Source organism: Ahaetulla prasina, chromosome 3 (assembly GCF_028640845.1).
Source record: "Ahaetulla prasina isolate Xishuangbanna chromosome 3, ASM2864084v1, whole genome shotgun sequence".
In the NCBI taxonomy this organism is placed as follows: Eukaryota; Metazoa; Chordata; class Lepidosauria; order Squamata; family Colubridae; genus Ahaetulla; species Ahaetulla prasina.
In genome coordinates, this window is record NC_080541.1 from 58242161 (window position 1) to 58314249 (window position 72089).

A 72089-nucleotide genomic window follows, 5' to 3' on the forward strand; every position below is an offset into this window, starting at 1 on the left:
CATAAATGAGGATCTATATTAAAGTACATGGGGACATGAAAAGACAACTGCTTTAAAGAGTTGCTGAGAGGTATTTTCTATTTATCCCTCTATGTCTTAAACATGTTTGTTTATTTATTTATTTATTTATTTATTAAATTTTTATACCGCCCTTCTCCCGAAGGACTCAGGGCGGTGTACAGCCAAAATAAAACAAAAATGTATACAATTTAAAACAACAATTAAAAAGAGCAAATTTTAAAGGCTGATTATTAAAATTTAAATTAAGAAGTTAAAAAATATTAAAAAACCCAATTAAAATACATCACTAATTATGCCAGTCCCGCTTTAATGAATAAATATGTTTTGAGCTCACGACGAAAGGTCCGAAGATCAGGCACTTGACGCAGGCCGGGGGGAAGTTCGTTCCAGAGCGTCACTGCCCCCACAGAGAAGGCCCTACTCCTGGGGGCCGCCAGCCGACACTGTTTGTTTTAGAATGGCGGTTTTAGAATCAACTCTAATAATTATAAAATAACCTCTTCATGTTACATTATGTATTAAGCAGATTTCTATTTCAAGAAGATTTAAATAATTTGTTATTAGAAGTAATTAATTTGTAAGAGTTAATTTTAATGCCAGTAGTTATGTAAATAATTATTGGTCCTGTCTCATTTAACCTAGAGTAAACTACTGTTTTTATCTACTGTTAATAAGTACTTTGATCAATATGGACTGGGAAATTTAATTAATAGGTCAAATTTTCCCTAGAATTAAAATAGATTTATGCTATCACCAGTTATTAAATGGCTTACATTTCTGCGCTTTTAAGCAGATGACATCATAAAAATATATTTTGTATTCTGTTTTCTAGACTATCTAAACACATTTGTGCTGATTGGCCGTGACTGATGCTTCCTGTTTGGTTTATTTAGTAGACATTTCCAGAAGGAACTTAAAATTCTTAAATACTTTTGTCTTTACAATCTCATAATAAATAAGATAAATAACTATTAAGAGTGAGATTAGTTCTTTTTATTGAAAAGTATTATAAATAAGCTTGCCTTCGCTTTTTTGTAGATTATACAGGACAAGGAGTAGACCAACTACAGCAAGTAATTGATACAATCAGAAACAATCCAGATGACAGAAGAATTATAATGTGTGCCTGGAATCCTAAAGGTATATTATGACATTTAATGCTGAGTTATTAAAGATTGTAGTTATCCATGATAACTCGTTAGAAAAAAAAATCACTATCTTAGAAAACAAAGATATCCAGGATAATTGCACAAGCAATTTATTTTTTTAAATACATTTTTAAAATGTATTTATTTTTTCCTTTTCTTTTCAGATCTCTCTGCAATGGCTTTACCTCCATGCCATGCTCTCTGCCAGTTTTACATTTTAAATGGTGAACTCTCTTGTCAGTTGTATCAGCGTTCTGGAGACATGGGACTGGGAGTTCCTTTCAACATAGCTAGTTACTCACTTCTTACTACAATGATTGCTCATGTTACAGGCCTGAAGGTATCCTTATCTTTTAAACCATTTCCATAGGAAGTAAGGAAAAACAAACAAATCTCAGGGTGAACACAGTCTGGCAAGGAGTGGAACTCTAGCAATATTCTCAGACAGACAATAGGAGAGGTAAATTCTGGCAGCATTTTATACTGCTCTGAAGAGTGAGAGCTTAACAGCGTCAGTAAATGTTCTAATATTTCTTCTTGAAAAACATTAGGTAGCATGAGAAAATTGTATAGCCATTTGAACTCAATTTCCTATGCTTACTGTAAGACACAGTATATGTGGGGTATAGTTTATATGGGGCACAGTTTTGTACCATGTATTTATGGACAATTGGGTACAGAGCACCTCTCAATCTTTATGGGAAATTGTTTCTGTGCTTTAGTGGTAGATTGAATTGTTCTATTTACTGAACAGTGCATTCAACATCTGGCACTTGCCTCAGTTGAAAGAATTTATATACTGAGGCTTAAGTACTGTGAGAAGGAATTTGGTTCCACTTTATGCAGATGTATAAAAATGAATGGTATGGGAGGAAAAACCCTTGTTGGCAGTATTGAAACATCTACATAACAGGACAGAATTGCATTACATATCATAAACTTTTTTTGCTTATCTGCAAAATTCATTGCAGTATTTGCAATAACTGAAATAACAGCAATAACCACATGTCAAAGATTGATGGACTGTGGAAGTGGGAAAATGAAGATTTATGGGTTCATCTTGTTCCATACACATGCAAATACACATTCAAAATTGATTCAGAAAAAGGAAGATGCAGTCCTACAAGGAATCTGCGTAGTAGTTAAGGAGGTGGACCTTGTTGCTGCAGGATTAAGTCCCCTAAATAGAACATATTGGGTGATTTAAGGCATTTTATGAACAAAATAGGGATTGAATGACACTGTTCTTTTTTCTCAAACAGGTGAGATCCATTTAGGAAAGTTGTACTTGAATTAAACAAAATATGAGCACAGTTCTACTTCTACTTAGAGCTTGGAAAGAGAATTGCATGACCCTGTTTCCTCCCCATGTATGGATGAGAGTTCTATCCCAATGTACTTCCCCTGGTTAATGCTGTATAATAAAATGAGGGAAGACTATTAAAACAACCTTGGTTCTCAGACAAAAGCTAGAACATAGATGTAAATATATACTTTTAGAGTATGAATAAACTGATGTATAGAGAATAATGACAATCAGTACATCCAGAAAACAACTTGTCTAGCAGCATACTTATTTTTCTGTTTATTCTTCACTAAATGATACTTTTTTTTTTAATATAGCCTGGTGAATTCATACATACATTAGGGGATGCTCATATATATTTAAACCATATTGAACCCTTGAAAATACAGGTAATTGTATCAGTTGATTACTCTCATTTTGTTATTTTAATAACATTAAAAATATTATAGGTACTGGATACTCCTTATTTCCATCAGGACCTGGATGAAGTATAACTTTTAAATCTGTCAGTAGTGCTTGACATTATCAACAATTCATTCTGAAAACCTACAAAGGGTTAGCAGTTAGTTTTGTAGTTTTGCTTTTTCCTGAATTGATAATTTTGTCAGTATTGAGCAGAAATGTTGAACTGGATTATTGCAGAATTTGGTGCGTTTTCCTATCTTGTTTAACACTGCAGTTGGAGGAGATAACTCGTTAGCATAATCGTTATTATGCTTTATCATTATCATTAGCCAAAGTGGCGCAGTGGTTAGAGTGTAGTACTGCAGGCTACTTCAGCTGACTGCTAGCTGCAGTTCAAATCTCACTGGTTCAAGGTTGACTCAGCCTTCCATCCTTCCGAGGTGGGTAAAATGAGGACCCAGATTGTTGGGGGGCAATATGCTGACTCTAAATTGCTTAGAGAGAGCTGTAAAAGCACTATGAAGCAATATATGAGTCTAAGTGCTATTGCTATTACGTAGATAATATTTCTCTATCCTATTCTCTATTCTCAGCCTAGATTGGACAGGAGATGCAGTGAGTCTTCTTGTATTGCTATCAGGATCTGGGTGGATCATAATATACAAAAGTTCATCTCAACTAAACTGAATCTTTAGATTCTCTGTGACCTTTTTCTATCTCTGGAAAGAGTTATGCTACCTTGGAAGAAGCTTGTCTGTGACTTTCTGTAGCTTTGTAGGTATCTTGGATTAATGACTACTGCTAGAAAAACAGGTGAAGTGTTTGGCTCCATTTATGTCCCTGTTACTTTGTGATTGCTTTATGTGCTGTCTTTGGGCCTACTTTTGAAAACAATTTGGAACCTTCAGTTGTTGCAAAATGCAGTGGCTTACAATTTAATAGGGTAGCATTTTTACAGCTGTTGAATTGCTACTGGTACTTCTTCAGGTACAATTATGTATTAGGTTACCCTATAAAATAGATTTACTGGGTTAAATCAAAGCTTATATAATTTACTAATAAAAAGTATCTTCAATAAGCAATCAATTCAACACTTAAATGAATGCTATAACATGCATGTAATATATATATATGTAATTACATTTCAGCTTCAGAGGCAACCGAGACCTTTTCCTAAACTCAAAATTCTTCGCAAAGTGGAAAACATCAATGACTTCAGAGCAGATGATTTTGAGATAGAAGACTATCATCCACACCCAGCCATTAAAATGGAAATGGCTGTCTAATGAACTTTTTCTGCGACTGTTTTAATGTTCAGCCTGGAGTTAATGCGTTTAAACATTATTTGTATTCACATCACTCAAAAGGTCAAAAACATTTTTTTTAAAAAAAAATGTTCACTTTTTGTATGAAGCTTGAATCTGAAGTAGACTGTTATATATGCACAGACCATGTAAAGGGTTTATGTAGTTTGGAATTATCCAATAAATCATGTGTTGTAATAAATGTTAGCTGAAATCTTAAGGGAAATATGTACTGCATCACTCATTTTTTAGGTTAACCTGGCAACGTTCTAGTAGGAAAATACTGTAGAATAGAAAAAGCAACAAATACAGCTTGGGGAAGTAGACAGTCAGCAACATTAAAATGAAATAGATTACAGTAATTTTACTGATGTTTTCCAAAATAGCTGGAAAAAAATAAGAGAACTATCCAGATTGTTGGTTTTACAGAGCTGTCCCGTGCATACTTATGCAAAAGACCATCCGAGCTGTAAGATTTGGGTTAAGATTGAATACCTTCTGCCCTACCTAAAAGCTACATTTTTCTTTCCAAGCAGTGGAAGCAGATGAACATTATTAAAACAGGTTCTCCTAAGAGTAACAGCTGTCTGTTGGTTAAGCCACAAACTGCAATTCTGTGCTTTTTCCTGCAATTTGCAGGGAATTTCCATTTTTGCTACACATTGGCAGGATCTTAATCTCATGTGCATTTTAACTGCAAAGTGAAACTAGTTATTTATTATTATTATTATTATTATTTATTAAATTTTTATACCACCCTTCTCCTGAAGGACTCAGGGCGGTGTACAGCCGAGATAAAACACGAAATATATACAAATTAAAATATTTAAAACCTAGCAAATTACAAAAAGGCTGAATATTAAAATTTAGTTTTAAAATTTTAAAAATACTAATAAAACCCCAAATTAAAATTTGACACTATTATGCCAGTCCCGCTTGAATAAATAGGTGTGTTTTGAGCTCACGACGGAAGGTCCGAAGATCAGGCACTTGACGTAAGCCAGGGGGAAGTTCGTTCCAGAGCGTCGGTGCCCCCACAGAGAGGGCCCTGCTCCTGGGGGCCGCCAGCCGACAGTTTGGCGGACGGCACCCTGAGGAGACCCTCTCTGTGAGCGTACGGGTCGGTGGGAGGCATAAGGTAACAGCAGGCGGTCTCGTAAGTAGACGGGTCCTAAGCCATGGAGCGCTTTAAAGGTGGTAACCAAAATCTTGAAGCACACCCGGAAAACCACAGGAAGCCAGTGCAGGCTACGGAGTAGTGGTGTTACGTGGGAGCCGCATTCTGGACTAACTAGCCTCCGGGTGCACCTCAAGGGCAGCCCCATGTAGAGAGCATTGCAGTAATCCAACCTAGATGTAACCAGAGCGTGAATGACCGTGCATAAGGCATCCCGGTCAAGGAAGGGACGCAACTGGCGGACCAAGCGAACTTGGTAAAAGGCCCTCCTGGAGACGGCCGCCAGATGTTCATCAAAGGACAGCCGTCCATCCAGGAGAACGCCCAAGTTGCGAACCACCTCCTTTGGGGCCACTAACTCGCCCCCAACAGTCAGCCGCGGCTGCAGCTGACTGTACCGGGGTGCCGGCATCCACAGCCACTCCGTCTTGGAGGGATTGAGCTTGAGTCTGTTTCTCCCCATCCAGACCCGTACAGCTTCCAGGCACCGGGACAGCACTTCGACCGCTTCGTTGGGGTGGTCCGGGGTGGAAAGGTACAGCTGAGTATCATCAGCGTACAGATGATAACTCACCCCTAAACCACTGATGACCTCACCCAGCGGCTTCATATAGATGTTGAACAGGGTAGGCGAGAGAATCGACCCCTGGGGCACCCCACAAGTGAGGCGCCTCGAGGACGACCTCTGCCCCCCCGTCAACACCGTCTGCGACCGGTCAGAGAGATAAGAGGAGAACCACCAATAAACGGTGCCCCCCACTCCCAATCCCTCCAACCGGCGCAGCAGGATACCATGGTCGATGGTATCAAAAGCCGCTGAGAGGTCTAATAGGACCAAGGCAGAGGAGCAACCCCTGTCCCTGGCCCTCCAGAGGTCATCCACCAACGCGACCAAAGCCGTCTCCGTGCTATAACCGGGTCGGAAGCCGGACTGGAACGGGTCTAGATAGACAGTTTCCTCCAGGTGCTGGGGGAGCTGCCATGCAACCACACTCTACAACCTTCGCCACAAAGCGAAGGTTGGAGACTGGACGATAATTTCCCAAAATAGCTGGGTCCAGGGAAGGCTTCTCGAGGAGGGGTCTCACCACCGCCTCTTTCCAGGCGGCGGGGAAAACCCCTTCCACCAAAGAAGCATTTATAATCCCCTGGAGCCAACCTCGTGTCACTTCCTGAGCAGCCAGCACTAACTAGGAAGGACACAGGTCCAGTAAACATGTAGTTGCATGTAACCTCCCCAGCAACCTGTACACGTCCTCGAGAGCCACAGAATCAAACTCATCCCAAATAACATCAGCAAGACGTGTCTCTGTCATCCCGGCTGGATCACTGCAGTCTTGGTCCAAACTATCCCGAAGCTGAACGATTTTATCGTATAGATAACCGTTAAACTCCTCAGCTCGTCCCTGTAAGGGGTCATCCCGTCCCTCTTGATGAAGGAGGGAACGGGTCACCCGAAACAAGGTGGCCAGGCGGTTATCTGCCGATGCAATGAGGGTGGAAACGTAAGAACGTTTCGCCTCCTTCATTGCCACTAGGTAGGTCTTAGTAAAAGACCTCACTAGTATCCGATCAGCCTCGGAACGGCTGGACCTCCAGGTGCTCTCTAGGCGTCTTCTCCGGCGTTTCATCTCTCAGCTCCTCGGAGAACCAGGGAGCCAATTGAGATCTGCGCCGGGTCAGAGGCCGCAAAGGCACGACACGGTCCAAAGCCCCAGCCGCGGACCGTTCCCAGGCCGCAACCAGTTCTTCAGTCGTGCCGTGGGTTCTGCAATTATATGTTTGGTATTTAAAAGCAATGTAGGAATTGGACATGCTACAAAGGCCCATATTTTAGCATTTTTTTATTTAGAAGAATGAGCATGATTTCTACTTCAAATATAGCAAGTTTATAAAGGATTCTGTTAATGAGCTCTACTTCTATACTCTGCAAGTGTATAGAAATATTCTCTATTAAGAATCTTATGGCCTGAATTACATAGATGTGGGTGATAAAATAGGAAGAACCAACAGTCCAATCTCAGGAAATTAGGTATTTCTGCTACTGATCACCCCACCAAGAAGAACATGCCTTTCCAGTAGAGCCATTCTGTGAAAGAATTCAAGTTACAAGTGTACTCGTTAGCTCAACATCTAGCTCATCTATTGCTGATACCCCCATTAAGGTCTCAAAAGAATTGTTTTCTGACTAGAAGAATAAATTATTTTCACTGTTGACTTCAAAAAATTGATGAATGTTTTCATGACTACAATCTACCATCACTGCCATCTGTCCAAACTGTTGGTCCAATTCCTATTCTATGTTAAGTGTTCACCAGAATTTAAATATCTAGATTCAGTCTTTCAACTTTATTTTCTATAAGGAACAGCCACCTTAGAAAACATTGCATCATGACATGCAGTTAAACTACTTGGAACATTTAATCTTGGCAGATGCATTTTAAAGTGCAATCTTCCATTATATAATCCTGTAGTTCTGGAATAGCTTGAAGACAGATGAATCATCTAACTTCTTTAAACTTAGCTATTAAAAGCCTCCTATTTTTAAACTGATCAAGGACATTCATTGGCAATACAATCTATTTTTGTTTTGTGTGAACAGAAAGCTTTTTAAAAGCACTTATTTGACTCCTATATCTTAATATAACATCAATGTAAAAAATAGCTGAATTTTATCTTCATTTAGGGAAAAATGGAATATAAACTTGTTTTACGTTGGGTTATGAACACAATAACTTCTGCCAGATTTCTCCTTGTGGAAACAGGTATTTCTTTACAGAATCTTCTTTCATTTCAGAGGAATATCCTGCATCCTGAAAGAAAAATTTCACGTTTAAATATATAAAAATAAACATGCCCTACTAGTATGTGCTCAGTATGGTTATTTAATGTGGTACATATGTTAATAACAATATGAGCTAAATGCATTATTGATTAAATTTGATTTGTCAACAACTCTTGAAAGCTATATAGAAGGGAATATTTAATGTCTATATTTGTAGTTTTCCTTCAAGATAAATCGGGGATGCTCTTTTTCTGTAAAACCACTGCTCCACATTAGGCTAGGCTAAGAAAGTGAGTTCTTGTAGTCCCCACTGTATTTGATGGTGAAATGGAAGGCTTCAACCTCCGACTTGCTTCAAGGTAATTGAAAATATTTCAGTAACTAATATAAAGATTATGAAGCAAGTATGGATGTATAAAACTCATTAGAACATCCTTTAGGAAACAGCCTGACACAAATTGGTAGATAGTATTTTGAAAAGTGTGGAATAGCTGAATTGGAATGCTAAGAAATCTTGGAACTGAATCTTGCTTCCTTAAATTTTTATATAAAAACATGGTGAGACCTCTGAAAATATTTTAAATATTGAACGCAAGTACCTGGGGTGGCATGTAAGATGCATTCATGATTACTACAGGATACTTGAAGTGTTCATGCAAGTGATCTACATATTCACACATCCTAAAAAGAAAAAAAATATGAAATATTTACGATTCAAACGAACTTGCATTTATTAAGGGTTGCTATTCCACTAGTAAAAATACATAGGTTGGCCTTGACTTATAACTATAATTGGAAACATATTTTTGGAAACAGGCTGCTTTGATTGTTAAATTGTTAATCTGTGGCATCTTCATGACTGGATCCAATTTTATGATTTTTTTGTGAGAAAAATGGAGTAAAGCAAATCACAGTGGCATTAAGCAAATCAGTCATTAACCCAAACCCATTCTTCCATTCTTCACAATTCATAACCATACTACCCTGGGACTCTGCAATCAGTGGTAAAGGAAAATAAAGCACCTGTTCTGACCCATTGTAATTTCAAGTTGTTGTTTAAGCTGTAAATTGTAAATTGAGGACTACCTGTAAATATCAGCTAGATGAACAATGGAATATATCCAATTAATATATATTAAATATTAATCCAATTAATATAGTTATTACATACTCATACTTATATATGTGCTTATATATTGTATAGTTATTACATGCTTATGCTTATATATACTGTGTGACAAAAATAAAATAAAAATAAAAATAAAGCTTGCCATGGCTGGTAAGATTGAATCCTGTTTCCATTTTAAAGACATTTTCAAAGTTATACAAAGAAAGAGCTTTATTCTGAATCTTCTATAATCCGAAATTATTTTTTGTTGCTTGATCACAGCTACACAAGTACTTGCTTTAAGTGTTTCAAGATACATGACAAAATCCCTTACCTATTTTCAAGGCTGCCAGATACTGAAATGTAGTCAAATATTATTAAGTGCTGGACCAACTCACAGAGTCCGACGCCTCCTGCATGAGGACATACTGGAACTGGGGGAGAAAGATGTAAAATTTATTGATAGTTTTTCCTCAAAATCCCTGTCCAGACTAGATAATCCTTTCCAACTGGCGCTCCATAAATGGGAATGACATTTTCATTTGTCATCTCTGCTTACACTATCTAGATTGGAGCTCAGCATCTGGAAAGCCGCATGCTGTTCATTACTGTTACAGAAATATGTAATTTGTTTTGATACATAATTCACACCTCTGAGCTTGCTTTTAAGCCAGGCTTCTGGGTGAAGCCAAACTTTCAAACGAACTATCTCAGCTACAAAGAATTATAAAATGTGTTGCTTCTTGTGTGTCAATCTGTTTCTTAATATTTCTCTGTTATCTCTGTTTTAAGTGTTACTGCAGCATTTCCAGGAGTCTTACTTTGAAACTTCTTGGCCATCAGCAATACAGACAAGTTTTCATTGACACTTCCAAGCCTACAACTGTCCACCTGGAGGTAGCTCAGAGCCTGAGCCTGTAGGAACTGCTTGAACATCACTCTGTTATGGCACTGCAGATAATGAAAACACACATTCTCTTAGCTCAAAACACTGCATGATTAGAAAATGCTTATAAAAATGTTGGATAAATCCAAGTAATTTAGAGCATTTTATGCTGGATATTTCTCCCTTTATGTTCCAAAAACTTACAGCCACTGCCTATCTCCCAAATATGGGATAGAAAGTGATAGTTTCCACTCTCTAAAAGCGTAGTATTCCATAAAACTAGTTAGATATAAAAAAGCATGGAGATATGCTCTTGGTTAAAACAGTCCATTTAAAAGTCATTTTGAGCTATCATTAACGCTGTTTTAAGCACATTAAAATTAACATGTTTACAGCCTATGGACTTTTTCTTAAACTTATAAACAGTATAAACAGAAGTGTATGTATGGATACCCCAATAATAATAAGCATGACAAAGTAACAAGATGTAAATTGACATTGAAGTGCATTGGAATAGAGGTAGTCCTTGACCTATGGCTAGTTGCTTAGTGACCATTTAAAGTTACAACAGACCCCTCCTAAGGTACTTACAACCCAGTTCCAAAGACCACTGGCTACATCACACCCTATGTGACTACATTTTGGGCACATGGCAACATTTAAGGCCATTTGCAGTATCCCACAATTATGTGACTGATGTACAACATTTTTATTGAAAAATGGCATTTACTTCTGGTTTGTGGTAACAGGTTCGTTTAATGACCCAATGCAAAAATGTTGTAAAACTGAGTTGGACACATGGATGACCTGCTTTATAAATCATTACAACTTACATCTATGATGGGCAGGTTCTATTATGATCATAAGTTAAGGACTACCTGTATCTACAAGAAATACTATTTTTCTGCAAGGGGTAACAGAAGGGTCCTTGAGTGGCTCAGACTGCTAAAACAGTCTGTTATTAACAGCAGCTGCTTGCAATTACTGCAGGTTCAAGCCCCACCAGGCCCAAGGTTGACTCAGCCTTCCATCCTTTATAAGGTAGGTAAAATGAGGACCCAGATTGTTGGGGGCAATAAGTTGACTTTGTATATAATATACAAATGGATGAAGACTATTGCTTGACATAGTGTAAGCCGCCCTGAGTCTTCGGAGAAGGGCGGGATATAAATGCAAATTAAAAAAAAAAAAAAGAAGACGCTGAAATGCTCTGTGACCTTAGAATTCAAACAGAGAAGCATCTACCGCACAATACCCGAGACCTAACAATTGTTGGTAAGAAAGACAAGAAAATTTGAATAGTGGATGCTGCAGTGCTTGGAGAGACCAGAATAGAGGAGAAAGATCTGGAAGAAATACCAAAATACAAAGGTCTGCAAATAGAAGCAGACGCATTGTGGAAAAAGAAAGCAAAGAGTACTAATAGGTGCAATCTCAAAACACTACTTGACCACTACTTGAATACCACTGGCATCGACAAAAGCACCACCAATCAATTGCAAAAGGCAATTTTACAGCTTACATCCTGCAGAAATTTCTTTAATACCATTAAAAAAAACATCTGCCTATATCCTGAGGAAGATTCAATAGCTGGATAAAAATGCAAAATATAATTTAAACATCTAGTTGACGGCGATATCAACCATAATTTCCAATCATATCTTTGACTAAATACAAATTCTAAGATAAACAAAAATAGCTTACTGAAGGACAATTTTATTGCTGCTTCCTCTTGTTCTATATTGCAAGACGTACCCAGAAGGTAGAAGGAGGAAAGTTTAAGTCATGAATTTAATACAATTCTGAGTACATACCTACTGAGCATGGAGTCCAGCAGGGATTACTCCTGTATAAATAGATTAAATACTGATGCCATCACAGACATACACTGTGTGGTCATGTATGAAAATGTCTGTTATTAAAAAATGCAATAAAAATGCATTATTGTGATGACAAAAGTAGTGTCTCCTGCTGGAGCTTTACTTTCAGTGAATATGTAGCCATTTCTGTATTTTCTTGGTCACAACATTTGTTACAAAATTTGTAATTTGTTACTGTTGTCTTCTGCAATCTTTCCAAACTCCCAGGCTAATCTATAATTGTAAAATTTCCCACAGGAGACTCCTCAAAGCATTTGAAATCAGCCAAGGTTGGTCAGGTACTGCCCCCTACTGTAATCAATTGTCATTGCACAATATTACAGTATTCCTATATTAATCATAAAAGGGTTTAATTCAGCTAATTTCAACTGATAGGATACAAAGCTGTTCAAATCAGCTGGATCTGGAAAGGGATTCTTTGAAGTCATGGGGATCAGCTCCTTCTCCCAAGAAAATATTTCAGCCCTCCCCATCTATCAGACTTCTTATGACAGATCTAACTAGTCAACAATGAATATGGATCAAGTATATAGTAATTATTTCATTTCTGAGATACCCTATCCACATTTTAAGGTTAAATTAACTGAATAGTATTTAAAACAAACACACACACACACACACACACAAAACCATGGTTGAGTCCATACTTACTATTTGTTTTTTTAATATATAATGGCACCAAGTAGCAGCAATCTTCTGATTTTATCAGAACTATCAGAAAAAAAAGTCCCAAACAGAATTCAACTCAAGTGTAGATAAAGAAAGCTATGGTGAGGTATCAGAAAGCTATCTTATCAACATTCAAAATATATAATTGAGGATTAGTAAATAAACTTACTTGTTCTCCTGTTGCAACACCAATCCCTAATGGTGCTAATGCCTAAAAAAATACCGTAGGTTTTTAAGCGTGTTCAAATATAGTTATTCACAACAAATAAGCAAAATGCCATTTCTGCAGTTTGTCCATATTAGAAGAAAGTCGAAAGCAGCAACAGAACTGCTAGTATTTTTTTGCTTTGAAATTAATCAATTAGTTGATTATATAAGTATTACATAAAGAGAAAGCATGTGAGCATGAAGAATGCACTTGTCATAAATGATTTAGTTATGTATATTAAATCAGCATGAAGTCAATAGTTCTTACACAATACTGTATTTCTGCTATGGTGCTCAGATACTCTTATACTCTAATGAGGTTTGAATATAGTATCTATTTTGTATATAATTGAGACGTTTGATACAAATACATTAAAAAAACATGATTCACAAGAGTAGTGCTGATTGACCAGCTCATGTATGAGAATACATTTCAGACTTCTATTATAGTCTAAAAATATGAAAATCATTTAAATTTAATGAAATACTTGTTGAGTATGTGAAAGGATCTCTCACCAGGCATATGATAATAACTTTTGCTAGAATCTGAAGTTCCAATGTAGCTCTCCAGCCAATAAATCAACATGGCGTCTGGTGGATGGCAAGTCTATTAACTGAAACCATGTTTCTTACCTTAGCAATTCTTGCATGCCCCAGAATATCATCAGGAGAAGTTGGTTCTTCAATCCATAGCGGTTTGAACTCAGCTAGTTCAGTGACCCAGTCTATGGCTTCTTCCACCTCCCATCTTTGGTTAGCATCCAACAACTATGAATAAATACAGTCTAAATTCAGGATGGTGCTGTTCCTGTAACTATAACATTAAGACAGGTGTAAAGTGACATAGGCTTAAGGCAAGTTCCCTCCTGATAAGATGGGCAATGCCCTAAATGATATGGTATCTGCTAGCTGACATTACCGAAAATTTATTTTGAAAAAGTGTTACTGTTATTTTTTTATTTTTTTAAATACAAGGTTACATTTAGCAAACAAGCCGAGTCTAAAATCAAATTCCTCTGTATCTCCTAAATCCTATATAATTCTAAAAAATTCATGGCACTAAAAAGAAGACTTGACTCATCTGTTTCTAGTAAGTTTTTCCCCTTATTTTTCAAATTCTAAAATATAACCTATTTGGCATTATACAAATGTACATACCAGTGTATTTTCAGGACCAATCATTTCTCTAACAACTTTGCATCTCCGAATGTCATCCTGGAGATCTTTTCCGACTTTCACTTTGAACCTAAGCACACATTTGCAATCAAATATGAACTATATCTCAATAACTGTGACAATTTTACTGTAGAAAAACATTCACTTGTATCATTCCACATTATCGATATAATCAGGAAAAAACAATGAGTAGAAAAATTCCCAATCCATCCAGGCCAAGGGTCCCCATCCCCGGTCTGTGCCATGCCAGAAACTGGGGCACGCAAACAAGGGAAGGCCCATCTGGGAGATGCAGACACCATGCGAAACCACGTCCCCTCCTATCTACAGAACAACCTCTCCCCAGGGAACCGGTCCCTGGTGCCCAAAAGATTGGGGGTTGCTAATCCAGGCAATGTAAAATATGCCTAGTAAAATGATTCTTCACAGAAACATTAAAGGAAGTGTCCTAAAATCCTCAAATCTTTTCTTGCTCAACCTGAGTTTAATTCCTGATGATTGTATAGCCATGGAAACACCATGGAAGTAATTTTTTTTTAAGTTTCTTTTTTTTAATCTCTCTACACTCTGCAGCAATGTTTCTGAACTTCAAATCAAGGTTCAAGTTCTATTGCTTTTTCTTCCTGCCTATGCAATGCAATGCAATGAGTTAGATCATGGCACTAAAGTTTTTCTCAGCAACTTTACGATGTATAGACTTCAACATCCAGAATTCCCCAGGCACTAGCTTGGGAATTCTGGGAATTAAAGTCCACATATCTTAAAATTAGTGAGGATGAGAATCACTGTACTACATCCTTGAGCTATCTTGTGGTCTTCTGTCCAAGAATGAATCAAATCCAATGCTGTGTAGCTTGAGGTCAGCCAAAGTTAATTTGATGCTGCTTGGCATCTTAGCTCAAATCTTTATAAAGATCTGAATGTGATGCACTCAGTGCTGTTGTCACTGATAAAATCTGAGCAAAGAGCACCAGCCCTCTCACTGTGCCCATAAAGAAGGGAGGGGAGGGGTAGAGGACACTGGCAGAAAGAGAGGTTGGTATCCAAAGCATTTTGATGAATTGAGCCTGAACTCTTAAGATGCTTATTTAGCTTCAGGAATTTAACATGAACAAAACTGCAAATCAAACTCAGCCAGTGGAAGCTTTAGCACGTTTTTTTTCTTACAGATATTGGGAAAACATTGTTATATTTTGCTACTGACTCAATGAGCTGAGTCAGCATAGAGTTGCCAGCCAGAGCCCTAACACAGCAGATTCACTTTCTGTAATAGGCTCTTCACAAATTAAAAGTTATGTGTGGATGGCAAAACCTACAGATGTATATAATGCTTCCATGCTTGTTAATATGCCATACATGCTTTCAGTTAAGCCCAAAATTGGGTTTCACTTATCTGTGGATGAGCTTATCCCCAGGTATATAGTTTTCTAAAGTACTCATATCTCCTGCATCTTCTCACATAAAAAACCCATCCATGGGTAAACCAATTATTTATTTATTTATTTATTTATTTATTATATTTGTATACCGCCCATCTCCCGAAGGACTCAGGGCGGTTCACAGTCAAAAACAACAGAAAAACATATAATACATAAAAAGCTAAAAGAATAGACAGTTAAATTCAATTGATGCTCTAACTTTTAAATACAAATTTAAAACCTCATTTAAACCTTTTTTTTTTAAATCCCAAGTTTAAAACTACGTTCAAGCTAGTCCTGCTCTTCCAAATTTGAATTACCAAATCTTTCATCAAAATACCATGAAAAAGGCAGGTCATCTTATTTGCAGGTGGCCTTTTCATGATATTTTGGTGAAAAAAATTGAGAGTTGGCTTATCCACAAGAACATACAGGTATGTCACTGCAAGAACCACTGGTGTGGATAATCTGCTTTGGATAGGAAGACAATCATTCATTTGATCTTTCTATCCCAGAAATTTTGGATAGTTAAAGCCAGTGAGTTTTACTTGCTATGGGACAAGACTAAGGGAAAAAGTGGTTCAAGTATACATCTAGTGATACCAGCACTGAATGACTATGCACCAGTCTTTATTTCTCTGGTAGTTGCATTTATGGAAAAACTTGAAGAGAATTGTGTATCTGCTGCCAAAAAAAGGGGGAATGGAATAAAGAATTATTACTTGTGATACACCATTTTCAAAAAGCAGAATTTCTGAAGTTCATTGTGAAAGTACTACTGGTAAAATTATAAAAAGGACTGTTGTATATCCTATCAAATTCAGAAAGAGAGCCAGTCCAGTGTAGTGTAGTGTTTAAGGTGTTGACAATAATAAGACCCAGGATCAGTCAGTTGCAGGAAGGAGTTCACTGAGTGACTTTGCCCATCATATCTCTCAGCATCTTCTACTGTGCTTAGAAGAATGCACAAGAAAAACACTACTGTACCTGGTCCATCCATCCTTCAGAGCTTCAGTGCATAGCTGCCAAGCAAATTACATCAATCAGACCTCTAGCAAGTATAAACTATCAGACAGACAGACAGACAGACATATAATTGGCTTTTAAGATTCATTGGTCACTTGGCCTTTTCTAACCAGCTTCGTTCCAGTGGCACCTACCCCAACCAGCAAGACTAATGACTGGGGTGACTGGTCTGTGGCTCAGCCAAGTCATCTGAAGAACAATCATTAGAGAAGTCTTGATAAGAGCTCTTGCTTAAAAAAACAAGAGGTGTGGGTGGAAGTAGCAGCTACAATCCAAGATTAGAGAGGGAAATTTCTTCACCCCTGTTGCAAGCACAAATAAAACTGCATATATAAAACTGTAAAAGGAATATGATTTATTTCACAAACTCTGCCTATCATAAGCAAGTCAGTCAAATGGGACAACTAAACAGAATTAGTTTATTCTCTTGGCAAATGCTAGAACTGGAAGTGGCAAAGGCAGAATGTGGCAATGCAGATTTCTGATAACTAACCTTACTACAACAGCTAATGAAGCTGTTTTGAAAGAATTTTAGCCAGTCCTAGTCAAAGCAAGTAATATAGGTAGTCTTCAATTTATGAATATTTAACAACGGTCCAGAATTATGATGGTCACATGATTGCAATCTGGGTACTTGGCAATGTGTTTGCACTTACAGCCGGTTGCCAAGAACCCGTGACCATCATTTGCAATCTTTTTGGCAAGCTTCCCCAGAAAGTCAATGTGAAGCTGGCAGAGAAGGTTGCAAGTTGTTGCTGCCTGCCAAAAGGACTCTCTGTTGTCTCTGGGGATTGACTGAGATGACTGCCAATGGAAGCTGAACCTTTCTGGCAGGATGAAGAGATGGAGTTCAGATACTTAAGATTTGAAGAGCCAAAATCCCAAAAAGAGAGTGGAGAGGCAACGCAGAAGGTAAGGACCACGGGAGGCCTCAGGCAGGGAGGGAGACCCTGGAAGGGCTAGTGGATTTCTCCACTTGCATGTGGATTTCTCTTCAATCAGGGGCTGAAAATGCTGCTTGGATTTCAGCAGGGAATTTTCAGCTTCTGAGTGGAGCCTCCCAAACTCTTCCTCAATCCCCCTGCACACCTTACCGGGGATTGCATCTGCTTAATGATCCTCAAGACTGCTTAACCACCACAAATGGGATTGCTGGGATTACGGTTGATGAGCAAAACAGTCACATGACATCTTACTTAACAATGGAAATTCCAGTCCCAACTATAGTTGTAAGTTGGGGACTACCTGTAGCGAGATCAAATTCTGCTGCTTTTTCTTCTGGCCTGTGCAATGCAGTAGATTATAGGATTCTCTCTTTTAGTAAGAGAGACTGTTACCATTACTCCGCATGGTAACAGATTAGTCTGCTTTCAGGCTATTTGCTTCTGATTTTGCCAGAACTAATTCATGTAATTTCTTTCTTAGGTGGACGTTATGCTCCAAAGATGAGTGTCAAGATGGCACAATAATAAGCTAGAGGTAAACCATCTCCAACACATCCAAGCCAACCATGGGTATATGTCACCATTTAGAATAGAGCTTGCTTTCAGAATTTCCCCCTCAGTGCTAATTCAGTTATTTTTTGTGGCATATTTGTGCATCTCAAAGCTGAAAGAATAATGTGGGAAAAAACAAACCTGCTTTAGGCAGTGATCTGGATAACCTAGCCAGGCACATGATGTGGTATAAGATGGGTAGCCATATTTTAACATTTGTTCTTCTACAAATATATAAAATCATGCAAGCGGTTAAATGTGATTTCCTTGCAACAGATTTCATACCCTTGAAAACCCTTATTCCCCCAATGTGATATGGTAATAATTCAGAAAATAATTCAGAATAAATCAAACCCTCGATTTCCCCAAAAAAGTAGGGCTGCAAAAAACTATCATTGCTTTCCTAGCAGGTGAATGTTATTTTTTTATGCAAAGACCATCCTAAGATACATAATAATCCATTAATAAATTATTAATTTGACAAGGAAACAAATATTTTGTTGCTTACCCCGTTCTTTTTTTCCTGCCAAACCAGTTTGAAGAATTGCTAGTGAAATGAAAAGATAAAGTGTAGATCAGATCCAAAACAGATCATTAATTTTGTTTGGTTTTTAAACATGACCTATTAGAGCAAAAAACCCAATACAGATCATTTTGCACACAGATAGACTTGCACATGAAAAAGCTTGTGAATTTCCCTGAAGCACTAAGAAGGGCTTTCCACTAAGCACTAAGAAGAATTTCCAGGTTGCAAATATCCAAATGACTGCTATATATGGCAGCAAGTAGTTACCAAAAAAAACCCCCAAAAACCCACATCAATTATCTTCTGTTGCCCTCTGCTACGGTAGTTATTTTGAAGGCTGACATTCCATGTACAGCAGACATAGCAATGAAGATAAGAGCACTTAGCCTATGAAACAGAGTTCCCATGCAAAAAGTGATCACTTTTAAGTCCACTAAAGCATTATTTTTTAACGTCAGCCCTTCATTTCACTTGCAATACATAAATAATACAGAAAACCATTCTACAAGGGCTGTAAAGGTTGCTGAGTTACTATATCGTTGTTGATTGAGATATTTAGTTTTTGCTAGACCCCAAAGTGTCAAGACTGCAAGTGTCATCTTTCAAATGCTGCTACTGAACTGGAATATTTAAGGTGACCAAAGGGGAAGATGATGAAATATATACAGTAAGAACTGTAGTATTTAATTAATACATTTAAAAGTTCAAGAATATCCCCCCCCAAATAAGATAAAACAGGTTGAATTTTGAGGCCTATTAAAAACGACTTACAAAAAGCTTCTTCTTCTGTTAATGCATCAGTAATGTATCTGAAATCTATGCAAGATAACAACTGCTTGGGGTCCTAAAAAGAAAAGAGAGAAGGAAACCATGCTAAAATTAGCTAGAGAAATAACAGAACGATATATACCAGGGATGTCAAATTCAAGTCCCGTGGGCTGCATCCAGCCCCTGGGGTGCTTAGATTAAAGCTGGAAACCCTGGAAACAGTGAAAGATCCATTCTGCGGTGCCTCTGCCAGCAAAAACGGAGTTTAGGAGGGCCGCAAGCAACCCTCCCAAGTTCCGTTTCCGGTTGCGACGGCCTCTTGCAGCCCTCTGCCAGCAAAAATAGAGCTCAGGAGAGCTGCAGGATGTTAAACTGGCCAGGCCCACTCATCCCCAAGGTCAAACACAGTCCTGATGTGATTTCCCTCAATGAAATCAAGTTTAACACCCCTGATATATACAGTCCATCTTTGCTTAAGCTTTCACAGCAGGGGGATATAGCTGTTACATTATGGCATAAAATTTTATAGGACTTCAATTTGAAGTAGAGGATGTGAACCCCATAGAATAACATCTTTCTATCCATAGCTGAAGAATCTCAGTGTAGGATGAAACCAGGCATGTAGCTCCCAATAGTTAATGTAATTATAAAATACTACAAGATATACATACTGTGTATAAATAGAGAAATGCTCCCCCTCTAACAGATGTTGAAGTCATAGAAAACCAGGTGCAGACTACCTGCACATGAAGGATTCCAATACAGGACAGTGCCTCCTGGTGGTCAGTGTAACTATTAAGACTAGGTACTAGATGTTTTCACTTGTGTGCAGGAGATAACATCCATGTGCAAAAACTAGGCTAAGTTGGTAAGCTCTTCCTTAATTGGAAGTGATATGTGCATCCTCATTAAAACACAATGGCTTCAACTCACACACTAAGTAACTCAGAAGAAAAGGAACAATGACTCTTCCTAAATCGAATAAATAAATATAACACAGTCATTCTACTAATCTTATCTATATATGGCTAAACCTCCCCTGTTTATCTGTTTGCAGCCCTCAATTGGGTGAAATGGTGCATCATAGGACAAAATTTTTGAGCCAAGGCATTAGCCCATTAGCATGGGCTAATGTACAGAACACCTCCAAAATTTAGGAACCATCATTTCTGTGAGATTGAAATTTCACAAACTTGTGGCTGCTTCAAATGCTGCCACACTGCCACTATCAGTTGCAGACAAGTCATTGTCATTTCCAAAGTTCCCTGCCAGCTTTCCTCAAGTTGATAGGCAAACTGGCAGGAAATGTAAACTTAGTCATGACTGCTGATGTTCCCTGCCAGCTTTCTACAAGCAAAATCAGTAGGGAAGCTATCAGGCAGCTGCAAATTGGAGGCCAGTGTGCAGGTAAGTGGCTGCTGCCAGGTGAGGGAGGTTGTAAGGTGATGAGTAAGAATGTGGTTAGGGTTGGGGATGTGCGAGTGACATGGCACAGAACAGGGAGGGTGTCTGATAGTGCCTGAGTGGTACAATAAGGGTCAGGGAGGATGCTCAAGGATGCATTGATATGCCACGGTGGAGTTAGAGTGCAGGCTACTTCTGCTGATCACCAGCTGCCAGCAGTTTGGCATATCAAATCTCACCAGGCTCAAGGTTGGCAGCCTTCTGTCCTTCCGAGGTCAGTAAAATGAGGAGCCAGATTGTTGGGGGCAATATGCTGACTCTGTAAACTGCTTAGAGAGGGCTGTAAAGCACAGTGAAGCGGTATATAAGTCTAAGTGCTATTGCTATTGCAGGTCAGGGAGAGTGCAGATTGCAAACAGCATGCGAGAGTTCACAGGTATCTGACATCACATGAGCACAGAGGGAATAGGGGAAGGTATGCAGATGGGGGAGACCTACCTGAACAAATTATACCTTCCCTGCCAGCTTCTCCATTGACCTTCTTCCCACAAGCAAAGTAAATGGGGAAGCTGGCAGCAAGTCATAAATTGCTCCTACTCGCATGTTTTTTTACCTGCTCAAAATAAATTCTATTCTATTCTATTCTGTTAGGTAAATTTGTTTAGGTAAATAAACAGCTTGAAATGATGACATAACTGAAACAATGACTCAAGGTACCTAGGGTTACTTAGTTACAATTATTTTCATAAAAGCATTATATTAATCACTTCGAGAGTCCAAGATCAGAAAATAAATAAATAAATACCGGTACATCAGAAATATAAAATGTCATCTGATATTCATGAGTGATTGTTTCAGGCAGAAAAAAAAGTTTTGAACAGAAATCCAAAAATAAACCAGTGTACAAGATTATCTACCTTCAAATCTAAATTGAAACATTTTAAAAAATGTATAGTTTTAACAGTTTAGTCAGTTATGATGTCTAGTCTGACTGTTCTCAATATATTTAAGCATGCTAAGTCAGCATCCAATGCTCTGAAAGAAATACATTATTTTTTAATAATGGCTTGATTTTTTTTTTCTTACCATGTCAACCAGCAGTTTCCAAAGAGGCTTTGCAAGAGGGTGCAGGAGAAAGAGAAACATTATGAAATTTTTAAACATAGAAATAACATTTTAAAATACAAAAATAAAATAAAGCAGGCCAATTCACAAGCCAGCTATAGATATGTTGTTGATCCAATCTCTAGAGCTTGCAAAGTAAGCTGTGCCTGATAAAGTGTCTATTACATTATTCAAGGTCCCAGCTTTGAACTACAAAGTACAAATACCATGAAATCAGAGTATCTAGAAGCTGCTTCCACATGAATTTATTTTAAGTTTATTCTGTAAAGTTCCTGTACACATTTCCTTGCCTGCAAATATCTGGCAGGTTGTGACAGATAGAGAAAGAGCTATTCCTCTGACACCATTTCATTTATGGAATAAACTTTTTACTTCTACAGACTTGGCACACTTGTTTATAAATTTGGGACAATGAGTAAGTATGGTGAGATCCACCCATTTATCATGTGTGTTTGATTGTTGCTACTTTGAATTCTATTTTGTTTGTTTTTTACTTCATCATATTACCATATGATGAAATCCTGCCAAATATATACGAGAAGGGCAACCTATGGCTTGCCAGAAGTTGCTGAATTATTATTTCCATTACCAGAAGTCAATAAGATCAAGAGAGACAGATGCAAGGATTTTGTAATGTACATAACAATCTCTAGAGAGTTCTCTGTTCTTTGTCCCTGGTCTAATCAATCAAGTATCTTCAAAATATGATAATGTTCTACAGTGATATTTTGAGGAGGCTCATAATGTTCTGGCAATTATAGCAGTTCTACCTACTCAACCAGCCATCACATTTTTACTAGGTTGATAAATGTAAGACAGTTTTTAAAAACTCTGTTGTTTTTTTTTTAAAACCTTACAATACAAAACACCAAAAATAAATGATAAGTGAAAGACAATTTGGAGGGGAGGAAGAATTGGATTTTTATTCTAAGTTGAGCATATGTTCAAAGGCATTCTTTGCCTTCTGACTATGATTTGAAGCCCCAAGATAGAAACAAAAATATATACAAAAGTTCCAAAACCTTAAAGTTATATATAGTTTTATTTCCAAATAAAAGGATCACATTATTGTAACTTACTATGAAGAAAGTGATAACATAAAAAAGCACTGTGAAGAGAAGACCTGAGTGACTCAGACTACATCCCTACACTATTTGTAATAATTGGATGATACGTAATTTTTACAATTTATGAAAATATTGGTTCAAAACCACAGAATAGCACAAAAGCCTGATTTAAACAATTTAACATAAAAAGTACTTACATCTAGCAGGGTATGTTCATGTTTATCTATCTATACTGCAGGACAGGATGGAAGAGAGCAATATTTGTTCAAAGACAAAGAGTGACACTCTTTTTACTTGTTCTAAATCTTTACCTTTCCTTCTTGTTTGGCCCAGAGATCCCAGACAGCATTCAAAATGGCAGCTGTGGCCAAATGTACGGCTCCTTTCTCAGGACCAATCTATTAGCAAAGCAAAAACAAAACCCGTGTTATTAAATTATTATGACAGCCAAGCACAAGTGTGCAAGGTTTCTATTATTGCCATCATTTCTGGATTACTAAACTGGGCACTTTCAAGAAAATGTTGGGTTTTAAAACTGCTAGGCACACATTAGCTATACAAGACCTTGCCTTAAAGAATTAAAAAGTATTTAATTCCATACAGCTCTGCAAGTCTATCATCCTTATTTAGCAAACATGTTGAAAACGTTTATTCATAAGGAAGCACTCAGTGAGATTTAAATAAATTAAATACTATACTATCCACAGTGGTAGAATATAACTATGCAGAATTTTTGTTTTGCTGTCTTTGAATCAGTGTTGACTCTTGATGACTGCCTGGTTTAGACCCCGAAATTTTCTGGCAATGGACATTATGTACGGTGTGTTTTTGCAAAAATGAACAAGCCCAAAATGTGTCTGCACAAATGTGTCTTAGAGTGAGTGAGTTTTGGATAAGGAGGTTCTTCCAAAACTAAAACCTTTGTTTTAAGAGTGAGGAATTGATTGGGAGGAGGGAAAGAGTGACTGAAAAGCCAGCTTATAGCTAATAAAAACATTTGGTTGGAAAAAGAACCAGAAAGAAAGAGAAATGAAATGATGATCATCTTTAGGCTGTATGTTCTTGATTCTCAAGAACAGGTTGTAATTCTTTAGAAGTTCACAGAAGGAAAAGAAGGAAGATGGAGATCTGCAGGGTCATCTCAGTGTATTCCCAAAGTGTCTTCCCAAAGTCACTTTGGGAAGATACCCTGTGCATTCCTCAATGTCTTTTCAAAGCCATGTTTCTTCTGGAGCTGGGTATTCAGACCAGTTCAGAGAGTGGGCATTGGTACATTTGGCTCCTTTGATGTTCACCTAGGTGACATGGCTATTGAGTCTTCTAGGTTCTGAAAGCTAACTCAACAGGTCTAGTCCATGGATGCAAGAATGCCTAAAGCAGAGTCCTGGAGATGCAAAGCTCAGGTCCTAAAAAGTATCAGTCACCTTGGAGCAGTAACTACAACACAATATCTTGGGAGGCCTATTCCCATATCAAGATCATGCTACTGATCTGAAGCTAGGTCTGTTAAGGACACCCAACTTCAGATGCCTCAAAGAGGATTTTCTTAAACAAAAGTTTGCAAGAAGAGAACAGTTCAGACTGGCCAATTTCACTGGTTCTATTGAAGGAGTCCTGCTACTGATAGAAAAATGAACCTCAAAATGAGCCTTTTTCCCCATCCTCTTTGGCTAAAATATCAATGTTTAATACTATGTTTGCCCAATGAGGATTACTCAGAGAGCCTCCTAATTTATCCCCTAACCCAAGGCAAATTTACAAAATGTTTAACCCTTCCTCAGGTATTCAAGGCGATCAGCCCTTTTTATGTGTTATCCAACCAATATTTCAATAAGATGCTATATATGTGCTCCATTTTCACACAATGGGAATTTTATTCCTATAGGATTCATTGGCATGATCACATATGCAATTTGGGGTGATGGGGAAGGATAATCCTAATAAGCATTCATTTTAGTAATTTCTCTTCTCTTCAAACATTCATCATGTTATCAAGGATTTCATTTAGACTTATATAGGAAGAAATGGTGCCATATTGGGATTTTAGGAGTAAGAATGTCTCAGGAATAAAGGATTAGTGATCCAGTTTAGGGTTACAATATGCAACCCCTTTCTGATATTCCCTCAGATCAATGGAATTTTCTTTCAATTTTGACCTTGATATTAACATTTTTTAGAATTTGTCAGAAGCTGATGGGGAAAATAGGAAGGGAATTCAAAACTGCCAAAGTTGGAAGTGTGGAAAGCCACAAAATTCTATGACTTAAAAACGTAAATCAGTAAGAGGTTGGGTGACAAAAATAGAAGAATTTAAGTAATGTTTCTATTTTAGGTCCTTCTAATGCACCATTTTCTTTGAAAGTCCTATTTTATGCAGTACTTTGTATAAAGCAACTATATAAAATCAAATTATTTTCTCTTAAAGAACACTTACACGCATATATTAGCCTTGTTGAAAATGCTGTAAGTTATCTTACCCATCGGAGCTGCCCATCACTGGTGAGCTGTCTGTAGAAGCCTCGAAAATCACTGATTATGTCATCCAAATCTTTATTAATGATATGAATTGACAGTGCATGGACTGCACTGATAACTGAAAGAAATAATTACCATCTGGAGATTACTACAAATGCAGTATTATCTATTTATTTAGAATATGGTGAACAATGGAAAAGAAACTTAAATATATAAAACAGAAATAACAGGATTGTAATCTAACAAACTCTTGTTATTGGGCATATTAAAAGTAACACACATAGATACCAAAGTTTAGCTCCAGAATCTGCCTCTCTTTTTATAAAAAATAGAAATTTTGACCCTGACACAGTGAGGTCTAGGAGTGTTTTTCTAGGCACACTCAATTCAGTTCCAATAAATGTCAAATGTGGGGGGAAAGAGGCACCTTGTTTTAAGAACTGCAATATCAGTATTGTAGGTTATGTTGTAGTGGAGAGAAGGTAAGCAACAAGCAGAGCAAGGTAAACTCAACTATTACATTTTTAAGGCCCAAATCTACATATATTAATTGCTTACACAGGTCAAAATATGATTTATGATATTGACTGACAAACCAAAATGGGGTCATCCAGAGGTGGGTTTCAGCAGGTTCTGACCAGTTCTGGAAAACCGGTAGTGGAAATTTTGAATAGTTCAGAGAACCGGTAGTAAAAATTCTGACTGCCCCTGCCCCCATCTATTCTGTGCCTCCCAAGTCATAACTGATTGGGAAGAAATGGGGATTTTGCAGTAACCTTCTCCTGGATTGGAGAAGGAATGGAGATTTTACAGTAGCCTTCCCCTGCCATGCCCACCAAGCCACTCCCACCAAGCCCCGCCCACAGAACCGGTAGTAAAAAATATTGAAACCCACCACCGGGGTCATCATAGTGTCAATTTGGGTTGCTTAAATAAATCACAATACATGTGTTGTATTTAAACCGGCCTTTGAAGCAGAAATGGAAACACATCAGAAAAGTCTGTCCTGAAAAGGGTCTTTTCCAAAAAAGAAGCAAAGGCGTTATTTAGCCAAAAATTCTCATGGTATATTGGGGGAAGCCAACTCTGGGTTAGTATAAGAACTTACCCACTTCTGTGCCTTTTCCCAGCGTAAATGTAAAGCCACAACCTTTCAAGCCATCGGGAGCGTCCGTTTCTATGACCACGTAGGCTGCGGAATAGTCTGGATCTGGATGCTAAACAGAAGAAGCAACATTGGGAAAGCAGCGCAAGGCGCACAGGTCCGGATTTACAACCCGACGCGACTGAAAACCGGCGCGGCGTCTTTGATCCAAGTCGCGTTCAAAGTCCCAACAAACGGAATTTGCCTCAAGTTAACTTCCAAGCAAGCAGGCCGCGATCTGGGGGGAAAAGGCAGCCGGAGCCCCGAAGAACGCTCTCTCGCAAGTTGCCGCAGAAATGGATCGAAGAACTGATCGGCACCCTTGCTCACCCGAGGCTGCTTGCTCTCCCCGACGTCCAGGCCGTCGCTCTGCCCAGCCCCGCTGAGCTTACCATGGCGTCTGACCCGTGTTGGGCCAGAGACGTGGGGAAGCGGACGTCGCTCACAGCCAGAGCCCGGATCGTCCCTCTCCCCATCCCGCAGGCAGCGATCGCCACTCGAGGAAGGGCACAGCGACTCTCGAGTTCGGGAACGGCTCCTTAGACGCCGATTGGGCCGCAGGAAGGGCGTGGCGAGCCGAGTCGCAGCTGGAGAAGGAGAAGGGGAAGGGGAGGGAGCAGAAGGAAGGAGGCGCCCGGCTTGCTTGGAGCGCGTCGGGTCCCTCCCACCCCTCCAGTCAAACAGTGGTCTATGAAAATCTTTATAAATGGGCAGCCCTAATTTTTTTAAAGGGTGTAGAGCCGCTTACGACTTCCAGTAACCATATGCAGTGCAGTGTTTTGGGAGAGGCAATAATCCAAAAGTAGGTTGGGTTTAAAAAAAATAAAATAAAAAAAACCCCCATTTTATTTTTCAATTTTGGGATTTTGGGATGGCATGTCATCCAAGCATTAGCCACATCCAATCCTCTTAGCTTTTTCTAGTTTTAGATAACTTCGTTAAGAATACAGATCCTAGAGTAGTTGGCTTTAAACCAGTGGTGAAATCCAATTTTTTTACTACGGGTTCTGTGGGTGTGGCTTGGTGGGCATGGCAGGGGAAGGATATTGCAAAATTTCCATTCCCACCTCACTCTGGGGCCAGCAGAGGTGGTATCTGCCAGTTCGCCACTGCTGGTTCTCTGAACTACTCAAAATTTCCACTACCGGTTCTCCAGAACCTGCTGGATTTCAGCGCTGCTTTAAACCAACCACCAGAATGTCAAACTGTTCCTCATATCCTCTCTTTTCTAAAGTCATCACGGGTTTATCTGAAAGGGCATGGCCAAAATGTTACTAATCTTTTTTCTCAGGATTTTGCTGAGACAAATTTACAGGATGTTAACAACTCCAAATTAATTTTGGCTAAATGTTACTGTAGAACTGATTCAATTCATAAGTTATATATGAATTAACTTTGTCTATGCAATAATGTCAAATTTAGGCTTAATTTTATTCATAATAATAGTATATATGCTGGCACAAGCATGTGTACTATAATTTTCTAAAATATGATTTACTATTGTAAAATAGTAAATAATAAATATTGTAAATTGTATTTTAGAATTTTAAATTGTTGAAACTTTTGGAAGGATAAGTGTCCTGAATATCAGTTTCTATTTCATAGCTGATAAATACTATTTTGGCTCCATAACAAATTTAGAGGGATGTTAGAATGTTAACATGTATCATGCTAAAAATATAGTGTTGGGGATGCACTTATATAAAGAGTTGCTGAAGAAAAGCTATTCTGTTTCAATTGCCATACAATATTAATCAATTTTTTTGCTTTAATAACAGAAGATGCACTAATTTATTAAGCTTTGGGAAGTTTAATTATGCAAAAGTAATAAAATATTAAAAATATTTAAGCTTGTCAATATAGTATGATAGGAAAACCAAACAAAAGGTTACCACACAATGTAGCTTCAACAAAACTGATACACAAGGCTTGCACTACAGTTTCTATCAGAAATGTTACACAATAGTTTTCAATACAATATAAAAATCATTCTGAACTGATTAACAATGATTACAGTACAGGAAGTGCTGAAAATTCAATAAACATAGGAATTGAAAATGTAATAAATTTGCATTTATATTCTAAAAATTGTTCTAGTAATTCTACTTTTTTAAAAAAATACAGTGTTACTGGAGATGCTGGGTCATGCTGTACAGTATTGACAGAAGAATAAGATTGTGAGAAGGCATGGAATAAAATTCACAAAAAATAATTTGAGATTATATTGGACTTTCCGATTGAAAGTTCCAATGAAACTAGGAGCCATATCAGAAAATTGTGGCTCCCTTTATTTCTAACTGAAAATGTGCAGAAATTGTGCTTTTATTGCTCCCAGTCCAATAAAGGACAATTAATTTAGTAGGAAAATTACCACCCAGGCAAAAGGGGGCTACAGTACTTTCCCAACAGTTAATCAACAAATCACATAGCTCAGGAAGACGAAATTCCAAGATCTGTACTTGAAATTACTATAACATTGTTATAGGTAGCTCCTTCCCATCCCTTCACTTGTCTTCAAGATTGGGGAAACATACTTCAGCTCTTTTAAGATTTTTTGTTTTAGTTTTGGTGAGGGCCCATCATACAATATCCACCAAAATTTCTAAACAGAGACACTTAATCCCAAAGACCATGAGATGTATGCATATCAATTGTGTTTGTAAAGTAACAAAGTGCCTTATGCACACATTTACAATGTCAGCAAATATAACAAAGTGCCTTATGCACATGTAATGGTTAGTGTTTTCCAATATTTAATGGAAGATGCCAGTGCATTTTAAAGAAATAGCATTCCAGTTTCATACAGGGGAAAGAGACTTTCTGGGAAAGAAGAAGTGTGCTCATGCACAGTTTGGCTTAGATCCTTCTGCTATTAGATACCAGTTAAACAAATCAAGAAAACTTAATCATGCTTTATTTAATTGCTTCTAGGCCAGGATCTTTGATGCTTTATATTTTAATCAGCCAAAAATGAAAATCGGGAATAATTTCTGATTTCAAATTCTTGATTTGTGATCCTGAGCTTAGCAGGGTTAAATAAATCAATATTAGAAGTTTCTTGATTTGCTTATACTGACGGAAGAAGTATCAGTATCCATGCAATAATAAAGCATGCTTGCTTTGGCTTATTTTGATATGCAAACCTATCCAGAGAAAGGACTAAAACAATTTCTAATATTTCTAGGGCAAGAAAAAAAATATTCTAAGTGAGTCATGGCACCTGCAAGATGATGTCTTCTGTAGACTGTTGAAATCTACCAACAAATACATAATAAAACAACATACTTCAGAATATTCTCTAAAGATCAAGAAGTATAAAAAGAAATGGAGCAGTGCTATGCATGTCAACTTGTAAGTCTCATGGAGTCAATTACTTTTAGTTAAATTAAACTTAGTCTCAGATAAGTATATGTAGGATTGTTTCATTTCAAAGCAACTTGGAACTTATCACGTTATTTTCTTAAAAAATAATTTTGTAATTAGAATTTCAAAAGCAATCTTGTGAAACAAATTCAACATCATGTTTTATAAAAATAATCACACTTTTACATGTATTACTATATATAGAAAAGTGTTGTGTTGAATTATTTGTTCACATGAGGTAATACACTATAAAACAAGGAAAAACAAACATGGAAAGTATAACGCTTAAAATACATATTTTTCTTCAATAAAGTCATTAAATTACTGTTTTTTAATTTCCTTTCTATACATTTGTTACAATGATTTGTTGCATTTTTAATTAAAATCCAAATAACACCAGACTAGTTTTCTGGCATATGCATTATTACATAAACACAACTGCACTACCATTTCAGAATATAAAAGAAATTACAATCCTGTATTATTTGCTACATAGAGCCCTTTCAAAAATTTTAGTTATGGGATGTATAAATGAGAAAAGAAAATGCCACTTGATTGCACAATTTTATAAGTTCATATAAGTTTCGCCAGAATAAAATGTGTGGTTTTTCTGATAGCAATAATAATCATTTTCACAGAAAAGCTTTGAAGTGCAATATTTGTTTCGAGTGAAAAATTCTAAAATGCCAAGAGGATTTTATTGCTTGATATGATAGAGGTTATGATAGCTCCTGCTCCCCAATTTACTTGCGAGTAGTGTATGTGTGCAGTTTTAATATCATTAGCTGAATTTGGCTTAGGCGCAAGGTCTGTTCCTATAGTTTAAAGCTATACATAATGGCTACGAAAAGTCCAACTTCTCCCAAGAAATGCAAGGAGGAGATGGATTCAGTCTACTCTAATAACAGCTTTTTGATCTGATGCTTTTATAAAGAGTTTTATGAACCACTATGCAACCATTTATTGTCTAGTTGACTGTGAATCACTGTGCATTATTAGAAAGATGGAGTACTGTCCAGCTATCATTATCCCAACACTTACCTACATTGGGCTAAATCTGGAATTCTGACAACTCTGAACTGCAAAAATGGGGAAACAATGCACACCAATCCTCCCATCAAAGTATATTGTGGGGGTTGGAGGATGTTCCAGAATAGCATGAGGGGGCTATGTCTGCCAAAATAGAAGTTCATTTCATTCAGATCTGTTCCATTGATGGGCTCTCAGATCTTACAGTATTTTTCATAAATACTTTGACAGAGGTACATAATAAAGAGAAGCTGTGCAATCTAGTGAATCCCTGAACATTTTAATTGGTGAACCTTCATAAGCATTTGCCACTTTACTTGCTTTTTCAGATGTGCCTTCTAAAATTAAATTAAATTAAAATTAAAACCCGGGACATGTTTCACTAGAAATTGGAACTTTGAAACACTACATCATGAACATTAAGATGCTATCTTTTCCCTCTGATTGCATTTTGCAGTTTCAGGTTTAACATTGTGCTCTAGTAACTTAATTACAAAATGAATTAATGGTTTATGAAGTTAATTTCATTCTTAATTGAACTATGTAAGAAATAAAATATGCTACTTTCCAGTTATGATATATTAATATAAAGTTTCAGCACAGTGCAACATGCTTTTCAGTTCCATTATTGAGGTCTAGTATTTAATCAAGTTTATCATAAATTACTTGCTTTAAAAGTAATTTTTTTTGGAGTTGAAGTTGACTCCTGGTGTCTTCAAATACATGTCCATATAGTTTTCTTGGCAACAATATAGGGTTAATTTGTCATTTTCTTCATCCATATTTTTTCCATTTTCCTATCTAGTCTACAGCCACAGTATTCCTGAAACTAATCAAGTCTAACTTCTGAGCTCAGAGAAAGTTGGTCAGGTGCTGCCATCTGCTGAGAGCTACCCGAGGAAATGAGCCCTAGAAGAAAACTTTATATTTAAAGCCCTCTTAACTCTAACATAATAGTATTGTTGGTCCCATAAACTATTTTGTTATCCTTTGACCATTTCCATTCATAAGTTTATTTAAATAGCTGATGTTGCCTTTAATAATGACTTAAATGTTAGAAGAAGAAAAAAGAAGAAATCAGCAGCTCCACTTGTTATAGCAATGCTAATTTTACCACCCATTTTTTTTTCAGTGTATTTCTTTTGGACCCTGATATAATATTGGAGAAAAATATATCATTGATACATTTAGGTATAACACTTTAAAAAGTGGTTTTGTGCAACCGTATTTCAGAATTCCAGTTTGCCAGCTAACAAGAACATGCAAATTGCAATTTGCCTTCTTTTGAGTTCTTCCAATTAGCAAGGATTTTTTTTAAAAAAAAAGTACTCTACATTTGGCATATTTGTGCATGGGATGTAAGCCATCAATTTATAAATTGTCTCCAGGCTGGTACTGTGGTTCCGTAGCAGTAAAATAATCTTCTAAGAAAGACTGAATGTATTCAAACGTTGGCCTTTCATCGGGATCTTTCTTCCAACACAGTTTCATTAATTCATGGAGAGAGTCTGGGCATCCCTGAGGACAAGGCATTCTATATCCACGTTCTACTTGCTCTAAAACTTCCCGATTGACCATTCCTGAAATTAAAAGAATAGCTTTAATGTTTATATTTTATTAAGTTGAAAGAGAGTTTCAAAAATCTGTCACTGTTTACTTGGAATGGGTATTTATAGGTTGTATTCACACATAACATTAAAGAATGTTTAAATCATGGTTTGCTGAACTATTCCAAACTATAGCTTGTCTGGGGAAAGTCCAACTATGGTTTGAAACTAGAGTTTATATTTGAATTTTTGAACACAAGAATGGCAAACGTCAATTTGTTGTTTCCCACTATATTCCCAGTGTATTTTTGTGCCTCATCTGAAACACTTCAAAGAGATGAAAGAAAAGAAAAAAAAAAGAAACTAGGAATAAACTAGTTGTATAAATAACACAATTATTTTGCTCATCAAAGGTTAGCTTAGACTTCTTCAAAAACCTAAGATAAAAATGATGTTTTAAAATAGTGTGCCTCTATATTTTTAAAATATTGAATTGCAGTAGTTTGCATGTACTGTAGTGTTTTCTTAAGTATTGTACGAAGTAATGCAATTTATTTCATCAGAACAACTGATCGTAAATAACCCTCAGCATTGTGAAATGATATAACTAATACATTAGTCATGATTTTTCCGTCCTTTTACCTGGGTATGGCACACGTCCTTTTGTTACAAGTTCTGTCAGCAAAATTCCAAATGACCAGACATCAGATTTAATTGTAAACCGACCATATAGTGCAGCCTCAGGTGCTGTCCATTTAATTGGGAATTTGGCCCCTAGATAATACAAAACATTGAAAATAATGCATTTTAATATTATAATTTATAACTATTTTAAAAATTATTTTGGTGGTGCTATATCTATATCTATATCTATCTATCATCTATCTATCTATCTATCTATCTATCTATCTATCTATCTATCTATCTATCTATCTATCATTGGGAAAGGATAACTTGATAATCTCATCTATTGTTGTAATAACGTATCTTTTCTTTTATGTACACTGAGAGCATATTTACCAAGACAAATTCCTTGTGTGTCCAATCACACTTGGTCAATAAAAAATTCTATTCTATTCTATTCTATTCTATTCTATTCTATTCTATTCTATGCTATGCTATGCTATGCTATGCTATGCTATGCTATTCTATTCTATTCTATTCTATTCTATTCTATTCTATTCTAATAGCAGCTATTCTATTACACGTAAGAGCTAATCTGGAGATTGGAACTCTTTCTGCTGGAAAAGAACTGCAAAGGTATCTTTGTTGTACTGAAAGAGAAGTCTAATTGAGAATACATGTGGGAGTAGAGCGTGGGTGACAACAAAGTGAGTAATACTGTCAAATTAGCATATGTTTAATGGTACTTCTCTCAAGGCTGAGGTTGTTCTGCCCAGATAATAGAGGAAAATCTGTTCATTTTAGCATGCAGGTTGGTAACCACTGTAAAAAAGTTGCCATTGTTAATCTGTGTATGTGGAAAACTAGCACATAATTGTTCTTTCTATTATGCAAATGACTTGCAGGATGTACATACACAACTGCAACTTTCAGCACCTGCCTATAATCTGAAGTTCAGATTGTACTGTTTCTTTATAAACTGCTTAGCAAATAACCTTGAATATGAATCATGGTATGTTGCAAAGTTTGATAACAACATGAAGCCTTGTTCAACAACAATTTTACTTTTGCAGAGATAAGGATTTATTTTGACAACTTATATTGTTAATAAATCAGTTAACAAATTCAGAAAACTGTTTTAGAACAGATAGCAATATATTGAATAATCCACTTTAGAGAATCTCCAGTTTCTATTCCTAATGACTATAGTAAATAGAAAAAATAAAGAAGATTCATCTATCTCAGAAAGTATTAAAATTAGTAAAGCACTTAGTCAAACTGGAACATAGAGCATAGAATCATAAGGTTGGAAGGGGCCTTGAGGTCTTCTAGTCTAATCCCATGCTCAAACAGGAGACCCTATAATATTTCAGACATAAGCTGACTTGCACTGATCAAGAATTCAGACAATACATTATACATATTAATAAAACAATATTTACTATACTGGATAGTACATAAAGAATATTGTAAATACCTTGTCTAGCAGTGTATTCATTGTCTTCTATTAATCTTGCTAATCCAAAATCAGCAATTTTGCACACCAGATTATCCCCTACAAGTATATTAGCTGCTCGAAGATCTCTATGAATGTAATTCATTCTTTCAATGTACGCCATGCCATCAGCAATCTTATAAAAAAAGTATCTTATTAACAAAGTCAACAAAATACTTAATACAAAATCATGAAAATGATTCTGAAGTTACATGTTGCAAACACAGTAGGAGAGTTACAATGTTTAGATTTCATAACATGTAGCAATATTATTTTGCAACAGAATTAAATCTTAAATTAGAAAAGTCTACACATTATTCTTTTTGTTCTCTGTGTATTAAACATGCATGTTGCACTTGTGTAAAGCAATTTTCTAGAACATTCTCAAGCTGACTTTTTTGGTGGAGGTTCATACTTAAAGTGTCTGCTTACACTGAATTGCCCAAAATTCTTTCTGGCTGTCACCGTGGTAACCACTCAAAACTTTTAGACTTTCTCTACACTATTTTGCATATTTTTTTCCTTTTGTTTTTCTCTTTTGTCCTTTCTACTTTTGGTGTTTTTGCTTTGTGTTTTTCTTCATCAAGCCTTGACTTCTTAATCTATGATCCCTTGGCCTTTTTTCAGCAAATCACTGGTTTCAGGAATAAAATCCTACTAAAAAGGTAAAGGTTCCCCTCGCACATATATGCTAGTCGTTGCCGACTCTAGGGGGCGGTGCTGATGTCTGTCGTGTCCCACTCCTCCGCTGACGGCCGGGTCAGGGAAATCCAAATCAGGCTTGCCTCTGCAGCTCTGCCCAAAGTCCTAGCAAAGTCCTCAGAGCAGGCAGGAGACCAGTAAGTGACTTCAGCAAGATAAGTTCGACTTTTGCCTGACTCAGAGACTGCCAGAAAGCAGATCCTTTATATAGGCCATGGGGTGTGGCTCCATGACTCAGCACTCATTAAGGCCTGCCCCTCCCTTCCTTCTGTTGCCTCCGCCTATCCAGCCTTCTGATGCGAGGGTCACACCAATCAGCAGCTGTTGGGAATAAACCCTCCTCAGGCTCACATGCTGTGGAGGAGGGGGAGGGGTCTAGCTGCTCCGTTTGCCTGGGCATGGAGTCAAGGCTGGGGCCGGGAGATGCTCCTTCTTCTGCAGTTTGTGTGGGCATGGAGCCAGGACTTGGGCCGGGAGGCATACATTCCTCAGTGTTCGGGAGCAGGTAAGAAGGCCCCGGCTGCTCTGAGGGCGGGCAAGACACAACAATGTCCGTTTCAAAGCCAAAGAGCCAGCGCTGTCCGAAGAGGTCTCCGTGGTCATGTGGCTGGCATGACTCAACGCCAAAGGCGCACGGAATGCTGTTACCTTCCCAATCCTACTGCTACTACTGTATTGCAGTAGATTGTAGTACAATCCTACTACTACTGGTAATTAATTCTCAGTTCTTGTTTTCAGTTCAAGGGTTACTTGCACACTTGCCATCACTGTTTTATCCTTCAGATACATCTCACTTGATGATTTCCCCCTGAGGGTAAGTTTTGTAAATAAATCGAATTGCAGAGAGTAAATATCTACCTTCTACAAAAGTTAGTTCATGGGACAAAGTTTACAGTTACTCTGTTTTTTAATACCTGCTCTGACTTTGACTCCATGAGATCTAAGACCAGTTTTCTCCTATGTCTATTTTGAATTTAAGAGCCATGCATTTTTGACATTAGGCCGTTTGATCTTGATGAAAATAAGAAAGTGAAGTCAAACTTGGGAAAACAATGAAGTGAAAGCTGGAGAATTCCACCCTAAATTTACCCCATCTTCTGCTACTCTACCTTGGGGACATTTTTCATATCTGCCTCCACAGTTTCCTGTTGAATAACTGGGAACTTTCTTTGGCATTGATGTAGATGATATCCACACGCTTCAGCTTTATTCTCTTTTAAAGTGTTTGTGTGTGTTGCATTACTGGCTTCTATTTCAGAATATGAAACTTATTTATTTGCATTTATTTTTTAGAATTTGGGCGATTGTAACATATTCTTCCAGATGGTACTTCAATCTGAAATGAATAGTCATTCAGTGAGGACTACCTGTAGTAGTTATTTAGAGAGAAGTTGAGACTTCTGCCCGAATTGCACATAGAGATCCATTCTACTCGGCCGATTCTTTTTAAATTTCAACACAATTTCAACCTAACCTAAATCTTTTGTGTCTTTGAGGGAAAATCTAGCCTTGATTTTTGAAACAGCCCAATTCCTTTGCTGGACAAACCAGCAAATAAAGCAAGAAGAAGATGAGAAGGAGAAGACGATAAAGATAATAATTACTGTTGAAATAAACCAAGGAAAAAGTACCTTAAGAGATTTAAAAATGGATAACCTGGAAGATATTTTTGAAAGGGAGACAGGGGCTTAGGTGGACACTCTGAGACCTGGCAGCTTAGGAGGATAGAGATGGGAGAAATATTCAGACTGAATGGTGAAGACACAGATGCTGATAGAGACAAAGATCCAAGAAAGGAGTATGGGAGGCAAGCTAAAAAACGAATAAGAATTGAAGTATTAAAACGGGCAAGACATGATGGATAGAAAGGAATTTTTTTCTTTTTCTTTTTCTAATGTAATGATGGCCAGATTAAAGACTGGAATAGTAGTAGAAATAAGAATATAAAACAACTTTATATAAAACAATAATTAGATGGAAAGAATGGAGATTGAAATATGGTACTATTAGGTATGTTTAAATAATAGGATGATTGGTACTAGAATGGTGTATTGAGACTTCGAATAACCAAATAATGAAGGACTATGTCTTAATATAAACATGCATATTCACACTAAGATTAGTAATGGTAGCCTGACTAGAAGTTAGAATAAAGGTAAAAATAAGAAATGGGAATATTAGCAGATATAATTTTTATGTATTAGAATATAAGTAATAACCAGATGGAAAGATTAGAGGTTGAAAGATGGATTACTATGTATGCTTAATAATATCATTGGCATTAAAATGGAACATTGAAATATTGAATAACTACTCTAAAACAAACATATATATTAATACTAGGATTATATAAATTTGATTAATGTAACAAATATTGTTATTATTATTATTGCTATTTGTATCAAAATGAATTATACCCAGAGGCCACACTATTCATATATTGATACTGAGTATATTTAAAAATAAAAATCCAATAAAAAAAGAAACAGCCCAATTCCTCAGCAACTTTGTAGTTTGTAATTAAAAGGAAGAGAATAAGAAACATAGGTAATCTTTGTTTAGCAATGGCCTCATTTAGAGACATTTACAGTTATGAAAGTGATGGTAAAGGTAACTTTATGATCCTTCCTCACATTTATAACCTTCACAGGTCTATAAACACAAATAATCTACTGTTGCACTCCAGCCTAGTCCAGTGGAACTCCATTAGTGCTGGTATATTTCACATCATATTTTAAATAGTAGTTCACTTCCCTAAAGATGAATTATTGTAGCAGATATGCTCAGCTATATTTGGATTGTGGCACAGGATTTGATATTGCAATCCTGTTTCTTTGACAGAATTTTTCATGGTTTGGGAATGATCATTTCATGAATATTCAAAACCGTTGATATACAGTATACTATATTGCAGCAATTCTCAAAAGCACCCTGTTTCTCTCTCAGGTGCATTCTTTTTTCCAAACTGGACAGGCATCCTATTGTAAGTGTATCCCGTGATTCCTCTGCTCACAAGGATAATCATGAAGCTTTGTTGGGACAGGATTGTCTGCACAGACCTATCGCATTTAGCCAAGAGCAAGTTTCAACATAATCTCCTTGTCAGGAATCTCCTACCTTCAGTATTCTCAGGTGGAAGCCAGATGCACCATCCAAGAGTCCAAATGCTACGACTGATGGCTTAGAAAATCAGCCAGTTACAGATGATTACCTTTGTACAAATGATGGCTTTCTTTGGAAACAATCTGCTACACTTTTTTAACAGCTGTCTGAATTACCTAAAAGCTGTAAAGTGCCAGTGGCTGTGTTTTGCTCTGTGAAATTAGTTTCATAATTTCTTTGTTCTTAAAAAAGAAAAACCTTCATATTCACTAACATTATTTCGTGATTATCAGTCTTCCACAGACATGATGGTGGATTTCTCGCATTCTATACTTTTTTTTAATCCTCAAATTATACATCAATTTGTCACCTCTGTTTTCTGGTATCAAAGTTCATCCACAATGGACAGACTATTTGCTGCTCTCTCAACTTGTCTCCACTGTTCAACTTTTTAACTATCACTTCATTACATGGTTACCTTTTAAAGTAACATTTTGGACAGTTGTTACATCTGCAAAATATGCCAATATTCTTTTGAAGCAAACTATTTGCTTCTAAAGAATTGCCTCATTGTACACTGTGTAGCTAAGAACAAAGCTACTTTGTGTCTTAATTCTACCTTTGTTCTGAAAATATTTTCTAACGCTCTTGTGAGAACATTGTTTTTTCAGCTTTCCTTCCTTATTCTACCAGCCACATTGAAATAACCATTTAGATATAAAAAGTAGTTTTGTTTTTACCTTGACAGCATGAAATAATTTCATTTGATTCAACTATCTTTCATTTGCTGCTTAACAACAGTTTCCCCACTATTTTATCGAAATGATTTTGTTTGACAAAGTTCAACATCTGCCTGTGACATTTGTTGTTTGTGGGCAATTTCCCCAGGACAATTACTACAATGGCTGAATGACATATTAAGGGTTTCCGTTATGTCTATACCATCCACTATTGTGAAGCCTAGATTATAGCAGTTTTGAACCTGCTATTATTTCACTCATTTTGATATGATCACTGATAAGATAACTCTCCCATACATTGTGTTCATAGTAGGTTAGAAGTAAATAGCATGAAATGAGATTATTATATTACCATAATGAGGAATAAGTAGAAGCTATGTTACCTGCCCAAAAGAGAGAATTTGGGAGCCATTGAACAGTGCACATGTGAGCACAAGACACAAAAAATTGAGTTCACTATAAACAGGGCTTGCATTTGGCACATGGCAGACACTGGAACTGAGTACTAGAATCATATTGGTTTTATTAGTTTTGCAGCAGACACACTCATTGGAAACCTACATTCTTGAATCTCTTGTCTGCTGCTGCCACTACTTACAAGTGTTTCTGAAAAAGGCCTAACACTTATAATCCATAAAAACCCACAAACGTTAACAAAAGGTTGCTTACATGTCACCTGTCATGTTGATTCACCATGTTACCCACTGCAGGGATACTTTCTTTCTTTGACCATACTGGCAGGGTTCAGTTTGGGCAAACACTTTAGATGAGGCTTTTACAAGGTGTAACTCCCTTGGGCAGGTGCAGACAAAGTCCAGGGGACATGTGGAGGACCTTTTAGTTACATTGTTACAAAAATCTACCTTTCTCAAAGTTTCATTGTATTATTTTCATTGTTCATTTGTATTCATACTGGATTTTTAGGGGAGTTGTGTATATTAAAGTTATACTAAAGGGAAGGTATAATGGCCAAAACGTTAGCATTTCCTGCTTTAGAGAATCTTCTCACCAAAAAAACTGAACTAGAGAATGTTCCAGAATGCCCTATGATGCAGGCACAAACCTATACACAGTGGTGGGATTCAAGTAATTTAACAACCGGTTCTCTGCCCTAATGATTTCTTCCAACAACCAGTTTGCCAAACTGCTCAGAAAGTTAACAACCGGTTCTCCCGAAGTGGTGCGAACTGGCTGAATCCCACCATTGCCTTTATAGATGACCCTGAAGATCTATGGTTATAATCAGACTGTTGACAGAATGGGCAAACGCTTTTAGCCTTTTCTATATTACTCAATGGTTGTAATATAGGAATTTTTAATAATCAAAGAACATATTTGAATAAGTACCTGGGCAGCCATATCAACCAGTTGTGGAAGCTTTAAATATTTCCCTTCTCCTTCCTTAAGAAAATCTAGTAAGCTTCCTATAGAAAGACACAAAAACAGCAGTATTTCCTTTAATTCAGTTATAGTAATGGAATCACAACACTTTAGTAACAGTTCAGTTTCAAAATCTATAGTTACTTCAGGCATAGTTAAAATAAAATTCTATTAATATCAATGTAAATAAAAGAAAAAAGCAATACTTATATGGTTACAATGTAGTATTTTGGAATTAGTAGTAATTTTGGGCATGTATAAAATAAAACATATTTAACCAAATCCTTTGGATATATGACAGTGTTAACAGACATTTGCAACAATTTAAATGTAATGGCTGCATAGGTGAGGTCCCTTCATCCTCCCAAGAGCAGATATGCAGTTTTGTGAGGTAGGAGTTTGTCATAATTCGTATGGTTTATTTGTTTTTGTTTATTGATTTATTTCCCACCTTAATTATTCAGAAGTGAGATATGCAAATAAATATGAATTCAATATTGGATTTATTTTCTATGTCATGGGCAGAAGTCAAGTAGTGTTGCTTCAAGTCATATAAATCAACACCTGGATTAGAGATAAGCATCTATTCAGGGCTTGGGGGGTAGGAATATTTCTCTGAATGTGTAAGCAGTCCCCACAAAATGGCTGTCATAGGAGTATTGCCTATTCACAATAAGTCTGCAATGGAAGGAAGTAGCCAATGACAAAACATGCCTTTATTAGAAAATAAACTGATGAGAATAGTTTCTGTCACTTTCTCACCACCAGGATACGGTTTTCAGCCCCGTTTTTTTAAAATTTCTGGCAGCAAGTACCCTTTTTTTTTAATTTATTAAGAATACTTTGGGGCTCATAACAATTTGAGACATTTGTTAATGGAATTTGGTCCCATTTTACGACCTTTCTTGCCAAAATTGTTAAATGAATAACTGTGGTTGTTAAGTTAGTGTCATGGTTGTTAAGTGAATCTAACTTTCCCCTGATTTTGCTCGATAGAATGACACAAAAGGTTATCACATGACCCTGGGATACTGCAGCCATCATAAATATGAATCAGTTACCAAGTGTCTGAATTTTGATCTCATGACCATGGGGATGCTGTAATGGTTGTAAGTGTGAAAAATGGTCTAGGTCGCTTTTTTCAGTGCCATTGTAGCTTTGAAGGGTCACTATACAAACTGTTGTAAATCGAGGATTACCTGTATTTTTAGTCTCTCATATCTTAAGTCCCATCAATTAATCTGTAAAAGACCCTGGATCTCACCATGACAAAAACCTCTTTTTCATTTATAATATCAACAGACATTCTTACAGCTCCAATTTAGGATAAATTTTGAAGATGTAAATAAAGTTCCAACGATTTCCTCTATGTACTATCTAGGCAACTTCTGAGTTATATCTGTACCAATGACTCACAGAAACATAGAGCTTTTGTGGTTTCTTTTCTCTTCTCTTTTATTTACGGCAAAATACGACGTTTGCTTTCATTTTCACCTAGTGAAATTGCAGTTTAATATACAACTGAGAACTATACATAATATTAACTATATTGAACTTTGTTCAAGCAAGTTATAATGCAGCAATTGCTTAAATAATACTTCATAACATCCATAGTTCCTTATCTGGACAATAACAAACTCCAGGTAGTTGAAAACAAAAGCAAACATTTCCAGTTTCTCAATGCAACTGCTGGAGTGCTCAGAATACAGTTTAGTGTTACATTTGCTCATGGGCGTAATTTAGGTATCTCATCTAAGACACTTTTAGAACATCAGTTTTCTTTTTGGGACAGAAAAAATAATTTTATATATGGCTGTTTCCACAAACAACTACTTTCTTTAAAGAAGGAAAATCCTTGTCCACAGAGTATCCTTACGATTTATATTGACTGTTTCCTAATATGATTTGATTGCTTATTTGTACCTATGACTACCATTGTGTTGTACCTTATGATTCTTGATGAATATATCTTTTCTTTTATGTACACTGAGAGCATATTCACCAAGACAAATTCCTTGTGTATAAAACACACTTGGCCTATTCTATTCTATTCTATTCTATTCTATTCTATTCTATTCTATTCTATTCTATTCTATTCTATATCTTGTTATTCATGTAAGGAATCCTATAATCTCACACAAATATTCTGATCTTTGTAGGAAATACTGGGAAATAATAATAATAATAATAAATAAAAATAAATATTTTTATTTAACATAATTTTAATTTAATAATTAATTCATTTAACTATCTGATTCTATTAATGCCTTTTAAAGACGCCTGGAAAATATATTTTCTGCTGACTGCCAGTATTAAGAAAATAATAATATAAAATGATAGTTTGTCTTTTTTTTAAGGGGAAAAATTTATTTATTTACTTATTTAATTAAAAAATCTGATTGCCACCCATCTTAGAACCATAATTTTGTCTCACAACAATTATATAAAACTAATATTATACAAAAATAAAACAACCCCTCCCCAATAAAAACAAAAAGAAAGAAACTGGTGCCATAACTAAACTTCCTAGATGCAGGCCACCACATTGTTTTCTAACTCTGACTTAACTGTCTCAGTGGGGGAAGAACCAAAATCTACAATGAAAGACCTGGCAGACAGTTCTGAATATCTACCATGATAAAATTCTTTTCTTTCTATTCTGCCCTAATAATTCAATAGTAAATTCATACAATACTATTGTTTTCATATTTGATTTCAATATAGAAGTAAAATGTACCTTTTGTCATGAATTCAGTGACAATATAGATAGGCTCCTCAGAAACTACAGCATAAAGTGGAACAAGTTTATCATGCCTTAATTTCTTCATGATCTGAGCTTCTTGTAGGAAAGCTTCTGGCATCATTGTACCAGGTTTTAGAGTTTTGATTGCAACTTTTGTTGTTCCGTTCCATGTACCTATGTAATAAATGCATTATATTATCAGTTACAATACAAAGATTTTCAGTGTAATATAAATATTGCAGCAGGGTCAGTATGTGTAAAATAATCCAGTTAAAAACAATTTGTCCTTTAGTCTACTGTTTATAAATGATTTAAAGTGATTCTCTAATTCTTAGGCAGATGTTTTCCATTTCAGCAATCTAAAATGCTTTTTTAAAATCTGGAGATAGTAAGATCTGGAACTACTATGCACGGAACACCCCATGTAACACTTACCCATCCAAACTTCGCCAAAGCATCCTTGACCTAGCTTAACTTCCAGCCGCAAGGATTCTCTAGGGATTTCCCAGGCGTCCTTTGCTAAACCCTGTGTCTGAGGTTTCACAGTTGGACACACAGTTGTTAATTTATGGCACAGGCCGTCAGCATGATCTAGCAATCAGAGAAATATTTCTTATATAGTCATGTATTTTAAAGCATGCCCTTCTCAGAAATATATGCACCGGGCTATAATTTACTTCTAGGATCAGCTATAGCATTTAGAACTTACCTGTATAGTGTTTGACCAGCTTTTGTAAAGATTCAAATTGTGCTCTTGTTGTTATATAATATCCACCATTGTCAAGTTTTCTAATTTTATAGTGTTTCACATTATCCCCTCTAATCTCATCCCAGTCACGTATAGAAAGGGAATAAGCACCTGAAAAAATAATTTAATATTTGATTCTGTAAACACATTTATTAAAAAATTACAAATTCATTATAATTTAATTTTATTCAGTTGTAAAGTTAAAGATAGCTACCTTTTGTAGTTTCACTCTCTCGGACTAAAAAAATACCACGTTGATTCCCAGGATTTAAAAGTAATCTTTCTGCATCTTTCCTGCCCATTTTACCAAAATACCATCTAAAAAGTTGAAAGAGAAATATGTTCAAGAAACGATTCAGTTGAAATATTTGATTAACCTAGCAATGGTATTAAATTGCAAAGATGAAACCGTAGAGCGTTCATTACAACAGGGGTTTTCCATATAATTCCATCTTTGTACTTTTAAAATAGATGAGAAACCAAAGTTGATCACACAGATTCTTCCACAGGCAAAGATATGATCAATACTTTTATTCAAAAAACAAAGCAAGACCGTGTCTCATCTATTCCATCCTAGATTCAGTAACAAACTGGTTTTAAATACATGGAGAGTTTCAAAAGCAGATATTCCAAAATACTGGTTTAAAATTTTGAAGAAAAACAAGACAAGTCAGTTGGACTAAAGCAACTACAGGTGAAACCAGAAAGTATTGTTTGTCATTTTGTTCTCCTGTACACTTTCTGCTTTAAATGTGGTTTTGTTAATTTTTTAAAATTGCCAAACATGCTTAAGCATTGTTTCAGTGGGAAGTACTATATTGCATTTGAGTGACAATAATGCCATATAAACAAGCAATAAAATAAACCTGCATATCTGAACCTGCTGAGTTACAAAGGAAATTTATTTATTTATTTGTTTCCTTCCTTCCTTCCTTCCTTCCTTCCTTCCTTCCTTCCTTCCTTCCTTCCTTCCTTCCTTCCTTCCTTCCTTCCTTCCTTCCTTTATTATATAAATAATTCAAGGCAGAAAACATATCCAGCATAACTTTCTTCTCCTATTTTCCCCACAACAACCCTGTGAGATGGGTTGTGCTGACAACAGCGTGATTAGCCCAAGGTCTCCCCAGCTGGCTATCATGGCTAAGGCAGGACTTGAACTCATGGTCTCTTACTTTATAACCTGATAATCACAAAATTTATATGCAATTTTGTGTCAAGGCAACTTAAACAATATGCCTAGAAATACCATGTATTTCTAAGTTCAGAAACTAGCCAGAAGATTTAAGAAAGCTTCTGGCAATGTAAGGACTAAGTAGCAACTAAACTTTGCAAAAAGTATACCAAGCTTAAAAGTTGTACATCTTATACACACCATACACACCCAATACAGATTTGGAATGTTTTCAACAGAAACTGTTCCATCAGAATATATTGTGAAGTCTCTATGATGAGGTGATGAGACCTCCTCATATGGAATATATATGTCAATGTATTTTTCTATTAAATAAGAATGATAAATTTTGTGACTTTTTGCAGATCTACTATGTAGAGGAGAATTTATTAGGTTTATTTGTTTTTTTCAGCCTCCAATTAGTGTGCATTTTTTTTAATGTTTAAGGTTGTATGTTTGGGTCTCCCTCCCCTTTTTTGGTACACAGTTTTTTTCTTATAGTTACTGTTGGATGTATGTTTTTTCCCCCTATTTTTTCTCTTTCGTATTTTATTCCCACTGACAAATTTATATATTGTGTGTGTGTGTGTGTGTGTGATGTGTCACTAATTGTACTGTATGAACTCATATTAACACATGTGAAATTGAACTATTTATTCTAAAAATAATCTAAACATACATTTTAAGAAAGTCAGTCTCCTCTATATAAAATGTAATATTTTAAGATATTAATTTTGTTTAATTCATGTAAGTGCTGTAATCGAAGACCTCTTGGATCTAATAATTCTTCTGAATAGACTTATTAAATTATACTGAACGCCACTGAATAAGTACAGATAAAAATGATTAAGCACATTATAAAATCTTACTCTTCTGCTTGAATGGAATCTGCCGGAGCCACATAATTGCTAGGAATGTAGCCACTCTTTCCTGTTGCAATAGATCTTGCTTCCCACCAGTCTCCTTCCCTAAGGGGAAGGAAGGACAGGAAAAAATGTAATTACACTGAATATATATGAACAACAATAAAATCATTTTCAATTATGAAATACTGTGAACTGATACAGCACCACCATCATCTTAGCTTAGATTTCTGTTTACATCTATGAAACAGCACACCTGCTAGACCAGGGTCTGCAACCTGCGGCTCTGGAGCCGCACAGGCTCTTTCATCCCTCTGCTGTGGGTCCCTGTCACTCAAGATATGTGTCACAACCATCAATGTGCAACACATGCCAGCACATGAATTATTAAGCTTCTCGGCCCATCTTTTTTTTTGGAGTTCAAAATGTTTTTGTTGCATGCAGAAATAAAAAAAAATTCTCTGTAGCAGTTCATTGGTTTTATAAATGCAACACACTATCGTTTTTTTATACATAGCATAAAGGTAAAAAACGATATATGCAGTGTTATCTTCATTTTAGATGTCAAAAAGGTTTTGTGGCTCCCGGTGTTTTTTTTTCTAATGGGAAATGAGTCCAAATGGCTCTTTGAGTGTTTAAGGTTGCCGACCCCTGAGCTGGACCTTAATTTAATTGCTGTTTGTCCTATGTAGGGAAATACCATACAGAAGGAAGAACCGTTTGTTTTCTGCCTCTAATAAGCATGTGATAAACAAAAAACAGAATAACGGAGTTGGAAGAGACCTTGGAGATCTTCTAGCCCAACCCCTTGCTCAAGCAGGAAACCCTACACCATTTCTGACAAATGGTTGTCCAATCTCTTCTTTAAAACTCCAGTGTTGGAGCACCAACAACTTCTGGAGACAAGTCGTTCCACTAATTAATTGTTCTAACTGTCAGGAAATTTCTCCTTAGTTCTAAGGTTGCGCCTCTCCTTGATTAGTTTCCATCCATTGCTTCTTGTCCTGCCCTCAGGTGCCTTGGAGAATAGATTGAGCCCCTTTTCTTTGTGGGGAAGATATCGGAACACTGCTGAGATATCGGAACACTGCTAATATGTCATGCCTGGTCCTTCTTTTCATTAAACTAGGCATACCCAATTCCTGCAACCATTCTTCATATGTTTTAATCTCCAGTCCTCTAATCATCTTTTCTACTCTCCTCTGCACTCCTTTCTAGAGTTTCAACATCTATTTTATATCACGGCGACCAAAATAAACAGATGGATTTTAAAAAAATCCCAAACTTCTAATCTTTCTCAAATATTACTATTGTCAACAAAAAATGTTGACATTATAACTGAAAAAACAACATTCTCTTAATGAGATGAAAAACGATCATATTCAGAGAATACAGTTCCATTTTTAATATACTGAAATCTCTCTGCTACTAAAATTGGTATTAATTAAATATATTAATTAAATATATCTCTGAAAGTGCATTATTGAAAATTGCCATATAAAAGGAACATTAAGGTTGCATGTACAGGTAGCCCTTGACTTATAATCATTTGTTTAGTTTGAAGTTACAACAGCACTGAGAAAAGGGGCTTATGACCATTTTTCAATAGAATAGAATAGAATAGAATTTTATTGGCCAAGTGTGATTGGACACACAAGGAATTTGTCTTGGTGCATATGCTCTCAGTGTACATAAAAGAAAAGATACCTTCATCAAGGTACAACATTTACAACACAATTGATGGTCAATATATCAATATAAATCATAAGGATTGCCAGCAACAAGTTATAGTCATACAGTCATAAGTGGAAAGAGATTGGTGATGGGAACTATGAGACGATTACATAACATAACAACAGAGTTGGAAGGGACCTTGGAGGCCTTCTAGTCCAACCCCCTGCCCAGGCAGGAAACCCTACACCATCTCAGTCAGATGGTTATCCAACATTTTCTTAAAAATTTCCAGTGTTGGAGCATTCACAACTTCTGAAGGCAAGTCATTTCACTTATTAATTATTCTAACTATCAGGAAATTTCTCCTTAGTTCTAAGTTGCTTCTTTCTTTGATCAGTTTCCACCCATTGCTTCTTGTTCTACCCTCAGGTGCTTTGGAGAACAGCTCGACTCCCTCTTCTTTGTGGCAACCCCTGAGATATTGGAACACTGCTATCATGTCTCCCCTAGTCCTTCTTTTTATTAAACTAGACATACCCAGTTCCTGCAACCGTTCTTCATATGTTTTAGCCTCCAGTCCCCTAATCATCTTTGTTGCTCTTCTCTGCACTCTTTCTAGAGTCTCAACATCTTTTTTACATTGTGGCGACCAAAACTGGATGCAATATTCCAAGTGTGGCCTTACCAAGGCATTATAAAGTGGCACTAACTCTTCACGTGATCTTGATTCTATCCCTCTGTTTATGCAGCCCAGAACTGTGTTGGCTTTTTTAGCAGCTGCTGCACACTGCTGGCTCATATCTAAATGGTTATCCACTAGGACTCCAAGATCCCTCTCACAGGTACTACTATTGAGCAAGGTACCACATATACGGTACTGGTGCATTTTGTTTTTTTGGCCTAAATGTAGAACCTTACTTTTTTCACTGTTGAATTTCATTTTGTTAGATAGCGCCCAATGTTCAAGTCTGTCAAGATCTTTCTGTAACTTGAGCCTATCTTCTGGAGTGTTGGCTATTCCTGCCAGCTTGGTGTCATCTGCAAATTTGATGAGTTTCCCATCTATCCCCTCGTCCAAGTCATTGATGAAGATGTTGAAGAGTACTGGGCCTAAAACAGAGCCTTGGGGTACTCCACTGCATACTTCCCTCCATGTGGATGTAGTTCCGTTAAGGACTACACGTTGAGTGCGGTTGGTCAGCCAGTTACGAATCCATCTGGTGGTGGTGCTGTCTAACCCACATTTTTCTACTTTATCTAGTAGTAGGTTATGGTCTACTTTATCAAATGCTTTACTGAAGTCCAAGTAAATTATATCGACAGCATTCCTCTGGTCTACTAATTTTACAGCATTCCTCTGGTCTACTAATTTTACAGCATTCCTCTGGTCTACTAATTTAATTAATAGTAGTGCAGATTCAGTAAATAGTTTGACAGTGTTGATGGAATTATTTGTTTAGCAGAGTGATGGCCTTCGGGAAAAAACTGTTCTTGTGTCTAGTTGTTCTGGTATGCAGTGCTCTATAGCGTTGTTTTGAGGGTAGGAGTTGAAACAGTTTATGTCCAGGATGCGAGGGGTCTGTAAATATTTTCACATGTATGATCCTTGCGGTCATGTCATCAGAATTTCGACACTTGACAACTGCCATGTATTTATAATGGTTGAAGTGTCGTGGGGTCATGTGATCACCTTTTTGAGACCTTCTGACAAGCAAAGTAATGAGGAAGTCAGGTTCAGTTAACAAGTGTGTTACTAACTTAACAACTATGGCAAGAAAGGTGGGCCAAAACCCACTTAACTGTTAATTTTGGGCTCAATTGTGGTCACATGTTGAGATCTATCTGTATGTACCTATCTTAGAAGTAAAAATAAAAGCAATATTATATTAAAGGTGTGTGGTGCAATTCAATTTACCTTTATAACTTCCAGACTGATCTGTTCTGTAGAAAGTAAAGAAGTAAAGATGACGACTCTGATGGTGACATGCAAACTCTTTTGCCGAAAGAGCAAAACATTTTTAAAGGCCACAATATCAAGACAGCAGCTCATACAGACACTTCCCTAATTCACTGAATTATAAGAAGATAGAAGAGATACAACACAATCAGACTTGTAAGATTGATATCAGCCATACTAGGTATGTGATCAAAAAAAAATCAACTCCACTGGAAGGCTAAAACTAATTTATTGAGATTGGCTATAATAATAGAACCTTGCAAGTTCGATTATGTTCTATCTCCTCCTCCTCCTTATCATTTTTCTTACTCTCTTATTCTCTTATGACTGAAGGCTTTTCCCCCAATAGCAACAATACTATTAGCATATGTGGAGGAAGGTGAATGGCTAATAGTGTGTAATTAATAGCAATAGCACTTAGACTTATATACCGCTTTATAGTGCTTTGCAGCCCTCTCTAAGCGGTTTACAGAGTCAGCATATTGCTCCCAACAATCTGGGTCCTCATTTTACCCACCTCGGAAGATGGAAGGCTGAGTCAACCTTGAGCCTGGTGAGATTTGAACTACCAAACTGCTGGCAGCCGGTGATCAGCAGAAGTAGCCTGCAGTATTGAATGTTAACTATTGAGTCACCACGCTTCTTATTAATTAATAAGTCCACAAGTTGACAACAATACTTACGTATTATTGATTATCTGAAAGCGTTCACCTTTCTTGAATGAAAGATCATCTCTAGTTCTTGCTTCATAATCGTACAAGGCCACAAAAACAGTAACACCCCCTTAGGAAAACCCAAAAATATGGCATTAATACTTTTTCTTAGACAAGAGAGAAATAGATACAAATCAGATAACATATGTACCATACAAAAGCATTTCAACAATTTTATTTTGAAGAAAATAGATAAATATTCTTACTAAAAAGTGAGGAATGTTTATAGCTTTAAAATAAAAACATTTCCTGAACTTATTTATTGATTTCGTAATGGCCTAGGTCTGCAACCACACTAGAGGAAATCTATACATTTGATTAAATATATTAATATTACCAAGAAAAACTTATTTAACATTTTCATGGTTAAAATAACTTCAAACTAGAAAAGTTGCTTTTCATGTTAAAGTTATGAGACTACCTGTGTTTGTATGTTTGTAGAAAACATATGAATAGGATATTCGGATGTGTTCACATTCTTATCATAGGCCTTCCCAACTCCTTTATGTCAACAAGAAAGGTATAGCAGTGTTTTTCAAATTTGGTAATTTTAAGATGTGTGGATTTAAATTTCCCAAATTCTGAGAGCTGAAATCTACACATCTAAAAATTGCCAAAGTCTGAAAAACACTGGTCTAAAGTGAAGATATATTACTTATTAAACATAGCTATAATCTTCAATGGGATTGCAAATTCTAATTCTATTTGCCATCAAAGTCTGCAAATCTTTATTGTTGTGGTTAAGAATGTAAAATCAAAGCCAGTATAAAATCCATTGTTTCTATTTTATCTCTATGTGCACCTTTTCACTACTTTTTCCATAAATGTTAATATTTGTATAATGGATTCTTTTTCAAAAAAAAGCCTGTGCCAGTTGATAAGATTATTTTATGTCTAAAAGTGCACTAAACAAATTTCTATTTAAAATTAGTAAGGTTTCCAGAGTTAGCATTTATATTCAAGCACTAAAATGCTTTCAAGCATTTGGGAGAAAATAGCAACATAAATTTGCATGAATATATTAATCATCTTTGATATATTGTGCAATGTTAATTCTGTTTTTTTCCAATAGAGAATCTGAACATGACTTGGCAACTGGAAAATGAAATGAACTACCTGAAGCATTTGAAATGTATGTAGGGGTTAACGGCACTCTTTCTACTAATAAACCTCCCATTAGAAAATATTTCTGTTGCAACTGCTATTTCTCATTTCAATTAGCACGCACGCACACAAAACCTCATATAAAAATATAAATAGGAATATTAACCCAACATAAGGGTACTGTGATATGATATGAACTAGATTCTAGGCCCAAAACAGTATTTTTTTCCTACCTGAAGCTCCTACTGGATTTAACTTGACTATGGATTATTAACAGATTACTATGTCAACTGAACTCATATAGTTTCATGAAGAAAACATTGTAAGAAACCACATAACTTGAAAATTATGCAGAAAATAAATAATTCCAGTATTATGTGCTTTTATTAACGTGCTAATGTATTACTATACTATGTATATATTAATATATATTGCTGTTCATTAATTTCTCACACACCTTTTACACTATTAATTCTGTTTGCATTTTTCAAATTAAGAAAATCTACAAATGTTTAAATTAATTTATAAACTTGGATTTTACTGATTTATAAAGTATACCCAACATTTGTATTGTATAAACTCAGTAACTTCGTGTCCAGGGGAAGAATGGTGGATTGAAGATGTCTCTGCAAAAGTTGATCTAACAACATCAAACAATAAGAAACCAGTAGACTGGTTCCATGGAATCTTTCCAGATAAGGACAGGAGATTGCCTACATGTGCTGTTCCTTGCTAGATCAAGGGATAATGGTCTCTTTCAGGTGTGGGCATTGGAGATGGTGGGAATAGCCATTTTGCTTGCAACCATGTTCAGCACCTTTTAATGGACACCTCACTTTCTAGTCACTTTAGGAAATTGCTTATTAACTTTAGAGACTTTTGGAAAGTGACCAATGTATTTTTTTCTCATTAAATTTTCAAAAAAAGCTGGCTACAGAAGAACTCTGTATAGAAGAACTCTGGGATAAAGAAGAAATGGTAGAGAAATCAAATCCTATGACAATCGTATGAATGAACTAAAGATTAAAATTGTTAAGAAGTAAAATTAAGGAATCTAAGTTGGTTTATTTTATCAAGGTTAAAAAAAGCCCGTTGTTATTTCTGGGAATCCTTTATGGATTTCTGCTAACACCAGGACTGAAAAGATATTTTATGGATTTGCCTACAGATAAAGGAAGGGATTTGGGATGAAGCGATAATTAGTCATTGTCTTTGGAGAGGATGAAGAATGCAACAAGTGTTTATACTTGTGATGAAGGTTGGAAATCATTTGAATTACCTTTAAGCAATTCAAAGCAGCAAACATACATAATACTCCTTCCCTCTCTTAATTTCACCACAACAACAAACCTGTGAGGTGAGTTGGGCTGAGAGTGGGTGACTGGCCCAAAGTCACCAAGCCCTATGCAGGACTAGAACTTAAAGTCTCTTATTAGCCAGCAGATTAACTTCTCCGCCACACTGGGTCTCAACAACTAGATGTCCTGAAGAATCTGACACACTTTAGACCAGGGGTCTCCAACCTTAACAACGTTAAGCCTGGAGGACTTCAACTCCCAGAATTCCCCAGCTAGCAAAGCTGGCTGGTGAATTCTGGGAGTTGAAGTTCTCCAGGCTTAAAGTTGCCAAGGTTGGAGACCCCTGCTTTAGACAACATTAATAGTAAGAAAGATTCTCAATTCTTCCTCAGAGGTATGCTAAGTGCCACCTGACCTGAGAGGCCCATCTTCTGGCACTGTAATTAGCAATCAATTGTCCATCCTTGTGATTTACTTGGAAAAAAATAAAAGGAGTAGTTTACTGCTGCTTTCTTGATACAATATGAATTGATGCTTTTACTCTAGTCACTAAAATGATCATCTACCTCGGGCATCTTCCTGTACTGTATTGCTGCTAGCCAATATATATTGCCCGCTTGCTTTAGTTGGGTAGCTGGGATGATCTTCATGCCATGGATGACCTTGCTAGGAGTATTATGCTTGGTGTACAATCAGGGCATCCTTCACTCACCCCTCCCAGGAACTTCCCCATGCCCATAATGTAGCAGCCAAGCGGGACCTGAGGGAGTATACTTCCACAAAGCCCCCTAATTGAAATGATCACACATTTCCATCCTTAAGCCTGATGTGTATCCCTAAACTGAGTTCTGAATGATCAGTAATTCAAACATTCCCATTTAGAAATGTTTTTGGCCGCAGTTAGATCAAGACATTCATATAGAAAGACTTAATTATCTAATTTGAATTTTTACTTGAAGCATTTTTAGTGCCTGGGTTTGTAAAGACCAAAACATTTCACCGCATGTATTTTTTCTCTAAACACTTACGTTGATTATAGATGATCATTTCTGTAAACGGACTTCTTATTACTGCTACCATAGCACAACTTCAAACCAACTATCGTAAGGTCCGTGTGTGTATTTGTGTGAGGAGTAGTAGTAGTAGTAATGGTAGTGGTGGTGGTGATGTTGGGAAGTTTGCCACAGCTTTTGGAAGCTTTGTAGTTTAGTAAAGAAGATTAATTAGAGGTGGATAGAGGTTTCTCAAATGAGGAAGTAATTCCTTGAGCACAAATGCATATTCAGGTTGTTACCAGAGGTGTCCACGAATTCAGGTCTGAAGTGGTTTAGAACACTGAGCTCCCTGCCTTCTATTCCATGGTTGAGATTAGTTTACTGCATGCTGGAATGCTACCTTCATTATGACATAAATCATGATTATTAGGTTCCAAAATGTTTCATTTTCAGATTTGATTTTTCCTCAGTAGCTAGCAGATTTAAATCACGCCTTTATTTTTTTGTATAGTCTAGAAGTAGTGAAGCCAATTAATATTCCTACATTTTTCAGAAAAAAACCCCAAATGATTTCTTACACACATTTGTATAAAATAAATTAGCAACAGACTAAATTAAAGGATATAACTCAAAATAGGGAAATGTCAAGATTATTGTTCATATTTTTAAAACTTTCTATGATTTTAAGGTGAAACAAATAAATCTAATTTTCTATATCACTGAACATTATGTTGTTGGGTTATAAAATACGAACATGACAAAATGAAATGATAAAATATCCTAAACTTTTATTTACAAAGAAAGACTTGAGGTTTTGTAAGGGATGAACACTTGTTTTTGACTTTTCCATCCAAATGTGTGGAACTTCTGTAAACAGAATCGATTCCCATAGCACTTTGTAAAAAAATGATTAAAAATGCAATATAACAGTGCTGGATATAACAGTGACTGATGGCAAAATCTGCAGCCTTTCATCACAATACTTCTATTTGGTTTGTTGAGAAATTGCCACAACACTACATGTTTATCCAATACTACCCTACTTTAACATTTAGTAGAGTGATGTCTTAGGTCACTGTATGAATATCATTCCCTGCTCAAGATAAAAAGGTAGCTAGCCAACCTTCAATTTGAATCGTATACGACACTGAGGTGACCGAGGTTCTTTAGATGGTCAAGTGACCTTGTTTTTTCCTAATGATTAAAGGAATCATTGCCTCCATCTTAGTGGGGATTAGTATAATGGAATCTACACCTAGACATGCATGATATTCAGAGAGGGTACTGTTCTGCCAAAAATCTTTAAATTCTATGACTTTTCAAGTTTGCATCAATGTAAAACTTGTACATATATGAATTCATGGATGATCCTGAAGAATCTGTAACTGATCAGCATCAGTCCTACATAAAACCTGGGAAGTTGATAAATGCACTAAAGAGAAGTCAACCATTAGTACAACTGTTGGGACTATTGGCGCAGAATGTTGTTTTGTGCAATTTTATTTATATATTTATTTTTTTAATCATCTTTTGCATATTGCTTGGAGCACAGCACACTCATATGGTTTGCAGCAAAATCAAGCTTTTCTCTAATACTGCTTGACTTTTGTACAGTCTTACAATAGTTTTTTTTTAAATACATAACACATTTTAGACTAAATCACGTGCAATTCTTGTTTCGGTATTACTGAAGGTTTTTTTTTTTTTTTTGCTATCTGATGGTAATTTTAAGACCATGATTACCTGTTAGACCACTAGGATATGGACATGGCACTGGAGAAAATGAAGAAGATGCTCCTCCAAAAGGTGTCATACCAGATGACCCACCAAAAGGAGTCATGGAATGGCTATTAAAATTAATCGATGATCCTTTTACTACAGGTGACTGATTAGCTTGGGTTGAATCAGATCCATAATTGCTGACAGGGGAAGTAATTGTCTCTGGAGTATTCTCAGTTCTATATTTCATGGTAGGACTTTTGTCTTCCTTGCTCTTAATGCACCCCATGGTCTTTTCTGTAGAGAAAACAAAGGATAGTATTACATGTGAATATTTCATTATTGTTTAAACTGTTTACTAAATATAATAATTTAGAGATCTTTTTAGATTGAAACTGATGTATTCTTCAAAACAAAGATTTTAAACACTTCTGAATATTATATTCAATTGATTTCATAATTATATTATTTTATTACAGCCAAAACTCGAAAGCATAAACTGTGCTAAAGATATGTTACAAGGGTGCTTTTCAAAAGGCAACTGGTTTTTTTCCTTGAAAATATTTCATTTAACATCCAATAAGCTTCTTCAGTTCTGACTGAATGGTGGGAAAGCTAAATATAATAAACTAAAATAAAACGTGGATAACATCAAACTGCTCAGCAAATAAACTGAGGTATAACTTAGGAAGACTTTGCATTACATAATGCTTTTCATTGCTACTGCTCAGTATCTTAATACAATCCAGTTGTAGATGATTTGAAATACAAAAGAAGTTAATATAATAGTTGTCTATTCTTCCAGCATATAGAAAAAGCAGCATTAGATATGTTTTATAAATACCAGTAAAAGAACAAATTTGGACTGTTCAATATTCTGGTTCTTGGAAAACATGTTTCTTGGTAAAAATCTTAGAAATATTTTCCCTGTTAAACGGTTAAAGTGGGATATTATCCCAGCCCAGGAGAAATCTTTCCTTATTTTGGAAAAAGTAAGTAAGGAGAAAAAAACTGGTTGTTGACCAAAGAACCTTTGCCTCATATTCTCAAGTCTTTATTTTCATATTATTTAAACTTTTAGAAATGTTACTTGGCATGGTCATACCCTAATAATCAATATATATGATAAATCCTGCTGATTATCCACGTCATTAGAGTTTGTTTTACACAATAATATTATTCCAGCTTGATGGAAAATCATCATCCATTATTATTAGAAGTAAACTAAGATGAAAAACTGAAGCTTTAGAAAGTAGCTTAACATCAGCCTCCATGACTTGCTTTCAATTTTAGGCATTCATGTTTCTAATCAAAGAAGAGCATTAGCTGTTACTCTGGGTCTAATGCGTAAAAAACCTTAGAAATTTGGTCTGAAGTATTTCAAAAAATTCTTTCCAACATAAAGACCCACCTCTGCACAATACTTGGACCAAGGTTTCAATTTGGAAAAAAAAATCAGTACTAGCTGGTTCCTCTAATAATAATAAAAAATAATTCCTTTATGGCTATTGAAGATTTTGATACTAGTGGGCCCTCCAATTTCCCTCGGGATAGAAAACCACTCCCAAGAATTAAAGGTATGAACCTGTTTAATGGATTTCTCTCTATATTCCATCTTTATATTTTGTCCTTGCTGGAAAAGTCCATCATTTTATATTTTAATCCATTGAAATTAGAGCAGTTTTGGTAACCTCTTTTTTCTTTTTGCTCTCTAAAGCCAAAATGATTTATGGGTTGATTATGCCTCAGGCCAACTAGACTGATGCTGAAAATGACATGCCTGATGATAAGTAAGCTGAATCGAGGTATTGATTTGAATTATATGCTAAATTAGAATTATATACTTACAAATTAGAATTATATTAGAATTATATACTTACAAATTCAATTAGCATTTATGAGTCAAGCTCTTCTAATTCAATAGTTTTATTTCGTTTCAATAGGGAAACATTACATATATGAAAATTAAAAAAAGAAGTTTGCAGGAGAATTCATAAAACATAAAAACTAAAAAATTCCTATATGGTACCTTTGTGAATTATCACCAACATGTACACTGATATACAACCAATAGATAAATTGATCTATTAGATAAATTTTTAAGACACAAATTTTAAAAAAACACTGCATTTCCAAGAAAGTAACCTAGAAGGCTTATCTTTATCTAGCAGCTAGCAGGCTGTCAAGGAGCTACATGAATTTTCATCATTACTTGAAAAACAAATACAATTTACACAATACACTATGCAAATCCTTCAAAGGCTGCATGGGGGGTTGCTTTGGGGGGGGGGTCCCCAAATGGCGCGAAGCAGGCACCACTGCTCCTATAGCGCCCTTTTTGCTGCAGCGTTGGCAGGGGGAACTAGCCTCCGACACCACGGATCTTTTTCTCCACCCCTGCAGGCGCGAAGCCGACACCACGGCTTCTCCTGCGCTCTGCTGGCCTCCACTTACAGTTTGGTGAGGTCCAGCGATGTCCGTTCCTCAAACCGGTGATTCTACGAGGCTTGAGAGGCTTGGAATGTAAAAAAATGGCCGCCGGCCTTCGAGCGGCTCAGCTGAGCGGCGCTGGGCTGCGCGCGAAGCACGAGCCTCTTTCCTTGCCGCTCCAGCTCCCAGCAGTCAAGAAAAAACAATTGGGCACTTTAAAACTTTTTTAAAGAATTTTTCCTAATTTATTGAAGTCCTATGAGCTGATAAAAGAGTCAAAAGCAATGGAGCTAAAGGAGGTAGTCTCTCTATGGCCGACTGAGTTAATAAACTGGAGCTAAACAGGAAGAGGAGGTATGTTTAAACAAATTCAACTCAGTCTCAGGCCAATCACATGAAGTTAACAACCCATTGCTTTGGACTCTCTTAGCAGCGTACAGGAGAATAGCCATTTTGCTTGCAACCATGTTCAGCACCTTTTAATGGACACTATATTTGCTGGCCTCACTTTCTAGTCACTTTAGGAAATTGCTTATTAACTTTAGAGACTTTTGGAAAGTGACCAATGTATTTTTTTCTCATTAAATTTTCAAAAAAAGCTGGCTACAAAAGAACTCTGTACAGAAGAACTCTGGGATAAAGAAGAAATGGTAGAGAAATCAAATCCTATGACAATCGTATGAATGAACTAAAGATTAAAATTGTTAAGAAGTAAAATTAAGGAATCTATGTTGGTTTATTTTATCAAGGTTAAAAAAAGCCCGTTGTTATTTCTGGGAATCCTTTATGGATTTCTGCTAACACCAGGACTGAAAAGATATTTTATGGATTTGCCTACAGATAAAGGAAGGGATTTGGGATGAAGCGATAATTAGTCATTGGCTTTGGAGAGGATGAAGAATGCAACAAGTGTTTATACTTGTGATGAAGGTTGGAAATCATTTGAATTACCTTTAAGCGATTCAAAGCAGCAAACATACATAATACTCCTTCCCTCTCTTAATTTCACCACAACAACAAACCTGTGAGGTGAGTTGGGCTGAGAGTGTGTGACTGGCCCAAAGTCACCAAGCCCTATGCAGGACTAGAACTTAAAGTCTCTTATTAGCCAGCAGATTAACTTCTCCGCCACACTGGGTCTCAACAACTAGATGTCCTGAAGAATCTGACACACTTTAGACCAGGGGTCTCCAACCTTATCAACGTTAAGCCTGGAGTACTTCAACTCCCAGAATTCCCCAGCTAGCAAAGCTGGCTGGTGAATTCTGGGAGTTGAAGTTCTCCAGGCTTAAAGTTGCCAAGGTTGGAGACCCCTGCTTTAGACAACATTAGTAGTAAGAAAGATTCTCAATTCTTCCTCAGAGGTATGCTAAGTGCCACCTGACCTGAGAGGCCCATCTTCTGGCACTGTAATCAGCAATCACTTTATCTTGTCCATCCTTGTGATTTACTTGGAAAAAAATAAAAGGAGTAGTTTACTGCTGCTTTCTTGATACAATATGAATTGATGCTTTTACTCTAGTCACTAAAATGATCATCTACCTCGGGCATCTTCCTGTACTATATTGCTGCTGGCCAATATATATTGCCCGCTTGCTTTAGTTGGGTAGCTGGAATGATCTTCATGCCATGGATGACCTTGCTAGGAGTATTATGCTTGGTGTACAATCAGGGCATCCTTCACTCATCCCTCCCAGGAACTTCCCCATGCCCATAATGTAGCAGCCAAGCGGGACCTGAGGGAGTATACTTCCACAAAGCCCCCTAATTGAAATGATCACACATTTCCATCCTTAAGCCTGATGTGTATCCCTAAACTGAGTTCTGAATGATCAGTAATTCAATATACACTACAAACATTTCCATTTAGAAATGTTTTTGGCCGCAGTTAGACCAAGACATTCATATAGAAAGACTTAATTATCTAATTTGAATTTTTACTTGAAGCATTTTTAGTGCCTGGGTTTGTAAAGACCAAAACATTTCACCGCATGTATTTTTTCTCTAAACACTTACGTTGATTATAGATGATCATTTCTGTAAACGGGCTTCCTATTACTGCTACCATAGCACAACTTCAAACCAACTATCGTAAGGTCCGTGTGTGTATTTGTGTGAGTAGTAGTAGTAGTAGTAGTAATGGTAGTGGTGGTGGTGATGTTGGGAAGTTTGCCACAGCTTTTGGAAGCTTTGTAGTTTAGTAAAGAAGATTAATTAGAGGTGGATAGAGGTTTCTCAAATGAGGAAGTAATTCCTTGAGCACAAATGCATATTCAGGTTGTTACCAGAGGTGTCCACGAATTCAGGTCTGAAGTGGTTTAGAACACTGAGCTCCCTGCCTTCTATTCCATGGTTGAGATTAGTTTACTGCATGCTGGAATGCTACCTTCATTATGACATAAATCATGATTATTAGGTTCCAAAATGTTTCATTTTCAGATTTGTTTTTTCCTCAATAACTAGCAGATTTAAATCACGCCTTTATTTTTTTGTATAGTCTAGAAGTAGTGAAATTTCCTACATTTTTCAGAAAAAAACCCCAAATGATTTCTTACACACATTTGTATAAAATAAATTAGCAACAGACTAAATTAAAGGATATAACTCAAAATAGGGAAATGTCAAGATTATTGTTCATATTTTTAAAACTTTCTATGATTTTAAGGTGAAACAAATAAATCTAATTTTCTATATCACTGAACATTATGTTGTTGGGTTATAAAATACGAACATGACAAAATGAAATGATAAAATATCCTAAACTTTTATTTACAAAGAAAGACTTGAGGTTTTGTAAAGGGATGAACACTTGTTTTTGACTTTTCCATCCAAATGTGTGGAACTTCTGTAAACAGAGTCGATTCCCATAGCACTTTGTAAAAAAATGATTAAAAATGCAATATAACAGTGCTGGATATAACAGTGACTGATGGCAAAATCTGCAGCCTTTCATCACAATACTTCTATGCCAAAGGTTTGTTGAGAAATTGCCACAACACTACATGTTTATCCAATACTACCCTACTTTAACATTTAGTAGAGTGATGTCTTAGGTCACTGTATGAATATCATTCCCTGCTCAAGATAAAAAGGTAGCTAGCCAACCTTCAATTTGAATCGTATACGACACTGAGGTGACCGAGGTTCTTTAGATGGTCAAGTGACCTTGTTTTTTCCTAATGATTAAAGGAATCATTGCCTCCATCTTAGTGGGGATTAGTATAATGGAATCTACACCTAAACATGCATGATATTCAGAGAGGGTACTGTTCTGCCAAAAATCTTTTAAATTCTATGACTTTTCAAGTTTGCACCAATGTAAAACTTGTACATATATGAATTCATGGATGATCCTGAAGAATCTGTAACTGATCAGCATCAGTCCTACATAAAACCTGGGAAGTTGATAAATGCACTAAAGAGAAGTCAACCATTAGTACAACTGTTGGGACTATTGGCGCAGAATGTTGTTTTGTGCAATTTTATTTATGTATTTATTTTTTTAATCATCTTTTGCATATTGTTTGGAGCACAGCACACTCATATGGTTTGCAGCAAAATCAAGCTTTTCTCTAATACTGCTTGACTTTTGTACAGTCTTACAATAGTTTTTTTTAAAATACATAACACATTTTAGACTAAATCACGTGCAATTCTTGTTTCGGTATTACTGAAGGTTTTTTTTTTTTTGCTATCTGATGGTAATTTTAAGACCATGATTACCTGTTAGACCACTAGGATATGGACATGGCACTGGAGAAAATGAAGAAGATGCTCCTCCAAAAGGTGTCATACCAGATGACCCACCAAAAGGAGTCATGGAATGGCTATTAAAATTAATCGATGATCCTTTTACTACAGGTGACTGATTAGCTTGGGTTGAATCAGATCCATAATTGCTGACAGGAGAAGTAATTGTCTCTGGAGTATTCTCAGTTCTATATTTCATGGTAGGACTTTTGTCTTCCTTGCTCTTAATGCACCCCATGGTCTTTTCTGTAGAGAAAACAAAGGATAGTATTACATGTGAATATTTCATTATTGTTTAAACTGTTTACTAAATATAATAATTTAGAGATCTTTTTAGACTGCAACTTATTTATTCTTCAAAACAAAGATTTTAAACACTTCTGAATATTATATTCAACTGATTTCATAATTATACTACTTTATTACAGCCAAAACTCGAAAACATAAACTGTGCTAAAGATATGTTACAAGGGTGCTTTTCAAAAGGCAACTGGTTTTTTTCCTTGAAAATATTTCATTTATCATCCAATAAGCTTCTTCAGTTCTGACTGAATGGTGGGAAAGCTAAATATAATAAACTAAAATAAAACATGGATAACATCAAACTGCTCAGCAAATAAACTGAGGTATAACTTAGGAAGACCTTGCATTACATAATGCTTTTCATTGCTACTACTCAGTATCTTAATACAATCCAGTTGTAGATGATTTGAAATACGAAAGAAGTTAATATAATAGTTGTCTATTCTTCCAGCATATAGAAAAAGCAGCATTAGATATGTGTTATAAATACCAAGAAAAGAACAAATTTGGACTGTTCAATATTCTGGTTCTTGGAAAACATGTTTCTTGGTAAAAATCTTAGAAATATTTTCCCTGTTATACGGTTAAAGTGGGATATTATCCCAGCCCAGGAGAAATCTTTCCTTATTTTGGAAAAAGTAAGTAAGGAGAAAAAAACTGGTTGTTGACCAAAGTGCCTCATATTCTCAAGTCTTTATTTTCATGTTATTTAAACTTTTAGAAATGTTACTTGGCATGGTCATACCCTAATAATCAATATATACGATAAATCCTGCTGATTATCCACGTCATTAGAGTTTGTTTTACACAATAATATTATTCCAGCTTGATGGAAAATCATCATCCATTATTATTAGAAGTAAACTAAGATGAAAAACTGAAGCTTTAGAAAGTAGCTTAACATCAGCCTCCATGACTTGCTTTCAATTTTAGGCATTCATGTTTCTAATCAAAGAAGAGCATTAGCTGTTACTCTGGGTCTAATGCGTAAAAAACCTTAGAAATTTAGTCTGAAGTATTTCAAAAAATTCTTTCCAACATAAAGATCCACCTCTGCACAATACTTGGACCGAGGTTTCAATTTGGAAAAAAAAATCAGTACTAGCTGGTTCCTCTAATAATAATAAAAAATAATTCCTTTATGGCTATTGAAGATTTTGATACTAGTGGGCCACATAGAAAACCACTCCCAAGAATTAAAGGTATGAACCTGTTTAATGGATTTCTCTCTATATTCTATCTTTATATTTTGTCCTTGCTGGAAAAGTCCATCATTTTATATTTTAATCCATTGAAATTAGAGTAGTTTTGGTAACCTCTTTTTTCTTTTTGCTCTCTAAAGCCAAAATGATTTATGGGTTGATTATGCCTCAGGCCAACTAGACTGATGCTGAAAATGACATGCCTGATGGTAAGTAAGCTGAATTGAGGTATTGATTTGAATTATATGCTAAATTAGAATTATATACTTACAAATTCAATTAGCATTTATGAGTCAAGCTCTTCTAATTCAATAGTTTTATTTCATTTCAATAGGGAAACATTACATATATGAAAATTAAAAAAAGAAGTTTGCAGGAGAATTCATAAAACATAAAAACTAAAAAATTCCTATATGGTACCTTTGTGGATTATCACCAACATGTACACTGATATACAACCAATAGATAAATTGATCTATTAGATAAATTTTTAAGACACAAATTTTAAAAAACCACTGCATTTCCAAGAAAGTAACCTAGAAGGCTTATCTTTATCTAGCAGCTAGCAGGCTGTCAAGGAGCTACATGAATCTTCATCATTACTTGAAAAACAAATACAATTTACACAATGCACTATGCAAATCCTTAGAAAGGAAAGTTTCTTACTCCCACACATGCTTCTTTTCAATACAAGAATACATCAGAAGTTAAGTGTTGTGAAGTTTCTTAGAAAGCAAAGAATTCTAATACATATTAGAATTCTATCAAAGACTGAAAAATTTTAGAAGAAGAAATATTGTCCCTCAAACTGCCCCCCCCCAACTATAGCGACAATTTATTTATATACACAGATGTATGCACATTAGTGCAATTTGCTTGATCAACTTATAAATTGTGACTAATAAATTGTGACTAATGAAAGATTAAAACATTGAAAAATGTTTGAAGAACATAACATTTGAACATTTGAAGAACATAAAAACCACAAAACCACAACACTGAATGAAACTAAACCACAGGGGGCTTGCTGTTCCAAAGGGTAGGTGCTGCAATCAAAACAATAGGTTTCCTGCATGTCAGTAGTTGACCCAATTCATAAAGTGAACCTGAAGCATGCCCACTCAGTTGTATCTTGAGAAACAGTTAGGAAGAATAAGAAATAAATAGTCCTGCAAAATAATCCTGCTTAATGCAATGAAAGGCTATACACCCCGAATTGTACCCAGATGCCCAATGAGCTAATGCAGCTTTCAAAGTAATAAGTGTTAATTGGTAATCAGCACCCTGAATTGTACTCAGAACTCTATAATGAGACAATGCAGCTTGCAAAGTAACGGTGTTAATTGATAATCAGCACCCTGAATTGTACCCTGAAGCCTATAGTGAGCCAGTGCAACTTGCAAAATAATAGTGTGGATGGTGTAGCATTCACACATAATACTGCATCTGGACCAACTGTAACTTGTAATAGTCTTCAAGGGCAGACCATATAGGGCCCATTGCAATATAGGCAGTCCTCTACTTACAACCATAATTGAGACCAAAATTTCCGTTGCTAAGTAAGGCAGTAATTAAGTGACTTTTGCCCATTTTATGATATTGTTTTGCCACAGTTAAGTGGATCATTGCAGTTGTTAATGAATCATGTGGTCCTTAGGTGAATCTGGCTTCCCCCATTGACTTTGCTTGTAGGAGGGGACACGGTGGCGCAGAGGCTTAATGACGCTGGATGTGCTGAGCAATTGCCAGAACTCTGGAAGTCTGAGTCCAGCTCCTTGGGACAGGTTGAGCTCCTGTCACTTGTCCGTGGCTCCTGTGCACCCAGCAATTTGAAATTATTATTTGCAGGTAGATAAGATAGGTATGCCATTTTGATAGTGGGAAACTGTAGGCTGCATTCTGTGCGGGCAGCTGGAACGGGTGCTGGATCTGCCCGGATGCATCGGCAGAGGAGCAGTGGAAAAGAGCCGTTGATAAGTCAACTTCCTCCGAGAATACTACAGGCCAGTTGGTGTGAAGCTAGTTCGCTCTCTTGTGATGCAACAAACAGGCTAGTGACTGTCTGTCTGCTGTCTGGAGGTCTTCCATGTGTATAACACTGTAGCCTCCCTGGCCTTATATGCCATACGCTAAATAAATCTGCTTGTCAGAATGCACTGGGAAGATGACAAATGATGATCCCATTACCCTGGGACAATGAACTTCGTAAATATATGCTGGTTGCCAAGTGCCTGAATTTTGATCACATAACCATGGGGATGCTGAAATAATTATAAGTGTGAAAACTGGTCATAAGTGAATTACTTCTGTATTGTTGTAACTTTGAACAATCACTAAATGAAAAGTTGTAAGTGTAGTCCAAGCAGGACATAAGCAAGGAATCAGTGGGTGTGAACAGATCTTCCTGATCCAAGAATATTCACAACCGATGCACACTGATCGATTTGTACAAACTCTCTTGGCCACTGCTGCCACCTGGTTTTAAACAGTGCAGAGGGTTCAAGAGGATCCTCAAACTGCATACCAGTTCTATCTGGGGAGTGCAATCTATACAGAACTAAAAATGGAAGTCTCCAGATCAAGGGACCCCCAAATCCCTCAGCCACAGTCCTGACAGGGTTAAACGAAAGTTTATTATTCTTAATGAGCCATGGTGATGCAGTGGTTAGAGTGCAGTACTGCAGATCAGTTCTGCTGACTGCCAGCTGCCTGAAATTTGGCAGTTCAAATCTCACCAGACTCAAGGTTGACTCAGCCTTCCATCCTTCCGAGGTGGGTAAAATGAGGACCCAGACGGTTGGGGGCAATATGCTGACTGTGTAAACCACTTAGAGAGGGCTCTAAAGCACTATGAAGCGGTATATAACTATACGTGCTATTGCTAATCCAAACCACCATAGCCTCCAGACACCAAGAAAGTGTCTTAACAGCTTGGTTGGCCCAGAATAGAGATGCATTTCTAAGAATCAATAGTGAATTGATTATTTTTAACCCTGAGGTGATGATCTAACTTAGTGGCTTCTTGTAGATGTTAAAAAGGAAAGGAAAGGATATAGAACTCTAAGGAGATTCATGAAAGAGGGATCTATGGTTAGACCTTTCTATCTACACTGTCTGGGATCAACACAAAAGGATGGAGAATCATTTCACACCTAACTCAGAAGCCAGTAAAAAATGATACCATGAATGATGGTATTAAAACCTGTTGAGCAATCAAGGAAGATCAGAATGGATGCACCACCCCGTCCACTTGCAACAAGGACTATCTACAAATATAACATGATTCTATGCCATCCATGTCCTAGGACCCAGCTAACATTTTCTCCAGAATTCTCGGTATCTGCAAAGCAACCATCTTCACTTTCTCTAAAAGAAAAATTGGAAGATGTTGTAACATCATCCAGCACTGTTGGCTTCAGGGATGATTTTTTGAGGGGATAGATCACTGCTTCCAACAGTCAGAGGAACCACCCATTCTCTAAACACTGTCCTGAAATCCTGCCCAAATTTCTCTCTGTCCCCTTTTATACCAAACCAAATCAAGGCAGAATTAATTTTAAGTTTCTTTTTCAAGTTTGCTTCAATTTCTGTGTAATGTTGTTGTCAATCACTCCTTAATTGTTCTTTCATACCTTCCCCAAGGTCATCTCTAATTTCATTTTACATTGACAGCACACACCGCAGTCTCTTTGAATCTAGCTGTAGGGTTTAAGAGACTCAGTACCACAGTACCAAAGTCTCGTGACAGCTTCTGAATGCAGCCAGCCCTCAAGAGATTTCACTCTTGCTCCCATTAAGCACTGTTTCCTGGGTCACCATCACCACCACTGTTCAGGTGGAGCTTGGGAATCAGACCTGAGACCTTACTCACCATCTGAGTAAGCATCACAACCAGCTCTGCAGCCATCATCAGGGCAGAGCTACCAGATATTCCTCAACCATGTGCCATGAATCTGAGCACTCTTGGGGCTTCAGCTGCTGCCACTCCACTTTTAAATCACTAACAACTCAGATATCCACATATCCCTGTTTATGCCTAGATAAAATGTCAGCCACGGAGAAGATTATTTACCTTGGCCATCCAAAAGGCAGTCTCTGTTAAAAACAGCCATGGCCTGCAATTTTTCTGATTTAATTATGAGCAATCTATGATATCCAAATACATTTATTTAGTCCAAAAGAACTGTTTCAATTATATTGTTATGCATTTACTTTTGTTTATAATAGCTTGTTGCTATGCAGTATAAATATAATTATCAATAGATACAACACAATTCTGTAGTCAGAACTAGTCAGCTTGAGGAACTTTAGAATTTGGCAGAAGGATTTAATCTATGATATCATCAAAACTCCACAAGCAAATATGTCAGCCACATTTGCACAACATTACATTGATTGGAACATTTAGCTATTTTCTGTTTTAAGTGTTTCCAAAGCTTTAGATACTTTCAATATTTTGGGGAAAACATTCTTGTTGTTTCTCTGGAAGAAATTGACATGTTATAATGTAATACTTTATTTGACAATAAGTGCAATAGCAAGACAAAGATGAAAATGTCTTCAAATATTCAAAGGGTACATAACCACATGGCACATAAAATATTTATTCACATTTATTTTTAGAATATGTTTTAAAACTTGACAATTTACTAGTGTAGGAATTTAGCACCCACCCCCCTCCTAGAAGAATGAAATATTTTAGAAAATATTTAAAAGGCAGAATATATTTCCCTGGATGAGAAATGGAGAAACATGTTTTAAAGACAAAGCAGCTCCCTGCAACTTCCTGACTCCCTCCCACCTTTGTCAATGGGCCATTAAAGCCTCAACCAAGCTCACTCAATCCCCCCATCATTTGCAACACAATAGAACAGAAACTCACCACATGGCAAGGCTCAGGCAAGCTTGAGGGACAACCTACAATGTTAGCTAAGACCGCCCACCCCCTGGGAGTCTGACAGCCAATCAGGATACTCTTCTTGTGCCCCAGGAAATTCAAAGCTCAGAAAAAGCATAAAACCAGGGAGCACACAGGATCTCAGCCCTTTTCTGTTCAGGATCTCAAGCCATGTGATCCTGACCACCATTAAACCATCTTTCCAAGCAGCCTCCATGTTCCAGTGTCTTTGTCCCCACTTGGAACTGAACCCAGATGGATATTTCTTCCAACACTAGGAAGAATGTGTAAGAAAAAATATGAATCACAACTATAAAATATTTTAAAACATGTAAAACTGTTCTGAATCTTTTCACTAGAGTAGAATGCCTTGCCAGTCCATACTTTAAACATTTCTATACACAGGTATTACTTTTCCCTATAAATCCTCAGCAGTCATTTTGAAAATGTACATAATTACATTACATTTGGAAAGTAGATACAGGCTAGTGACACAAAATCGCATTAGTATAACACTTGTTGTTACAAAGCATATGCTTAATCCTCTCACTAAAAGTTAATGGAAACATAAAACTAACCCTATTGCACTTTTCCTTGGAAGCAAATTCTACTGAATTGAATGGAAATTAATATACAGCAAGTGCAAAAGTTTTCAATCACAAATGCTTACCTTTGCCTGAATTGTATAAAATGAACTCTTTTTTGCTTTTGTCCTTGAAAATAACTTTTTAAAACAGTAACAATAAACTCACTAACTTTAGGGATTAGTATTAGAATACAAGCAATGGCAATTTACAAAGAATGTGAACAGGAAGCATAAGAAAAAAGGATGCTTCCATTTATAATATTCCCACTTCCTATCCTGTAGCATTCATTCTTCCCCTCTGCATGTCAGCATTTCGACCTTTCCTCTTGTTTTATTATCTCCCATGTACCAGGAAAGCAAATGAAAAGTAAATTACAAACACAATAAGTTATATACAGGAAAACAGGCAGCTTCCTTTAATGGTCTGTCATTTCCTTTCCCAACTAAAAAGCAGGTATAGGAAAGTCAACTCCGTCATGCACATTAAGAAAAGCAAAAACATCGTGTTGCCATCTTTGATTGACAATGTCAGGGTTCCCAGGAACACCCCCAATGAAATAAAGCTCTGAGACTTGAGGTTCCTCAAAGTTCCAATTTATTAGAGATGTCATGTTGGCACAGCTGGGAAAACCCGAAACTGAAAGCTTCCAGGTTTTCCACACCTGATAGGCAGATTTGGGTTTGTGGTTTTTCTCTTTCCATTCTGGATCCAGTATAGAGAATTACATCAGTCTAAAAAAACATTATCTTTTCTCTGCTGCACTTGGCTTGGTAATAAAAATAAAATCTAGTAAGGGTCTGTTATTTTAATACTATTAAAAAGCAGGACTGTTATTTGACAAAGGGAGGGCAGGCAAGACATGAGAGCTTCAATGTTTAGCTCAGTTACCATGTCTAATCACATCCCAGTACTATTCATATTCTGCATGTGAACAACTGGTGAGACACATGTAGTGGCTTTAATGCAGAAATCATTTCTGAAGGAGAATGGATTAAATTTCATTTTTTAAAAACAACAGCAACACAATTTTAAAAGTTGTAAGCATAATGTAATGAAATTATTCTATTCACATTTGGTTAAATAGGGGTATTTATCAATTTAGAACAGCCCAAAATTATGCCAACACCAGTTGACAGTGTCTTTTTACAACTTCTTTCACAGTCATGCAAAGTTAAATCAATTTGGCACTCTTTCTGCTAACCAATTGTGTCCTTAAAGTCTAAGAACTATTCACTGAGCTGAATTGCTCTATTAAGGACTGTTAGTTGGCATGGGGAATACTGAGTTGACTGACAATGTGCTTCAGTCACAAAGAAATTGCAGCAAGATTTTCTAAAAAACACAGTTGGGCTCTATTTAAATGAAGCTAAGTAAATAGAGAATGTTTCCGGAAGAGACTAAAGGTTTGGTGGCCTTATGGCTTAAATCATATTTGAAAACAAAACCAAACGTGTGTATTTTATTAAAAAAAGGTATGCACTAATTAAATACTGTATCTTCAGTTACCCTATTGCCTGCTTTTAAAAAAAAAAATGAAGCGTATTTTGTATTATTACCAATTATAAAGAACTCTTTACAAAATTGTAGATTGTTAAAGATTCTAATACTTTAGTAATAGTGTAATATAATGCACAGCAACTCAGAAATAAATCTCACAGAATTAAATGGGGTACTCACATTAGATTAATTCCTATAGAATTTATGATCTAATCAACATGTTTATAAGAAATATGCAACATTAAATACATACATGATATATGATACTGGTAAATTAGATAGCTCTTCATTAATAATTTCACTTCACACAGGCACCACATACACTATGCAAATATATCTTAATACATTAAAGAAGATTGTTGCATGATCCATCTCTGGAAATGCCATCTTTAAATCCAAAAGAACTTGGTGATTACTGATTAAGAATCTATTATCTCTATTGAATAGGGAGTTTACAGAAGTTTTACTCTATGTTGCGGTGAACCCTGAATTAAACTGATTATTGAGAGCTGTGATGCACAGTTGCTGACTAATTATATATAGTGTGACAGAAAACTGTTCAATGGAATAACCTATTAAGTGCTTTATTTGAATTAATTTTAAATATAATTTTACACTGAATTAAATAAATTTAATTTTTGCCCTAGCCCTGGCCACATTAGCTATTTGAGTGTAATCCCTGATAATTTACTCAAAAGCTAAGTACACATATTAGATGAAAGTGATTACATGCTCCTGCACTGAACTAAGTCACTTTTAATGTGGTTTCAATCAGATTTTAGGAATGAAAACTACTTACATAATGAATTTTAATTGTCCTAACAATTTTAAATATGATGACACTGGTATTTTAGTTACTTTTTCTCAGCCAAATATAACTCACGGGATTGTTGTGGTGATAAAAAATTGAAAAATAATCCTCATATAAGCTGCTTTGAGTTCCTGAAGAAAAAGTGAGATATAAATGTAATGAATGAATAAATAAATAGTATCTTTTTGTATTAATAATTGCTATGCAAATTGGATGCATAACATCAGAAATGTCACTAGAAGGCAAAATCACGAAATTGTGTGTCACTTACTTTGGCCATGTCAGGTTTTTTCACTGGAAAAAGCAATTATGTTTAGAAGAATTAGTGGTAAAAGAAAATAAGGCCATCAAAGAACGAGGTGGCTAGACGCTATCAAAGCTGACAACAGAACACAGAAACACCGAAATAAATAGTGCAAGATGTGGAGAGGCCTGGCCCATAAAATCACCAAGAGTTGGACCAATTGAATGGATAACATCATCATCATCATGGAAATTAAAGTCTGGTTGATTGGTTGTCTTTTTACTGATACACTGATTCAAGAAAACAGCAATATTAGACATTTTTAGAATTTTTCTGTCTTGTATCACTAATTTGAATTTCTAGAGGGTTCGGATATCTTCAGTATTGCTCAATCAACATAGCATTGCAGTGCTTTAAACCCCACACAACAGCCTTGTAGTTTTTCCTGTAGCAGAACAGATTTGCTGTTTTGCCCACAAGATACATTTCTAGGACAGTTAAACTTAATCATGTTTCCTATGTGAACTGCAACATTTTTAAAAAATACATGAAGAATTACCATGAGTATCTATTTATACATGACGATGTGAGAAAAGGATACTACATTCTATCATTGAGGTTAACTCTGATGAAAGAGTCAGAAGACAAAAAATGAACTATAATAGTAAATATGTAAAACTGTAAAATTCCCCCCAAATTCCTGTGGGTTTTTATTTCTTTATTTTTGTTGCAGCTAACATGACTACCATATTATAAAAACCCACTTAAGTTCTATACAAAAACATTAGCTAGTTTAGAATTAATCGTGGATCTAGAGATTGTTGACATCCAGTCTTCATAATAAATTAAGAGATATTACAAATATTCTAGAGTATGTAGT

At 36.3% G+C, this 72089-nt stretch overlaps 3 protein-coding genes and 1 long non-coding RNA gene across 6 annotated transcripts in view; 1 reads left to right on the forward strand and 3 right to left on the reverse strand.

Annotated features, from left to right (window-relative positions):
* The window catches only part of TYMS (thymidylate synthetase), a 9478-nt gene extending 5312 nt beyond the window's left edge, over positions 1 to 4166 (forward strand). Inside the window, exons 4-7 of the mRNA XM_058175087.1 lie at positions 1060 to 1161; positions 1334 to 1509; positions 2793 to 2864; positions 4029 to 4166. Coding sequence (XP_058031070.1) covers positions 1060 to 1161; positions 1334 to 1509; positions 2793 to 2864; positions 4029 to 4166 — 488 coding nt within the window. The remainder of the gene's footprint in view (positions 1 to 1059; positions 1162 to 1333; positions 1510 to 2792; positions 2865 to 4028) is intronic.
* A 3022-nt stretch (positions 4167 to 7188) lies between these two features.
* Positions 7189 to 27115, reverse strand: ENOSF1 (enolase superfamily member 1). Of its 3 annotated transcripts, XM_058175084.1 has the most exons (16): positions 26914 to 27113; positions 26486 to 26594; positions 25380 to 25495; positions 23214 to 23300; positions 21797 to 21823; positions 19310 to 19382; positions 18521 to 18559; positions 18154 to 18236; positions 16478 to 16512; positions 14055 to 14142; positions 13530 to 13664; positions 12859 to 12900; positions 10076 to 10205; positions 9589 to 9688; positions 8746 to 8827; positions 7189 to 8174 (listed from the first exon to the last, which is right to left on the reverse strand). In XM_058175084.1, the coding sequence occupies exons 1-16, from the start codon at positions 26995 to 26997 to the stop codon at positions 8082 to 8084; spliced, it is 1323 nt and encodes a 440-aa protein (XP_058031067.1). In that variant the 5' UTR covers positions 26998 to 27113; the 3' UTR covers positions 7189 to 8081. The 3 variants fall into 3 exon arrangements, with proteins under 3 accessions (XP_058031067.1, XP_058031068.1, XP_058031069.1); XM_058175085.1 differs by lacking the exon at positions 12859 to 12900 and having other exon boundaries at positions 26914 to 27115; XM_058175086.1 differs by lacking the exons at positions 14055 to 14142; positions 16478 to 16512 and having other exon boundaries at positions 26914 to 27114.
* A 1434-nt stretch (positions 27116 to 28549) lies between these two features.
* On the reverse strand, positions 28550 to 55782 carry YES1 (YES proto-oncogene 1, Src family tyrosine kinase). The gene is made up of 11 exons (XM_058176842.1): positions 55513 to 55782; positions 50343 to 50442; positions 46035 to 46133; positions 44209 to 44312; positions 43956 to 44105; positions 43682 to 43837; positions 43241 to 43420; positions 40471 to 40547; positions 34562 to 34715; positions 33103 to 33234; positions 28550 to 32493 (listed from the first exon to the last, which is right to left on the reverse strand). Exons 1-11 carry the CDS (start codon positions 55775 to 55777, stop codon positions 32285 to 32287), a joined length of 1626 nt encoding a protein of 541 aa, XP_058032825.1. The 5' UTR covers positions 55778 to 55782; the 3' UTR covers positions 28550 to 32284.
* A 5629-nt stretch (positions 55783 to 61411) lies between these two features.
* Positions 61412 to 72089, reverse strand: part of LOC131194891 (uncharacterized) — a 20363-nt gene continuing 9685 nt past the window's right edge. The window contains exon 2 of the long non-coding RNA XR_009154342.1: positions 61412 to 61914. This is a non-coding gene — a long non-coding RNA (uncharacterized LOC131194891). The remainder of the gene's footprint in view (positions 61915 to 72089) is intronic.

Excerpts from the sequence above, each read along its gene's own strand:
- ENOSF1 (XM_058175084.1), bottom strand. The coding sequence starts at position 26,997 with ATGGGGAGAGGGACGATCCGGGCTCTGGCTGTGAGCGACGTCCGCTTC. Across the intron at positions 18,237-18,520 it reads GGCAGGAAAAAAAGAACGGG|AAGAACAAATGTTAAAATAT; the intron begins GTAAGCAACAAA and ends ATATATTTGTAG. Across the intron at positions 10,206-12,858 it reads GTGTTGCAACAGGAGAACAA|TGCCATAACAGAGTGATGTT; the intron begins GTAAGTTTATTT and ends CATTATCTGCAG.
- YES1 (XM_058176842.1), bottom strand. The coding sequence starts at position 55,777 with ATGGGGTGCATTAAGAGCAAGGAAGACAAAAGTCCTACCATGAAATAT. Across the intron at positions 43,421-43,681 it reads CTTTGGCGAAGTTTGGATGG|GTACATGGAACGGAACAACA; the intron begins GTAAGTGTTACA and ends TTTATTACATAG. Across the intron at positions 40,548-43,240 it reads CACTGAATTCATGACAAAAG|GAAGCTTACTAGATTTTCTT; the intron begins GTACATTTTACT and ends GTCTTTCTATAG.